General features: G+C 43.9%; 2 protein-coding genes across 2 annotated transcripts; both read right to left on the bottom strand.

Annotated features, from left to right (window-relative positions):
- Positions 1 to 794: 794 nt before the first annotated feature.
- dglucy (D-glutamate cyclase) lies at positions 795 to 10,290 on the bottom strand. Its single transcript, XM_084144261.1, has 12 exons — positions 10,013 to 10,290; positions 9,459 to 9,572; positions 7,550 to 7,703; positions 6,276 to 6,474; positions 5,881 to 6,031; positions 5,663 to 5,785; positions 5,075 to 5,551; positions 4,865 to 4,964; positions 4,617 to 4,765; positions 4,368 to 4,487; positions 3,156 to 3,316; positions 795 to 1,061 (listed from the first exon to the last, which is right to left on the bottom strand). Exons 1-12 carry the CDS (start codon positions 10,053 to 10,055, stop codon positions 912 to 914), a joined length of 1,941 nt encoding a protein of 646 aa, XP_084000387.1. The 5' UTR covers positions 10,056 to 10,290; the 3' UTR covers positions 795 to 911.
- A 7,265-nt stretch (positions 10,291 to 17,555) lies between these two features.
- Positions 17,556 to 56,080, bottom strand: LOC311102685 (sodium/potassium/calcium exchanger 4-like; the record flags this gene model as incomplete). The annotated part of the gene is made up of 17 exons (XM_084144056.1): positions 55,939 to 56,080; positions 52,453 to 52,566; positions 31,483 to 31,559; positions 30,702 to 30,776; positions 30,462 to 30,546; positions 29,479 to 29,582; positions 26,942 to 27,016; positions 23,549 to 23,574; positions 23,413 to 23,466; positions 23,124 to 23,215; positions 19,730 to 19,899; positions 19,140 to 19,296; positions 18,599 to 18,765; positions 18,233 to 18,347; positions 17,975 to 18,087; positions 17,784 to 17,849; positions 17,556 to 17,708 (listed from the first exon to the last, which is right to left on the bottom strand). The coding sequence occupies exons 1-17, from the start codon at positions 56,069 to 56,071 to the stop codon at positions 17,556 to 17,558; spliced, it is 1,776 nt and encodes a 591-aa protein (XP_084000182.1). The 5' UTR covers positions 56,072 to 56,080.
- Positions 56,081 to 72,089: the final 16,009 nt, after the last annotated feature.

Genomic DNA, 72,089 nt, shown 5'->3' on the forward strand with positions numbered 1-72,089 from the left:
CGGCGAGTTGAGTTGATGGCAAAGAGCTCGATTTTGGTCTCATCTGACCACAACACTTTCACCCAGTTCTCCTCTGAATCATTCAGATGTTCATTGGCAAATTTCAGACGGGCCTGTATATGTGCTTTCTTGAGCAGGGGGACCTTGCGGGCGCTGCAGGATTTCAGTCCTTCACGGCATAGTGTGTTACCAATTGTTTTCTTGTCGACTATGGTCCCAGCTGCCTTGAGATCATTGACAAGATCCTCCCGTGTAGTTCTGGGCTGATTTCTCACCGTTCTCATGATCATTGCAACTCCACGAGGTGAGATCTTGCATGGAGCCCCAGGCCGAGAGAGATTGACAGTTATTTTGTGTTTCTTCCATTTGCGAATAATCGCACAAACTGTTGTCACCTTCTCACCAAGCTGCTTGGCGATGGTCTTGTAGCCCATTCCAGCCTTGTGTAGGTCTACAATCTTGTCCCTGACATCCTTGGAGAGCTCTTTGGTCTTGGCCATGGTGGAGAGTTTGGAATCTGATTGATTGATTGCTTATGTGGACAGGTGTCTTTTATACAGGTAACAAGCTGAGATTAGGAGCACTCCCTTTAAGAGTGTGCTCCTAATCTCAGCTCGTTACCTGTATAAAAGACACCTGGGAGCCAGAAATCTTTCTGATTGAGAGGGGGTCAAATACTTATTTCCCTCATTAAAATGCAAATCAATTTATAACATTTTTCACATGCGTTTTTCTGGATTTTTTTGTTGTTATTCTGTCTCTCACTGTTCAAATAAACCTACCATTAAAATGATAGACTGATCATGTCTTTGTCAGTGGGCAAATGTATAAAATCAGCAGGGGATCAAATACTTTTTTCCCTCACTGTATGTTCACTACTTTGCATAGGTGGTAGTTTGTAAGGTGTAGTTTCACTTTCTCTGTGATGTGCGGTTCCTGAGCTTTATGATGAGGTCAGAGTGTGTGGGGTGAAAGGTCAGGCCGTCCACCTCCATGCCCAGAGTTCCTGTCTTGCCGCTGCGGACGCCGTGTTGCACCAGGATGGACAGCATCTCCTCCTCCTGTGGCATGGCAAATAGAGACCGGTGACACAGGTTTACATATAGCAGACTGTTTCTCAAACTGGTCCTCTGGACCCCCAACTAGTCCACATATATGTTGAACTCCAACACTACCACACCTGATGTAACTAGTGAACTATTCAACATGATGAGTTGATTCAGGTGTGCTGTGGTTGGAATTGAACAAACAAATATACATAATGACTGTGGATCTGGATGAAACACTGACCTACAGTGCATTCGGAAAGTATTCAGACCGCTTGACTTTTTCCACATTTTGTTACGTTACAGCCTTATTCTAACATAGATTTAAAAAAATATATATATATATATATATATATATATAGATATATATATATATATATATATATATATATCGATCTACACACAATAACCCATAATGACATTTTAGCAAATACAAAAAAATCAAAAACAATTTACATAAGTATTCAGACCCTTTACTCAGTACTTTGTTGAAGCACCTTTGGCAGTGATTACAGCCTTGAGTCTTCTTGTATATGATGCTACAGGCTTGGCACACCTGTATTTGGGGAGTTTCTCCCATTCTTCAGATCCTTTCAAGCTCTGTCAGGGGAGCATCGCTGCACAGCTATTTTCAGGTCTCTCCAAAGTTGTTAGATCGGGTTCAAGTCTGGCTGGGCCACTCAAGGACATTCAGAGACTTGTCCCGAAGCCACTCCTGCGTTGTCTTGGCTGTGTGCTTAGGGTCGTTGTCCTATTGTAAGGTGAACCTTTGCCTCAGTCTGAAGTCCTGAGCGCTCTGGAGCAGGTTCCAAACTTCTTCCATTTAAGAATGATGGAGACCACTGTGTTCTTGGGAACATTCAATGCTGCAGAAATGTTTTGGTACCCTTCCCTAGATCTGTGCCTCGACACAATCCTGTCACTGAGCTCTACGGACAATTCCTTTGGCCTTATGGCTTGGTCTTTTCTCTGACATGCACTGTCAACTGTGGGACCTTATATAGACAGGTGTGTGCCTTTCCAAATCTTGTCCAATCAATTGAATTTACCACAGATGGACTCCAATCAAGTTGTAGAAACATCTCAAGGATGATCAATGGAAACAGGATGCACCTGAGCTCAATTTAGAGTCTCATAGCAAAGGCTCTGAATACTTATGTAAATAAGGTATTTCTGTTTTTCATTTTTAATATATGTGGAGAAAAAATCTAAAAACCTGTATTCACTTTGTCATTATGGGGTATTGTGTGTAGATTGATGAGGAAAATGTTATATTTTATCTGTTAGAATAAGGCTGTAACGTAACAAAATGTGGAAAAAGTCAAGGGGTCTGAATACTTTCCGAATGCACTGTATGTCAATACACTGCTCGTCTCACTGCAACCATCACATCGACACTTCCCAAGTACTGTAATACAGAAACTGTACTGTAAAGACATTTTAGAGCGGTGTCAAAATAAGAACATTATGAGACAGCTTAAATGCTAGTTGTGAGTTATAAATCTGTGTCAAGTGCAGAATACATCTCACAACACTGGGCATCTGTTCCTAAACCTATTGAAAACAATCAGTTTTAAATTAAAAGGTTGACTTGCAAAAGTATATGCTTTATCTATATCAAAATGTGGCAAACTGTGCTGGCCCCCATCCCGGCCTCCTCCCTTTACAGCTAGCCATGTTAATGACACATTGGCTTTGCTGGGGTTCTGAAGTGGTCTGGGAGTTCACCACGCATACAAAAATGTCAAGAATGTGGCGGCTGGCCTATTCTCTAGGGACTCTGTCTGCACCTCCCTATAATGGTCTCACTGTGACAGTGGAGGGCCTCTGCTCTGACCCCATGCCTAAGATCTGCATGTAGTGAAGCATAGAGATACCTAGAGACATATAGACATAGAGTTAGTGTAGCCTAGAGCCAGGCCTGGGGAATGGACATTCTTACCTTGACTACATTCCTGGCCCAGTTCAACTGATGTAAAACGCATATGATACAGCGGTGGTGTAAACATTTTTGTACAGACAAACTCATCAAAAATATCAGTTGTATCACAACCATTGTGTCAAATTGATTGTACTTAATTGTACAGTGTGATCTAGGAACTACCATACCTTGGCTACAGAGGGCAGGCTAGCAGCCCAGGCCTGGTGCTGGTCCTGGGTAGGTGGGTGAGGCTGGCCCAGGCCTTTGTGGAGGTACCGCTGGTGGATGGGACAGAGACTGAGGATGTACAGAGCACAGGCCATGCCGTAGCCTCCCCAGTTAGACACTCCTACAACCCAGAGACAGGGGTAGAGAGGAAGAACAGGATAAGATTCAAAACTGTTTTACAAGTTACATTTTACTCAGTCTTCCTCATGCACTCTCTTAATGATGCTGTCTCATGATCTAATGCGATTTTTTAAAGATAAACACAAATGGTTGTACACTGGGTGCAGATGTCAGTTTTTATTTCCATTTGGTTGAGTTTTCAACTAACGTGACTTCAACGTGAAATCAACAAACAATTTCACCATGTCATTGGATTTAGGTTAGAAAAAAATACTAAATACTCTTACATTGATGACTTTCTACAAATCCAATCAGTTTTTCATGTTGATTCAACATCATCACATTGTTTCCACATCATTTCAAAGAAAGAAGTCAATGTTGATTCAACCAGTTTTTGCCCAGTGGGTTGTCTCTCTTGTCTGTGAGTGTAAACTTTAATCAGCATAATAAGTTGGGCCACTATATCAAGTTCCAAGTGTCGTGTGTAAAGAATTCATTGGAAATCTTACTTACCAAAAGCTGTGTGAATACTCTATGGGTGTATATAGCTGGGTGTATACAGTGTGTGTGTGTGTACAGTGTGCATGTAGATGTGTTTGCGTTCATAGTTTATCTTCCCCTTTGGGCAGCTGACGCAAGAAACTACTTCTGCTCTGGCCTTGATGTAGAGGTGAGAGCGTGTCTGACTGTTTCAGTGTGCATGTCTGTGTTGGTGACACTGTCCTGCAGTAGCACACTGCCTGGCTATATGGAACCAAGTTCATAATACACAACCCTTTCATCAAACCTGAGACAACCATCCTTCTGCCTGCAGTTATATCCCTTGGCCTGCAGAGGGCACTGGAGAATGTGAGATCTCCAATCTGCTCATTGTTAATCTAAACGTGTTATCTAATAATATAATCAGGGTTGGGGAGTAACAAATTACATTTAGAAAGTAACCTACCCAACCCTTAATATAATATAGTAATTAATCCTGTAAGGATGGTCACTAAAGGCAACTTGAAATGTAAATAAATAAAGTCTAAATGAATACATAATTCATTCCCAACCTGCAGTAATGGCGAAGTCAGCAGCCACGTCACAGGCTATCAGGCTCCCATTGGGCATGTGTTCTCTCACTGCCTCCTTCACCTTGCCCATGCCCAGCTCGTTCCCACCATCTCCTATCCCTATACACACACACAAACACACGTAAGTCTATATTGAGACGTGCATATTATTCTAAAGATCTGTGTGCATAGCGGGTGGACCTTTCAGTAGCCTACCTGAATATCAAACTCCATAGTATCTGTACCAACCTGTGGTGCTGATGCCAGGGATGGTGCTGGCTGTGGTGAATAGATCATCTATAGGGTCCACCAGGTGTTTGATGTTCACTCCTCTCATGTTGTAGTAGTTCCCATCAGATGCTCTGCCACTGCGCTCTATCGCCACCAAGTGGTCAAATCTGAGCACAACAGACTAAATACTAAATTGACCCATGTGAATAGGATGGAGTGAAAGGTGTGTGTGTGTGTGTGTGTGTGTTGAAAGCTGAGGTCATCACCTGGGCTTTTTAAGGTCTCCGTCATGACACAGGAAGTGCAGTGCTGAGTCTGGGCTGTTGCCTTGGTAACTGAGCAGTGGTACGGCTGTCTTTATCACACCTAGAAACACAGACAGGTCAGATGTTAGAGGTCAGCCAAACATTTGGAGCTAAACTGACAGACTTCTGTATAGAGTCAGGGCTAGGGCACACATATGCCAAATCATGAACCTTTCTTCACTGCATCCTCCATAATCCTCTGATTCATCTCCAGGGCGCGGTGATCCGTCACTATAGCAACCTCCTTCTGAAGGGCCTGGAGGGTGGCTGCTATGGCGAAGGCTCCGGGGGGCCCGTCTGTCTCCTCGGGGGGGTTGTGTGTGTAGTGGGTGGGGAACCCCGTAGTGATGAGCACAGAGGAGGAGTGGGAGAGGGACAGGCAGGACCTCAGCAACTCATCCTGGACAAACAACGCACGGATACCCCTCTCCCCTGGGTCCTCGCCAATGATCTTCTCCAGGTCTCGTATGCTCTGGACTACAGCCTTGGATGCCACACTGTAGTGCAAAGGCTGCTGGGAGATGGAGAAAGTCAGAGGGCATTGGTCAGGCTCAGGGGTGGATGTGGATGTGGACGCAGAGATGGAGGAGTCCTCTCGGTCAGTGAGGAACATGCAGCCTGGAGAGTGGGTGAATGCCAGTGGGGGCTCTGAGGAAGAAGAAGAATACTTTATTGTCCATTGTCAATGGGAAACAAACGCCTATGTGTCTTTTTAGCCAGTTGTGCAGTAATAAATATTACAACCAGACAGCCACTCACTGCAACTCTGGACAGCCTCCATACCAGTGACCCCACAGGCCCAGAACGCAGGTACATCTCCTGGGCCAGGGGCCACCGGGTCCCCATACTCCGGCCTGGATACGTCCTGGATCCCCAGTACAGCTGTGATGAAATGGTGCAGAGTCAGACAGGATGTAAATTGCTGGAAGAGGCCTTTTGGTTTTCTACAAACAAAGGACCCGTCTGCAGTTGTGTACCTGGATCCCCGATGTGGATGGGTCCTCCATGGGCCAGAGGGGTCAGGTGAGTGACCTGGACCACGATGTCCAGCTGCTCCTCAGGTACTGGTCTCATAGTCACCACCATAGGGCACTGGAACTGACCCACTCCTCTACACTGCAGAGATGTCTGCAGAGGGGATAGTATATTAAAATACAGGCTTTAAATGATGTGCTTTACTCATTGTGTATGTTGTAAGTCTTGTCTCTTGAACTATGCATATAAGTTTGTCTCCAAATCAGAAATAATATGGTAATTACGAGCCTGTGAAAAAGAAAGTCCTTCTTGGAGGAAAATAACTATATTCTGATCTGTTTGCACAGTCAGTCGCTCCAGATTTGTACCTGGCAGAAACCCTCCTTCCCCGTCTCACCCTGAACATGCTGACATTGCAGTTCTGCTCCACATTTCGGACAGGGACCCCGGCCTCCCGCAGTGTCCTCTCAAAGCTGAAGCTACAGCCCAGGTAGAAGCTGACCATGTCCTGGAGCTGACCACTGTAGGACATCAGGCTGGACACTCTGGACACCAGCAGGCCGTCCTTAAACACACAGTACTGGGGGCAGTCCACTCTGTGGAGAAGTAAAGGTATAGAAATGCTTTTGATATTGTACTACTTCTTGTTTTTGCTCTATCATTGTAAAGCAACTTTGGGTCCTTGACAGACAGAGAGACAGACAGACAGACAGAGCGACAGAGCTAGGAATAGACTGGAGATGCTGTTTGAATGCTATTACTGTTGATCAAACAGAAACAGTTATCTCACAGTCTAGTGAATAGGAAGTGGAAACTCAGTGGAAAATACCCTGGTCCAGTTCCCTGTCCTGAGAACATGGACTAGAGCCTACATTCACACAATGCAGCCTGGATTTATTGAAAGTCTCTGCACACACAGACAACAATACTAGCTTTACTGCAGTGTGAAAAGTTGGAAAACAATGGGGGAAGGGGAATGGGTAGATTTCATGGTTACAAAATGTGCCATAAATGCAGGGTCATGTCCTGGAAATAATTACATGAATACAAGACAGAGATTATCCTCAAGCGTTAAATCTACACGGCTACTCAGAGAGTAGATGTTGCCCTGCCTGAACTGCTATATTCTGAACAGAGGCTGTTCAATAATTGACAATTTTAAATGCTCCAAGCAGAGCATAAGTCATGCACATTATATGACTCAGAGAAGACATCTTCTCTGCACATACAATAACCTCACATGGGTAGACAAGGGATTGTTTCAAGACATAAAAATCACCATCAAAGTTACATAACACTCTCTTGAGTTAACATCACATGAATGCCTCCCTAGATTCTGTGTAGCTGTGTAGCTCAGTTGGTAGAGCATGGCGTTTGCAACGCCAGGGTTGTGGGTTCGATTCCCACGGGGGGCCAGTATGAAAATGTATGCACTCACTAACTGTAAGTCGCTCTGGATAAGAGTGTCTGCTACATGACTAAAATGTAAAATTCAGGAATACCCCCCATAATAACATGACATATAACCAATTCAAGACAGTTCAGTCTCTGTAGGCTTATTGTGTGATGTGTTTGTTTGTATCATGTATTTTGTAGTGTCCATGTTATATTGTTGCATTTGCATTGTAATGGTTGTCTGATTTTGTGTTATAGGGGTGTTTCAGTTAGTACCTGATGTCTGCGTCTGCAGCGAGAGGTGGACAGCCCCACTCCCCGGGCTGACTCCTGTAAAGCAGAGGCAGGGGGCTGGGGTTGGCATGGCAGAATGCCTCGAAGTCATCAGCTAGGCTCTTATGGAGGATCACCACATTAGCCTGCTGGTAGCCTGTCAACCAGACGCAGGGAAACAGAATATTGAGTCAGATTGGACACTGAATTGTCTTGCATTGTTTGATTCAGACGTGTGCCTCTATAAAGACTGGGAGAGAGAAAGTGATGACGTTAAATGTTTGAGCTTGTTCAGTGCATGGGGTTGCATTCAATAATTAACCATTACATCAAAGATTCCAACTGCTGGGTGATTTTCAAGCAGTATTATTGTGTTATTTAAGCAATAATGCACGAGGGGGTGTGGTATATGGCCAATATACCACGGCTAAGGGCTGTTCTTAGACGTGACGCAACACGGAGTGCCTGGATACAGCCCTTAGCCGTGGTATATTGGCCATATACCACAAACCCCAGAGGTGCCTTATTGTTTTATAAACTGGTTACCAATGTAATTAGAGCAGTTTCAATAAATGTTTTGTCATACCCGTGGTATACGGTCTGATATACTATGGCTGTCAGCCAATCAGCATTCAGGGCTCGAACCACCCAGTTTATAATAAGTTATAGTGTAGTCAGTGGTGGAAAAAGTATCCAATTGTCATACTTGAGTAAAAGTATAGATACCTTAATAGAAAGTTACTCAAGTAAAAGTGAAAGTCACCCAGTAAAATAGTATTTGAGTAAAAGTCTAGAAGTATTTGGTTTTAAATAAACTGAAGTATCAAAAGTACATTTAATTGCTCAAATATACTTAAGTATCAAAAGTAAAAGCATAAATCATTTCAAATTCCTTATATTAATCAAACCAGACGGCACCATTTTCTTGTTTTTAAAATGTATGGATAGCCAAGGTCACACTTATTTACAAAAGATGCATTTGTATTTAGTGAGTCCACCAGAAAGGCAGTAGGGATGACCACGTGTTCTCTTGATAAGTACGTGAATTTCACAATTTTCCTGTTCTGCTAAGCTTTCAAAATGTAACGAGTACTTTTGGGTATCAGGGAAAATGTATGGAGTAAAAAGTACAATCTTATCTTTAGGAATGTAGTGAAGTAAAACTAAAAGTTGTCAAAAATATAAATAGTAAAGTAAAGTAAAGTACAGATACCCCAAAAAACGACTTAAGTAGAACTTTAAAGTATTTTTACTTAAGTACTTCACACCACTGAGAGTAGTGTAATATGCTATATGGTGTACCTACCTGCAGCGAGTACAGAAGTGTTCTCTATACCATGGGTTTTCTTACAGATCAGAGCCCTTAGCGCACTAGGGCTCATAACAGACTGACACTTAGACATCTCTACTGACCTGGCGCAGCTACTGTTGCTGTAGCCTCTCACCCTGCTCTCACCTCACTGCTGTCTACTAGAGGGTGTGCTATATTGGTTAAATTGTCAATGGGTTATCAGATGTAAGCTAATCTCGTTGACCAGACACCTCCTCCAAATGCTTAGCCTTAGAATGGAGGAGGTTTGATGTCAGGCTCCTGTAGTGACACTGGCCAGACAGATTTATATGCTGAGTCAATGTGAGATTTAAAGTCTGGCAAGCGAGAGATACTACTGTAGCTGAAATTAGGTAATGGGTTACATATTCTCATACAGCTAGGTGATGGAATCAACTTCCTAAACTAATGATTGACCTGGGTCCTCAAAATAGTAAACTGCCATTTGCTGAAAAGATAAATGTCTATTGCTTGTTTTCTCATTGATTGGATTGCAGATTCGGGTGATCACCATATGAAACTCGATGTCTGTTCTGTTAGAACTGAGATGAAAGTGGAAGTGGTGTCATCTGGATGTCTTACCTGAGCACATTCTAGTGGTGGTGGCCTTTACACACACTAGTCTTTGCACTGGATACAGTCGAATTGAGTTGGTGAGTGACCTAATACCTTGCCATGCCTGAAACATGCTCAAACCTGAAATGAGAGGTAGACAAAAAGGCCTATTCAAAATGCATCTAAAATACTTTCGTTGGGGTAATCAATAATAACAAAACTGTGAAATCTGAGTGAGTAGCTAATGCTATTCAAATATGGCTGAAATGTGTTGTAAGAATTATACAAAAAGTTTGAGATACTGCTTATTACGTTAAGTGCAAAGTGGGAGGAATACGCATGTCATCTTTAACATGATACATGTATAACCTATGCAAACCATGATTTCATAGGCTACAAAGGAAAATAACGTAAAAGCAACTTCTCTTTACAAATAATGGTAGCACATGATAAGAAAACATGTTATGATAAGCTTCTCGTCGATTTTTCATCCGTGATGACCTTCCACTGTGCATGGTGAAAGGAAGTGGAAAGCGCAAAGCGAACTAATTCCAATATAACCCTCTCTGAATGCATAGTACCTGAGGAGGAATGTTTCCAGTAGTAGTTAATGAATGTTCCCATAAGCGAATTTGAAGGAAATATATAGATTCTCGCAAACAGCAATACTTCTGCACATTCCGTGCACTTGGTTTCCACTCAGCCACAAATCGTAAAAATGCATAAAAACAAAAATCCCCTTTTTAAAATTAATTTAGGGATAGATTAGGCATAAGGTTAGCAGTGTGGTTAGGTTTAAAATCACATTTTAAAAAGAGAAAGTGTAGAAATAGGCGGGGTTTATGACTTTGACTGTGGTAAATAGTGACGACTACTGACCTTGGGTGTTTTCTCTGTTTGGGTTTTCTTCTCGCGAGAATATAGGCAAAACTGGGTCAGAAATCTCACAGTGGGACCCAATTTCGTAACAATTTAACCGAAGAGTGAGTAATAGATCTGTCATTTTCATTGAAAGCAAGTCTAAGAAGCGGTAGATCTGTTCTATGTGCGTTATTTCTATGCTTCCGGTTCTTAAATTTAGTTTTTGCGTCTTTTACTTTGGGTTTTGTGCACTAGCTTCAAGTAGCTGAAAATACGATATTTTTCGTTATGGAAAATATATTTAGATGGTACAATGATTCTCTACACTGTACTTGCTTGTTTTGCCACATTAACTTAAATTAGACAAACTATTAGAATTTTAGCAACCAGGAAATGGTGGAGCGATTTCTGCATAGTGCATCTTTAACTCATTCTAGTCATCACCCATAAAATATATTGAAGAAAAATGCCACAATTTCAACGATTTTACTGAGTTACAGTTCATATAAGGAAATTAGTAAATTGAAATAAAAGCATTAGGCCCTAATCTATTGATTTCACATGACTGGGCAGGGGCACAGCTATAGGTGGGCCTGGGAGGGCATAGGCTGACCCATTTGGGAGCCAAGAGCCAGGCCCACCCACTGGGGAGCCAGGCCCAGCCAATCAGAATGAGTTTTTCCCCACTAAAGGGCTTTATTATAAACAGAAATACTCCTCAGTTGTGGAGGTCCTGGGCTGGCGTGGTTACACGTGGTCTGCGATTGTGAGGCCGGTTGGACGTACTGCCAAATTCTCTAAAACGACGTTGGAGGCAGCTTACGGTAGAGAAATTAACATTCAAATCTCTGGCGGACATTTCTGCAGTCAGCATGCCAATTGTGCGCTCCCTCAAAACTTAAGACATCTGTGGCATTGTGTTGTGTGACAAAACTGCACATTTTAAAGTGGCCTTTTATTGTCCCCAGCACAAGGTGATGATCATGCTATTTAATCAGCTTCTTGATATACCACACCTGTCAGGTGGATGGATTATCTTGGCAAAGGAGAAATGCTCACTAACAGGGATGTAAACAACATTTGAGATAAATAAGCTTTTTGTGTGTATGGAACATTTCTGGGATCTTTTATTTCAGCTCATGCAACATGGGAACAACACTTTACATGTTGGGTTTATATTTTTGTTCAGTATAAGTACGCATTGTAGGATCAAAGAAAGCAATTTAAAGAGAACAGTAGGCATTTATAAACAGTTATTTAATGTGTCATCCATCTCATAATCATGAATCATATAACAATATACATAATTATTTTGAAGTCTTTTGATTATTGCTTTACAGTAAAATGCATTGGTTGGATACATCCATTTATAGCAAGACAAATACATTCAAGTTACACACCAATGTCTTAAATTGAAGTTGTTTTTGTAATAACTTTATAGTCTACCTTTTATCAATTTGGATGAATGACCTTACGTCCCTTTGCTCACAGTGAACCAGGTCACATTCACTCAAGTCTCACATAATTGTGTGTGTAACAACAGAGCCAAAGTAGGTGTGTGTGTGTGTGTGTGTATGAGAGCAATGAACAAGTGTGTGTGTGTGTTGTGTTGTGTTCATGCATGCCATACAGTGCAGTCAAGTGTAATGGTGACTTCCTCTCAAAGTTTCTCTTTGACAAAGGTATAAAACAACAGCAGTGGGTATCTAGTAAGATATGACACTGTTTATAGAGCTATGATAAACATCAGTGTGTTGTTTGTTTACTGACAACATGGATATGATCCTACAGGAGACCCTCAGCCCCACCTGGTGACAATAAATTATTGTCACCAGAGATCTGCTAATGTATTGTTAATCACATATCCCTTAGTTCATATGTGATAACAACTAAAACCCATGGCACAAAATTATATTATTTTCATGACATGAGTAGAACGCTTTAGGGATGGAATAAATCAAGTGCGATTTTAAAACATATGGCTACTTTTTCCAAGATCAATTTTCAAAATGTGAAATGTTTGTGTCTTGGAGTTAAGAAGAGTTGCTCAAGACAAATACACGAGTAGAGGCTCCCATCCCAGTTACAATAAGTATATGCAGTACAGTATAAAACACAAGACATCAATGAGACTGTTAGAGGATGGACAAATATCCAGGGCACAGGCAGGGCACCATTGTCTTATACCACCTGCCTTTAACACACCAGGGTTGTGTTCATTAGGCACCAAATTGAAGAAATTGACTGAAACATGTCCAATAAGAAATTATCATTTTAGTTTCTGTTGCAAAATGATTTCCATTGCGTGCTGTAATGAACATGACCCTGACCAGTACTAGAGAGCCCGCCCACTGTTTGTTTGTTTATTTACCATGCAACTAAGATGTAGGTGATATCATAACTTAGACCAGAAGTGAACAGACCTTAGCAACATTCATCTGGCTTTCGTTCAACACTGACATTACCCTCCTGACACATCAGATCATCACTTATCATTTATCATTGCACCAGTTACTACCACTGAGACAAGAACATTAATGTAGTTTGTGTGTGTGTGTGATCGCTTGTGTGAGCATGGGAGTAAACATTTGAAAAGTGTGTGTGTGTGTCTTTGGGCATGGGGAGTAAACATTTGACAAGTGTGTGTTTGTGTGTGTTTTTGCATGCATATGTGTGTGTGCATAAGTGCATTTACTTGTATAGTATCAATGCTTTCAGCAGCTTCAATAAAACAACAATTTTTTCTCAAATGCATAATATACTTTACCATCCTTACCTGGTCCTCTTTTAATTGAGATTGCATACATGTTTTTATATAATACACTCAGTGGCTAGTTTATTAGTTACACCCATCTAGTACCAGGTCGGACCCCCTTTGCCTCCAGAACAGTCTGAATCCTTCGGGGCATAGAAACGTTGCTCAATTGGTATCAAGGGACCTAACGTGGGCCAGGAAAACAGTCCCCACACCATTACACCACCGCCACCAGCCTGTACCGTTGACACCAGGCAGGATGAGGCCATGGACTCATGCTTCTTACGTCAAATCCTGTGTATGACACAACAGGAACCGGGATTTGTCGGACCAGGTGATGTTTTTCCACTCCTCAATTGTCCAGTGTTGGTAATTGTGTGCCCACTGGAGCCGCTTCTTCTTGTTTTTAGTTGATAAGAGTAGAACCTGGTGAGGTCGTCTGCTGCAATTGCCCATCCTTGACAAGGACCGAAGAGTTGTGTGTTCTGAGATGCCATTCTGCACATCACTGTTGTACTGTGCCGTTATTTGCCTGTTTGTGGCCCGCCTGTTATCTTGCACGATTCTTGCCATTCTCCTTCAACCTCTCATCAACGAGCTGTTTTTGCCCACAGGACTGACGCTGACTGGATGTTTTTTGTTTGTCGCACCATTCTCGGTAAACCCTAGACTGTCGTGTGTGAAAAGCACAGGAGGCTGGCCGTTTCTGAGATACCAGAACCGGCGCACTTGGCACCGACGATCATACCATGCTCAAAGTCGCTTAGGGCACTAGTTTTGCCAATTTTAACGTTCAATCGAACAGTAACTGAATGCCTCGATGCCTGTCTGCCTGTCTGCCTGTTTTATATGGCAAGCCATGGCCAAGTGACTCACTGTCTGTAGGAGCAAACCATTTTCGTGAACAGAGTGGTGTACCTAATAAACTAGCCACTGAGTGTATATACCACACACTGCATCCGACGTCTGCCTTTTAACATGGAAAACAGTGACGGCACTTTTCAACATTGAAACACCAGCAACACCCAAACAGTCACGACTGACACAGACTCCACCCTCTGCTCCCACAGTGACCCCTGAACTGGGTTGTGTTCATTAGGCACCACACGGAAGAAAACGGACTGAAACAGGGAGCAACTACCTAGACTTGTCCAATAAGAAACACTATTTTTCGGTTTAAAGCGTTTTCCATTGTGTGCCCTGATGAACACGACCCTTAACGAGGTCAGTCAGATGGGCAGAGGGCAACTCGACTCGTAGCTGCCAATATTTGGAGGTCGATGGACGGACAGGGTAGTGATCCTATCACATCCCGCTAAGTTTCTGCTCAGCGGGAGAAATAAATAAACGTCACATCATGCATTTAGAGAAGACAAAATCACAATGAGAGAGAGCCAGGAGGATGAAGAGAAGTGAGGAGGCGGAGGAAGAGGATTTGGAGCAGGGTAGGGGAGAGACGGAAGCAGTTTAAAATATCTACACAGGAACTGCATCCCGCCTGCCCCGCCTTGCCCGACTGGCAGAAGTAAGGTAGCACTGGGTTACCAACGAGAGAACCTCAGCTTGTGCATGACAAGTCGTATTTATATATAAACAAACACACAACAAAGAAGTGTACCATTGTGCAGCACAGACCCAAATCAGCAGCAGCAGCTCTTCAACCCGCTGAGACGGACAGGCTGGAGCTCAGGGAGGAGAGGAAACTGAATGGGAACAAGCCTCAGACAGAACACAGGCTGAAGAGCTGAAGATATCAAACACACAATTAAGCAATCAAAACAAATCAACATGACACAGGAGGACGAGCCTGGCTCGGGCACTCCAACCTACAGTACACACAAATAAATCCATGCTTTTCCTCAGCCACTGTACACTTGAGCTTTGTGTTAAATCACCATCCACCAAGCACCAATGGGGTCATAGTCTTCCAAGATGTGTTCTCCTCTCCACAGTGGTGCTGAATACTAATAGAGGAGACTCAATTCCCTTCCTTGCAATCTCTCACCTACTTTCACTCACACTCAAACACGGCATATCAAAGTGTTGGTCAGCAGTTGGAGTGTCCAGAAACAGAAGAAGCACAGGTTCTCCCCTGGACTCTCTTCTTCCTGCCAGCGAGAGAGAGAGGACTTGGCACATGCTGCCTCTCCTCCCTCTCCCTCTTCTTATTGCACCACACAAAGGAAGAACTGTAACATTGAACCGAAAAATATAATATATTATGTCATATATACTCTACTTATTTTCACGCGCAACATCTAAAGTGCAGTATGTTCATGAAATGTATGTTTGTTTTACTTCCAAAGGAAGAAGATAATAGAATCAATCAAAATGGCAATAAATGAAGAATTCATAAATGCTCGGGTCCTTTCTTTAGTAGGGATGGAGGCTGGTGAGCTGCCTGACCCAAAAAATATTTCAGAGACCGGATGAGATACAAACAGAGGAGGACGGTAGTGTAATGCTGGTCCTGGGTTATGTTGTGAAGACTAGGAGGGTTTCAGCAAGATGGGTTCTGTGTAGAGGTGAGCTGTGTATCTCTCCATCGGACGGTGAGTTGAGTTCTGGGTTAGTAAGGAGCATCCATACGGTTCTGTTGGTATCTCCTCTTCTCATTGAGAGCAGAAAAACATGTAGGGAGAGTGTTTGGGGAACTGAGGACATTGAGGATGAATGTATGTATCTAGGGATCTCTACATTATCGATAGATAGTGAAGGAATGGAAAAGGGATATATCAAGGGCAGACAGTTATGTCTGGAATGAAAAATGGGTGTGTAAAAGGAGTGTATGTGTGAATGTAAAAGGAGTGTACACTACCAGTCAAAAGTTTTAGAACACCTACTCATTTAAGGGTTTTTCTTTATTTTTACTATTTTCTATATTGTAGAATAATAGTGAAGACATCAAAACTATGAAATAACACACATGGACTCATGTAGTAACCAAAAAAGTGTTAAACAAATCAAAATACATTTGTTTTTAGATTTTTCAAATAGCCACCCTTTGCTTTGATGACAGCTTTGCACACTCTTGGCATTCTCTCAACCAGCTTCATTAGGTAGTCACCTGGAATGCATTTAAATTAACAGGTGTGCCTTCTTAAAAGTTAATTTGTGGAATTTATTTCCTTCTTAATGCGTTTGAGCCAATCAGTTGTGTTGTGACAAGGTAGGGGGAGGGTATACAGAATATGGTCTTTTACCAAATAGGGCTAAGTCCATATTATGGCAAGAACAGCTCAAATAAACAAAGAGAAACGACAGTCCATCATTACTTTAAGACATGAAGATCAATCAATATGGAACATTTCAAGAACTTTTAACATTTCTTTAACTGCAGTCGCAAAAACCATCAAGCGCTATGATGAAACTGTCTCTCATGAGGACCGCCACAGGAATGGAAGACCCAGAGTTACCTCTGCTGTAGAGGATAAGTTCATTAGAGTTACCAGCCTCAGAAATTGCAGCCCAAATAAATGCTTCACAGAGTTCAAGTAACAGACACATCTCAACATCAACTGTTCAGAGGACACTGTGTGAATCAGGCCTTCATGGTCGAATTGCTGCAAAGAAACCACTACTAAAGGACACCAATAATAAGAAGAGACTTGCTTGGGCCAAGAAACTCGAGCAATGGACATTAGACCGGTGGAAATGTGTCCTTTGGTCTGGAGTCCAAATTTGACCGCCGTGTCTTTAGAGACGCAGTGTGGGTGAACGGATGATCTCTGCATGTGCATTTCCCACCGTAATGCATGGAGGAGGAGGTGTTATGTTGTGGGGGTGCTTTGCTGGTAACACTGTCTGTAATTTATTTAGAATTCAAGGCACACTTAACCAGCATGGCTACCACAGCATTCTGCAGCAATACGCCATCCCATCTGGTTTGGGCTTAGTGGGACTATCCTTTGTTTTTCAACAGGACAATGACCCAACACACCTCCAGGCTGTGTAAGAGCTATTTTACCAAGGAGAGTGATGAGAGCTGCATCAGATGACCTGGCCTCCACAATCCCCCGACCTCAACCAAATTGAGATAGTTTGGGATGAATCGGACCGCAGAGTGAAGGAAAAGCAGCCAACAAGTGCTCAGCATATGTAGGAACTCCTTCAAGACTGTTGGAAAAGCATTCCAGGTGAAGCTGGTTGAGAGAATGCCAAGAGTGTGCAAAGCTTTCATCAAGGCAAAGGGTGGCTATTTGAAGAATCTCAAATATAAAATATATTTTGATTTAACACTTTTTTGGTTACTACATGATTCCATATGTGTTATTCCATAGTTTTGATGTCTTCACTATTATTCTACAATGTAGAAAATAGTACGAATAAAGAAAAACCCTTGAATGAGTAGGTGTTCTAAAACTTTTGACCGGTAGTGTATGTGTGTGGGGGATAGGGATTTCAGGATATCAATTATTTAGTTAGTTAGTTAGTGATTAAGTTTAGATCCAGAGGGCTGTGTGAGTCTATAATTCAGCAGGGACACCTGTCCGGTGGTGTAGGCCGTCCTACAGCTGCTCCAGACACATGGGCAGATTGACGAAGGTGAACACGTTGTACTCGATCATGATGGAGAAACACAGGAAGATGACGTACATCACCAGCACGTACACACCCAGCTTAAGGTCCAACTTCCAATGATTCACATGGATCCCCAGAACCTGCAGGATACAGAGGGAGGGAGTGTTAGAGAGAGAGAGAGAAAGATAGCGAGAGAGACGTCTCCTTTAACTCACTGTCAGAAACACAGAGCCCAGAAGAAGCACCACAGAGTACACCAGCCCTCTGCTACTGATCATCACCTAGAGAGAGAGAGAGAATTTTAGATCAAGATCAAGAGTCATGAGGTATTGATAAGCAGTAGTAACATAGGCCCATTGGGGGGAAAACAGTGTAAAGACTGAGTTCCTGGATGTACTTCCTTTACCTCAGAGCCATAGTCCACAGCCATGGTCTGTATCGCCCAGGGGAGCCCCAGTCCCACCAAGATATCAAAGACATTACTACCAATGGTGTTGGAAACCGCCATATCCCCAAGACCTATAGAGAGATGGACATAACGATATGGACAATTCTGTACAGACTTTACAGTATACTGTACATTGGTACAACATTTTTTTAGAAGATTTTGAAGAGCGAGAGAGAGAGAGACAGAGATAGGGAAAAAGAGAGTGCAGTGATGTACCCTGCCGAGCAACGATGAGGCTAGCGATACAGTCAGGGACACTGGTGCCAGCTGCCAGGAAGGTGATTCCCATAATCACATCAGGGATGCCCAGAGTGGAGCCAATTATGGTGACCTGCACACACAGACACACATTTAACGGATTAAACAGAAATCTTCCAAATAGCATGCACCTTGGTTGGTAGCCTATATCCAGCACAGTGTCAAAGCTAGCTAGCAACTAGAAGAGAGAGATTCCCTAACTGATTGGTTATCAGGACGTCTCATCACTGATAATTTGTATAAAGTTCAAACCATTTCAACTCTGGTTTGGAACACAAAATGACAGTGACATGTAAGTTCTAAAGAATCTCCAATGTGTCTCACCATCCAGACCATGAAGTAGGAGAAGACAGCGATCCACACGGTGGCGAGGAAGAAGGAGAGCATGAAGAAGCGTTCCCAGCGAGGCTTGGCACAGTTTGGCACAGTGAAGTAGAGTAGCAGCAGGATGGGCCAGGAGATCAGCCACTTCACTGTTTCCATGCAGCCCCCTTGTGGAGGGAACAAGGAACAGCAGCACAGCTTCATCACAACCAATGGAGTACACTGAGGAGGTGAGTGTTAAAGTTTCAGTAGGGTGTGTAAAAGTAGTTTATTGGTCTACCAGCCAAATGTAATTAAATATATAACAAACATACATTGGTATTTTATTAGGATCCCCATTAGCTGTTGCAAAAGCAGCAGCTACTCTTCCTGGGGTCCACACAAAATATGAAACATGAGATAATACAGAACATTAATAGACAAGAACAGCTCAAGGACAGAATTACATACATTTTTTTTTTTAAAGGCACACGTAGCCTACATATCAATACATACACACAAACTATCTAGGTCAAATACATGCACACACACACACACTCACCAGGGACGGTGAAGGGTGAATTCAGGGCTTCTCCCTCCTCTTCCTCAACAGTTTTGTCCTCTGGTACGGTGCCGTTCTCCAAGGTCTCAGGTTTACCATCAGTGATCACCATGGTCACGTTGTCCACACCGTTAGACGCCTGCACCAACCTCTGTTGCTGCTCACACACACACGCACACACAGACACACACACACACACAGTCAACTGATGTACTGGCCCGCATGCTTCATGGAATATGTATGTGTTTCCCCTCTGTAAACAGTGACTTTATGAGCTAGTAAAGTTTTATGAATATCTCCCAGGATATTTTCACCAAAACAGACACAAACAGTGATCATATGATGTGCCAAGGATGATTAAAGCATGCAGTCCACCGGCTAATTATCACTCTAAACTGTACTCCTCTCCTCTCCTAGCTTTCTAGTAAATCGTCCTACAATGTACTTTTCTCCAGTAGGCCTAGCTTACTACCGGTACACTAGTAAACTAACTGAACTAGCCAAGCTTTCTTAACTTCTAAGTAAATCACTTTTACTGAGCTCCTCTCCAATAAGCCTGACTGACCCCTGACCCCAGTGACTTCACCCACCTCATTGATGATGAGGCGGCTAGCCATGCGGAGGCGTGTCTTGGGGCCAAAGTGGTTGGTGATCATGATGCGCAGGCCGGCGTCGGGGAAACGGTAATTAGGAGGGCTGGAGTTAATAATCTCATCCACCATCACTACAGAGCCACGACTGTACCTCTTAGTGGGCTTCACTGGAGATACACAGATATGGTGAGATACAGAGCACAGACAGACACATCAAGTAGGACTAACTGTACACACCAACCAACCAGAAGAAGAAGAAGAAAAAGACATGCTGTTCTACTCTTACACAACCACAAAGGACATGCCTTTTTCAAGGATGGCCAGACACACGTGCCTAATACACCCACATGCCAGACCAGCAGACTCTCTCTCTCTCACGCACGCACACCCACACACAAACACACACACACACACACACACACAAACACACACACACACACACACACACACACAAACGCATGCACACACACACATACACACACAGACACTTAAACACACACCAGCTTCTTACTTTCTCGTGTTCTTCTTATTTCTTATTTTTATTTCCTGTGTTTTTGTTCTACCTTATGTTATTTTTAGTGCTGCATTGATATTGATTACTGCATTGTTGGGGTTGGAGCTTGCAAGAAAGGCATTTCACTGTACTTGTGCACGTGACATTAAAACTTGAAATTTGAAAACTTGAAACAGCCAGAAGATACAGTATGTCAGGAGGTGTAATTAAAGTGTTGGTGTGACAGCAGAATGGGCCCCACTGAGCCCAGTTCAAGGCCCATTGAAGGCCCCCTGAAGACACTGTCAGATGAGATCATCAGCCACCAGAGTGAGGCACACTAAAACCTTCAGCGTGTGTATGTGACATATACAGTGCCTTTGGAAAGTATTCAGACCCCTTCCCCTTTTCCACATTTTGTTACGTTACAGCCTTATTCTAAAATAGATTAAATAATTAAAAATCCTCTGAAATCTACACACAATACTCCAAAATGACAAAGTGAAAACAGGTTTGTAGAAATGTTTGCACATTTCTAAAAAAAACTAAACAGAAATACCTTATTTACATAAGTATTTAGACCCTTTGCTATGAGACTCGAAATTGAGCTCAGATGTATCCTGTTTCCAATGATCATCCTTGAGATGTTTCTACAACTTGATTGGAGTCCACCTGTGGAAAATTCAATTGATCTCACAAAAACCAAGCCATGAGGTCGAAGGAATTGTCCGTAGAGCTCCGAGACAGGATTGTGTCGAGGCACAGATCTGGGGAAGGGTACCAAAAAAATTCTGCAGCATTGAAGGTCCTCAAGAACACAGTGGCCTCCATCATTCTTAAATGGAAGAAGTTTGGAACCACCAAGACTTCCTAGAGCTGGCCGCCCGGCCAAACTGAGCAATCAGGGGAGAAGGGCCTTGGTCAGGGAGGTGACCAAGAACATGATGGTCACTCTGACAGAGCTCTAGAGTTCCTCTGTGGAGATGGTAGAACCTTCCAGAAGGACAACCATCTCTGCAGCACTCCACCAATCAGGCCTTTATGGTAGAGTGGCCAGACAGATGCAACTCCTCAGTAAAAGGCACATGACAGACCGCTTGGAGATTGCCAAAAGGCACCTAAAGACTCTCAGACCATTAAAAACAAGATTCTCTGTTCTGATGAAACCAAGATTGAACTCTTTGGCCTGAATGCCAAGCGTCACGTCTGGAGGAAACATGGCACCATCCCTACGGTGAAGCATGGTGGTGGCAGCATCAGGCTGTGGGGATGTTTTTCAGTGGCAGGGACTGGGAGACTAGTCAGGATCGAGGCAAAGATTAACGGAGCAAAGTACAGAGAGATCCTTGATGAAAACCTGCTTCAGAGCGCTCAGGACCTCAGACTGAGGTAAAGGTTCACCTTACAACAGGACAACGACCCTAAGCACACAGCCAAGACAACGCAGGAGTGGCTTCAGGACAAGTCTCTTAATGTCCTTGAGTGGCCCAGCCAGAGCCCGGACTTGAACCCGATCGAACATCACTGGAGAGACCTGAAGATAGCTCTGCAGCAACGCTCCCCATCCAACCTGACAGAGCTTGAGAGGATCTGCAGAGAAGAATGGGAGAAACTCCCCAAATACAGGTGTGCCAAGCTTGTAGCGTCATACCCAAGAAGACTTGATGCTGTAATCGCTGAGCAATCAGGGGAGAAGGGCCTTGGTCAGGGAGGTGACCAAGAACCCGATGGTCACTCTGACAGGGCTCTAGAGTTCCTCTGTGGAGATGGTGGAACCTTCCAGAAGGACAACCATCCAACCTGACAGAGCTTGAGAGGATCTGCAGAGAAGAATGGGAGAAACTCCCCAAATACAGGTGTGCCAAGCTTGTAGCGTCATACCCAAGAAGACTCTATGCTGTAATCGCTGCCAAAGGTGCTTCAACAAAGTACTAAGTAAAGGGTCTGAATACTTATGTAAATGTAATATTTCAGTTTTTTATTTGTTATAAATTAGCAAAAATGTCTAAAAACCAGTTTTTGCTTTATTATTATGGGGTATTCTGTGTGTGTGTGTATATCTATTTTTAATCAATTTCAGAATAAGGCTGTAACGTAACAAAATGTGTAAAAAGTCAAGGGGTCTGAATACTTTCTGAAGGCACTGTCCACAGTCACACACACACCATACACACAGTCACACTCACATACCATACACACAGTCACACACACATACAAATGTCTCCACGCACACACACACACACGCACCAACACCAAAACACACACAACATGCATGCACATGTTGTGACTCTGGAATAATGGACTGTACTTGACACAGCAGAAGAGGGCGAGACAGGGCACAGCATAGCACAGCTCAGCACGACAATACACATCACTACACGGCACAGCGATACAGCTGACAGACCAGGTGACGGCAGGCAGGTAGGTTTAGTAAGGCTAAACAGACAGGCTTCGCTACAGTAGCGACAGGGCTGCCACACGGCAGCAGGGAGGTTAGCTTGTTTCTACTAGACCAGGCAGGAGAGGAGAGCTCTCAGAGTCACTCGGTGAAAGATACAGTGAAAGTCGGTGGAAGTCTAAAATAGTTATAGAGAAGATATTTATGTAACTCTGTTTGAAGGATCAGTGCTAAGAGTTTACAAAGGGGTACGAATGACATCAAGCCAAAGTGGAGAGGACTGTTAAACCAGATAGGAAGAGCCAAGAGTAGGGGCTGAGAGTAGTTTCTAGGTTTTCTAGAACAACCAGATACAGTAGAGTAGTTGTTTTGATAGAAGGCCGGTCAGAGTGCCAGTGTTGGCTGAGAGGTGACCATAAAGCCTGTCTGGTTACCTTTACCTGGAGAGAGTAACGGCTTGGATGGATCATCCCATATGTAACTGTCATAACAAGCATTACCATCCTCCAGCTCGCTGCTGATCACCGTGTTACCGTTGGCCAAGCTCTTGTCTTCCTTCCCTGAGAAATAGTTCTGGATGCTGGTGTTAAATCTGATGGGAGAAACGAGAAAAGGTTTTACATATTCAGTTGAGAGTTTATGTAACTTAGTGTGTGCAAAGTATGAGTATATATGTGGATTTTACTATTTGTTGCGTGTGCTCAGGTGCTCTAGTGTGTGTGTGTGTGTGTGTGTGTGTGTGCGTGTGTGTCTTTGAGACAGGAAGGAACAGGTCCCAGTGGAACTCACTTCATAATCAGAATGTACCCAAAGTACATCACTACCAGCACTAAGCTCTCCCACCTGCAGAGACAGACAGAGTAGAGTCACATGTCTGCAGGCACACACACACACACACTGCTGAGACACACAGCAGGGTACTCACCACACTATCTTCTCATCATAGATGAACTGAGAAAATGAAAGAGGGAAACATTTTAACAAAAAAATACATAAATTAGACAGTACATATTTTTAGGAAGATGAGCATCAACTTTTATTTTTGTTATCAAGAAACTCATATTTTTATATTTTATCGAAACTCTAACTTAGAAAAACTTGAAAGTCGCGATGCATCAAGTATGTCTAGTTACTGTCAGACAGATGCTATGAGAAAGTAACACAGTCAAAAAACATTTCCTGTACACTGTTTGCTATAAAAGCAATGACACAGTATGAAGTGAGTTTCTGAAGTCTCTGTGAGATCTCCAGGCCATCTCTCCCCCTCTCTCTCCCTCTCTTTCTCTCTGTCTCCCTCTCTCTGTGGGTCTCCCTTTCTCCTCTGCTTTCTCTCTCTGTACTCCCTTATTCTCATGATGATCTGTCTATCAGGCCGCTGGGCCTCTACAGTGGCTTGCAAAAGTATTCACCCCCTTGGAATTTTTCATATTTTGTTGCCTTACAACCTGGAATTAAAATGGATTTTTGGGGGGTTTGTATCATTTGATTTACACAACATGCCTACCACTTTGAAGATGCAAAATATTTTTTCTCGTGAAACAAACAAGAAATAAGACAAAAAAAAAACTGAAAACTTGGGCGTGCATAACTATTCACCCCCCCCCAAAGTCAATACTTTGTAGAGCCACCTTTTTCAGCAATTACAGCTGCAAGTCTCTTGGGGTATGTCTCTATAAACTTGGCACATCTAGCCACTGGGATTTCTGCCCATTCTTCAAGGCAAAACTGCTCCAGCTCCTTCAAGTTGGATGGTCATACCACAGATTCTCAATTGGATTGAGGTCTGGGCTTTGACTAGGCCATTCCAAGACATTTAAATGTTTCCCCTTAAACCACTCAAGTGTTGCTTTAGCAGTATGCTTAGGGTCATTGTCCTGCTGGAAAGTGAACCTCCGTCCCAGTCTCAAATCTCTGGAAGACTGAAACAGGTTTCCCTCAAGTAATTCCCTATATTTAGTGCCATCCATCATTCCTTCAATTCTGACCAGTTTCCCAGTCCCTGCCGATGAAAAACATCCCCACAGCATGATGCTGCCACCACCATGCTTCACTGTGGGGATGGTGTTCTCGGGGTGATGAGAAGGGTTGGGTTTGCGCCAGACATTTTTCTTGATGGCCAAAAAACTCAATTTTAGTCTCATCTGACCAGAGTACCTTCTTCCATATGTTTGGGGAGTCTCCCACATGCCTTTTGGCGAACACCAAACGTGTTTGCTTATTTTTTTCTTTAAGCAATGGCTTTTTTCTGGCCACTCTTCCGTAAAGCCCAGCTCTGTGGAGTGTACGGCTTAAAGTGGTCCTATGGACAGATAATCCAATCTCCGCTGTGGAGCTTTGCAGCTCCTTCAGGGTTATCTTTGGTCTCTTTGTTGCCTCTCTGATTAATGCCCTCCTTGCCTGGTCCGTGAGTTTTGGTGGGCGGCCCTCTCTTGGCAGGTTTGTTGTGGTGCCATATTCTTTCCATTTTTGAATACTGGATTTAATGGTGCTCCGTGGGATGTTCAAAGTTTCTGATATTTTTTTATAACCCAACCCTGATCTGTACTTCTCCACAACTTTGTCCAAGACCTGTTTGGAGAGCTCCTTGGTCTTCATGGGTCCGCTTGCTTGGTGGTGCCCCTTGCTTAGTGGTGTTGCAGACTCTGGGGCCTTTCAGAACAGGTGTATACAGTTGAAGTTGGAAGTTTACATACACTTAGGTTGGAGTCATTAAAACTTGTTTTTCAACCACTCCACAAATGTCTTGTTAACAAGCTATAGTTTTGGCAAGTCGGTTAGGACATGTACCTTGCGCATGACACAAGTAATTTTTCCAACAATTGTTTACAGACAGATTATTTCAATTATTATTCACTGTATCACAATTCCAGTCGGTCAGAAGTTTACATACACTAAGTTGACTGTGCCTTTAAACAGCTTAGAAAATTCCAGAAAATGATGTCATGGCTTTAGAAGCTTCTGATAGGCTAATTGACATTATTTGAGTCAATTGGAGGTGTACCTGTGGATGTATTTCAAGGCCTACCTTCAAAAGCCGTCATATCGCTCAGGAAGGAGACGCGTTCTGTCTCCCAGAGATGAACGTACTTTGGTGCGAAAAGTGCAAATCAATCCCAGAACAACAGCAAAGGACCTTGTGAAGATGCTGGAGGAAACAGGTACATAAGTATCTATATTCACAGTAAAACGAGTCCTATATCGACATAACCTGAAAGGCCGCTCAGCAAGGAAGAAGCCACTGCTCCAAAACCGCCATAAAAAAGCTACACTACGGTTTGCAACTGCACATGGGGACAAAGATCGTACGTTTTGGAGAAATGTCCTCTGGTCTGATGAAACAAAAATAGAACTGTTTGGCCATAATGACCATCATTATGTTTGGAGGAAAAAGGGAAAGCTTGCAAGCCGAAGAACAGCATCCCAACCGTGAAGCACGAGGGTGGCAGCATCATGCTGTGGGGGTGCCTAGCTGCAGGAGGGACTGGTGCACGTCACAAAATAGATGGCATCATGAGGAAGGAAAATTATATGGATATATTGAAGCAACATCTCAAGACATCAGTCAGGAAGTTAAAGCTTGGTCACAAATGGGTCTTCCAAATGGACAATGACCCCAAGCATACTTACAAAGTTGTGGAAAAATGGCTTAAGGACAACAAAGTCAAGGTATTGGAGTGGTCATCACAAAGCCCTGACCTCAGTCCTATAGAAAATGTGTGGGCAAAACTGAAAAAGCGTGTGCGAGCAAGGAGGCCTACAAACCTGACTCAGTTACACCAGCTCTGTCAGGAGGAATGGGCCAACATTCACCCAACTTATTGACCCAAGTTAAACAATTTAAAGGCAATTCTACCAAATACTAATTGAGTGTATGTAAACTTCTGACCCACTGGGAATGTGATGAAAGAAATAAAAGCTGAAAGAAATCATTCTCTCTACTATTATTCTGACATTTCACATTCTTAAAATAAAGTGGTGATCCTAACTGACCTAAGACAGGGAAGTTTTACTAGGATTAAATGTCAGGAATTGTGAAAAACTAAGTTTAAATGTATTTGGCTGAGGTGTATGTAAACTTCTGACTTCAACTGTAGATATGGGCCCAGTTCTTTCTATATTACAGAGAGTCCCAGAAACACACACGCACACACACACAGACACACAAGCAGCTGCTTGACCATCTCCTTCCCACAACCCTTTATTAGCCCAGTAGCCTAGACAGTTAGTAAATTAAGGTTAAACAGCCATTGGGGGCTCTATCAGTCTGAATGGCCTCATTATGTAATGTAGACTAGAGATGAGATGATCAGCTACTCACTGCAATCAATGCCAACACAGACAGAGTGTAGTAGAGCGAGTCACGGAACACTGCAAACTTAGTCAGATACACCACCTAGAGGGGAGAGAGAGAGAGAGAGGGAGAGAGAGAGAGAGAGAGAGAGAGAGAGATTTCACATTCCTTTTGTGCACGTCCTTAGCCTCATAATAATAATAATTTATTCAGCTTCTATAGCGCTTTTCATTACAAAAATAATCTCAAAGCGCTTGAAAATAAAATACAGTGGGGAGAACAAGTATTTGATACACTGCCGATTTTGCAGGTTTTCCTATTTACAAAGCATGTAGAGGTCTGTAATTTTTATCATAGGTACACTTCAACTGTGAGAGACGGAATCTAAAACAAAAATCTAGAAAATCACATTGTATGATTTTTAAGTAATTAATTTGCATTTTATTGCATGACATAAGTATTTGATCATCTACCAACCAGTAAGAATTCCGGCTCTCACAGATATGTTAGTTTTTCTTTAAGAAGCCCTCCTGTTCTCCACTCATTACCTGTATTAACTGCACCTGTTTGAACTCGTTACCTGTATAAAAGACACCTGTCCACACACTCAATCAAACAGACTCCAACCTCTCCACAATGGCCAAGACCAGAGAGCTGTGTAAGGACATCAGGGATACAATTGTAGACCTGCACAAGGCTGGGATGGGCTACAGGACAATAGGCAAGCAGCTTGGTGAGAAGGCAACAACTGTTGGCGCAATTATTAGAAAATGGAAGAAGTTCAAGATGACGGTCAATCACTCTCGGTCTGGGGCTCCATGCAAGATCTCACCTCGTGGGGCATAAATGATCATGAGGAAGGTGAGGGATCAGCCCAGAACTACACGGCAGGACCTGGTCAATGACCTGAAGAGAGCTGGGACCACAGTCTCAAAGAACCATTAGTAACACACTACGCCGTCATGGATTAAAATCCTGCAGCGCACGCAAGGTCCCCCTGCTCAAGCCAGCACATGTCCAGGCCCGTCTGAAGTTTGCCAATGACCATCTGGATGATCCAGAGGAGTAATGGGAGAAGGTCATGTGGTCTGATGAGACAAAAATAGAGCTTTTTGGTCTAAACTCCACTCGCCGTGTTTGGAGGAAGAAGAAGGATGAGTACAACCCCAAGAACACCATCCCAACCCTGAAGCATGGAGGTGGAAACATCATTCTTTGGGGATGCTTTTCTGCAAAGGGGACAGGACGACTGCACCGTATTGAGGGGAGGATGGATGGGGCCATGTATCGCGAGATCTTGGCCAACAACCTCCTTCCCTCAGTAAGAGCATTGAAGATGGGTCGTGGCTGGGTCTTCCAGCATGACAACGACCCAAAACACACAGCCAGGGCAACTAAGGAGTGGCTCCGTAAGAAGCATCTCAAGGTCCTGGAGTGGCCTAGCCAGTCTCCAGACCTGAACCCAATAGAAAATCTTTGGAGGGAGCTGAAAGTCCGTATTGCCCATTGACAGCCCCGAAACCTGAAGGATCTGGAGAAGGTCTGTATGGAGGAGTGGGCCAAAATCCCTGCTGCAGTGTGTGCAAACCTGGTCAAGACCTACATGAAACGTATGATCTCTGTAATTGCAAACAAAGGTTTCTGTACCAAATATTAAGTTCTGCTTTTCTGATGTATCAAATACTTATGTCATTTAATAAAATGAAAATCAATTACTTAAAAATCATGTGATTTTCTAGATTTTTGTTTTAGATTCCGTCTCTCACAGTTGAAGTGTACCTATGATAAGAATCACAGACCTCTACATGCTTTGTAAGTAGGAAAACCTGCAAAAATCGGCAGTGTATCAAATACTTGTTCTCCCCACTGTATATATGTAGCTACATAACAGAGAGTAGGTCTGGACTATGACAACTGTCAGCTAGAGTTGAACGTTTTGGGAATTTCAAGCATCCAACAGATGGGGTGACAGTTGAGCAGAAGGAGGGGTTTGCCAACAGGGGGAGATGAGCAGGTCCTTCAGTGGCAGGCAGGCAGCACAGTTCGCTCTCCATTCAAGGCGTCTCACCGGCACCTCGCCTTCCCCGCCATCTGACTGCAACTTCTCCATAGGTCTTGTACGAGATGAAGTTCCCACTCACTAAATTATGACAACCGCACAAAACTTCAGAGGAATCCTCAGACTGAGCGATGAATTCATCACTGTCAGCTCGCCATCCATTGCAGTCGTCCTCATGGGTTAGGAGACCGTAGAAACAACCAGAAAATAGTGTGGCGTATTCAAATCAAAACACACTAGCTAACTAGTTAGCTAGCTTGCTAGCATTGTTAGCTGGCTATGTTGAAAGAACTGATTTGCCATCAAATTCACGGGCAGGAAACAAATAGATGAAACCCAGACTTCTTGCTTGGCGCAAAACTGCACTACGCCCCTGGGCATAACATAGCATGTGTTGTAGCATACAGTATGTGTGATTTGTGATTAACACAATGGTCCCCTTCTGGCAGGGTGCAACAATACAGACTGAGGCACATGGAGATCGTACGCACGCAAACACACACACCTGTCCAGCGAAGATTCCGCACACACCGATGATGCATAGAATGTTGAATACTGCTGAACCCACTATGGTTCCAACACCCACGTCTCCATGAGTGATAAACACACCTTAGAGAGAGAGAGAGATTAGACCCAACCAAATCATGAGAAAACAAAAAGAGAATTACTTGACACATTGGAAAGAATTAACAAAAAAACAGAGCAAACTAAAATGCTATTTAGCTCTAAACAGAGAGTACACAGTGGCAGAATACATGACCACTGTGACTGATCCAAACTTAAGGAAAGCTTTGACTATGTACAGACTCAGTGAGCATAGCCTTGCTATTGAGAAAGGCCGCCGTAGGCAGACCTGGCTCTCAAGAGAAGACAGACTATGTGCACACTGCCCACAAAATGAGGTGGAAACTGAGCTGCACTTCCTACCATCCTGCAAAATGTATGACCATATTAGAGACACATAGTTTATTGATTGTTTATTTCACTTTTGTTACTATCTACTTCACTTGCTTTGGCAATGTTAACATATGCCAATAAAGCCCTTAAATAGAAGAGAGAGAGAGGTAGAGAGAGAGGTAGAGGTAGAGAGAGAGAGGTAGAGAGAGAGAGGTAGAGAGAGGTAGAGAGAGAGAGAGAGAGAGAGAGAGAGAGAGAGAGAGAGAGAGAGAGAGAGAGAGAGAGAGAGAGAGAGAGAGAGAGAGAGAGAGAGAGAGAGAGAGAGAGAGAGAGAGAGAGAGAGAGAGAGAGAGAGAGAGAGAGAGAGAGAGAGAGAGAGAGAGAGAGAGAGAGAGAGAGAGAGAGAGAGAGAGAGAGAGAGAGAGATCAACCCAATATGATCACCTCTTTGACAACATTGATCTGAAACCTATACAATGTGGAGAATTGAACACACAGTCTACATACTACTGATGGTAATGTATCTGCATGTATCTAAGCAGGTTTTGTACAGTGTAAGTGTGTGTGGGAGTATCAGACAGCCCGTCTCACCTATAATCGAGGCGAACAGCTCTGGTGCTGAGCTGCCAGCAGCCATGAACGTAGCTCCTGCCACGTCTTCACTCAGGTCCAGTTTCTGACAGACACACAGAAGGAAGAAGCACAGTCTCACACTGAAGCCTCATACATTAACCATCAACACACAAACACATCACATCAACACCTCACTGGCGTAATAGGGAGAGGAAGGAGGTTTAGAGGAGAATGTTATTGGGACTCCAATTCACCCACCTCACAGATCTTCTCCAAAGACATCACAAAGTAGTCATCGCAGACGATGGCCAAGGCCAGAAACATGTAAAGGGCCTGAGAGAGAGCGAGAGAGAGAGGGGGAGAGGGGAGAGGGGAGGGGAGGGGGGGGGGAGAAAGAGAGAGAGAGAGAGAGAGAGGGAGGGGGGGAGAAAGAGAAAGAAAGAGAGAGAGTAGAGAGAGGGTTAGAGAGGATATAGTCCTGGGCACAGTGAACAATCTACTGTATAAAAACACTGAGTTAGAATATATGCAATTATATCAGCCTCACTGTACACATGTCCTGTTATCCTCTATCCTGCCCTCACAAAGTAGAAAGTTGTTTTTCCTGCCAAAGAGAGAGGAGAGTCATCTGAGGATGCATGTTTGATGTGACTTTTGTTGTGTAAGGCTGCGATGACAGGCCCTGCCTAGGGCTCTGGGTACAAACCAACCTGTGTTGTTCACAGCACAGCCCAGGACATCACATGACAGGAAGATAACAGGTCATCCACAACGACACAAGGCTGACAGAATATTTATAATTGTCATAAAATTGTCTGTCAGAGAGCTGCATGACTTATCCCGGATGAAGTGCCCAGGACACAGCAGGGTAATCTCTTAGTCCACTAATTAGTGCACGGATGGACACACGCACGCTAGAAACATGCACCGATATACGCAAGCATGCACACACACACACACACACACACACACAGTCGACAACACATGCCTGATTTACTGAACCACATGGTGTTTAACACACATAAAATTAATCTCCTACCGCAAATATGTGCAGCAGGACAGCTCCTCTGGTGCGTTGGTAGGTGGTGAAGATATCCTCAGGGAACTCATTGATGGCTGAAAGAAAACAAAAACATCTCCAAAGTCATGGGTTGGTCTTACAACATCACACAAAACAAAACAGCCTATATAGTTCAAATAAATCATTTGGGTATAAAACAAACAACAACAATCAAATCAACTTAATGTAAAAAAAAAAGATATCTGTGCCTTTATCACACTTAATGTCCTGCCTCAAAGAGCTAGATGAGTCTGAAAGTCCTGCCTCTAAACTAGAGCTCACACGGTGAGTTTGGGTGACTCTTAACCTGCATTAAAAGAGTTTGGTTGTCTCAGAGAAAATCTAATAGTCTGAGAGTCCTGCTTCTAGAAGCCTTGGTGATTATTAGTCATGCCTCCAAAACTAGCTGGGTGAGTCCTGCCTCTAGAGCTGTGTGGGTGAGTCTGCATCTTGCCTCTAGAGCTGTGTGGGTGAGTCTGCATCTTGCCTCTAGAGCTGTGTGGGTGAGTCTCAGTCCTGACTCTAGAGCTGTGTGGGTGAGTCTCAGTCCTGCCTCTAGAGCTGTGAGGGTGAGTCTGCATCCTGACTCTAGAGCTGTGTGGGTGAGTCTGCATCCTGACTCTAGATCTGTGCGGGTGAGTCTGCATCCTGCCTCTAGATCTGTGTGGGTGAGTCTGCATCCTGCCTCCAGAGCTGTGTGGGTGAGTCTCAATCATGTCTCTAGATCTGTGTGGGTGAGTCTGCATCCTGTCTCTAGAGCTGTGTGGGTGAGTCTGCATCCTGCCTCTAGATCTGTGCGGGTGAGTCTGCATCCTGCCTCTAGAGCTGTGTGGGTGAGTCTCAGTCCTGCCTCTATAGCTGTGTGGGTGAGTCTCAGTCCTGCCTCTAGAGCTCTGTGGGTGAGTCTCAGTCCTGCCTCTAGAGCTGTGCGGGTGAGTCTGCATCCTCCTCTAGAGCTGTGTGGGAGAGAGCCATGCTTCACCACAGGGTGATATCCCTCAGGAGTGGTAAGCTTTGGTGGGTTAGGCTCTGTTGCCCAAACGGCCCATCTGTTCCTGGATCAGATCAGCGGCCTACTCGGCACCACATCTCCAGAGACACAGAGACACAGCGAGATCCATGTGTCCATCTGCTACCTCTCCAACCAATGATGTCATTGCATTCTGTCACCACTCTCTCTCTCTCTCTCTCTCTTTTCTCCCCCCCCCCCATCTCTCTCACCACGTCATCCCGTTGCATCTCTCTCTGGAGGTTGGACAGAAGCCCACTAGACACAAGATGTCCACAAGGGATACAGAAGGGAGACGTGTGTGCACTCCGATTCCAATCAAACCACAAAGAGAGTACAAATACACAGCTAATGGACAGACGTCTTTCTCTCTCATCAAATCAATCTAAGCTGATTACACTCCCTTTAAATCAAAATAGTAGCAAATTAATATATCTGTAATTATCAAGTCATAGATAACACATAAAATCTAATAACGCAATTCTAAATATTATACTGTACCAACTGAAAATACAATATAAAATAATCAAAGAGCAAACGGGTTCACTCAATAAGGGCATAAATAACTGCATATATTGACATTATTATCAAGTGTACAGTAGTATTCTCTAGCATCCGAGAATAGCAGACATAGCAGCAGTAGTAGCAGTAACAGCCTCCCTCCCAGAGGCATATCAAATGGTGGGGACACTGTAGCCTTGATCAGATTTCCAGCAGGCCCTCAGCAGCGATACACTCCCCCACTCTCCCCCACCCTCCTCCATAACAGAGGACAGGCCTCAAGGTCACCCCCTGGGAAGGGAAGAGAGGAAGGGAAGGAGAGGGGAGAGCATCTATCTGAGCTAGCAGCTAGCTCCAACGTAGCGTCATCATCAGTCTCCTGCTCCAGTCCACATAGCACTCACGCAGTCTGTCACTGTCACACCACTAGACTTGTCTGCTAGCCTCGATTAAACGATTCAACCTGACAACTCATGAGATTTGGAGTCTGCATTTTGATACAGTATGTTCAGAACTGTTACATAAGCTAGCGAGAGAGTGAGGCAGTTTTGATTTCCCATATAGACTACAGTATATACTGTAACTGAACAGATTCATTATACTTGTATTGGTTTGTAAGTTAAGCATTTGTATAATAACCTAATGCATTGATATCTGTTTTGGGGTTTGTGATGTCACGAGAGGCTGTGTCCTGGAGGGACGTTACATCCCCCTGAGGTGGCTGCAAACCCAGACAGCTATGGCTCCATCTGCTGGTATGGTCGGGAACTCCACCCCTCTATGGCCAATCTTCCCACGCAGCTGAAACAAATCAGGAGCTGATGAGCTGAAGGTTTTGGGAAGGGAAGAGACACACGGAGGGAGTGTGTGGGGGGTGAAGAAACACAGTCTCCAACCTGGGCTCTCTGGAGGACAAGAGTGCTGCACGTCCACTTCCAGGAGGAGTATAAGGATTTGGAGATACTTACCTTTGGGAAATACTCACCTTTGGATATATGCACCTGTGGAAATACGTGAGAGACATTTGGAAGGACTTTTTGCTGGGTTGGCCACTAGCTGCAACGTGGACTACAGTAAGGCTGGGGAAAAGTTATCTGAGCGAGTGAGAATTATGATTTTGGATGTGGAAGAGACATCCCTGAACTGTTAACCCTTAAAGAGCCACAAGAGAACAGAATTTGGTTATATTTTCGTTAATTTCCCAAGACCTATAATAAAATCCTTGTTTTGTTTGAACCTTGTCTCCTTGCACTACTTGAGCAACCCCGCTGAAAGCTGTGTAGCCTCTCGTGACGTCACAGATGGTGGAGAATACGGGCATACTCAAGCGTTAATAGTGCATGTCAGAGGAGGATACCGAAGGTTTGATCACCCAGTTTTCCAAGTTGGCCGTAGGCTCCCCGCCGACTGAAATGGAGGACATATTGAAAGCCCTTGTTGCTGGCCAGCAAGCCCAGATGCAAGCAAACGTGGCTCTCTTGGAGGAGCAAAAGAAAGCCAACCTTCTGAAGGCAGAGGAATTGCAGTTGCAGAGACAGAGGGTTGTCCAAAATACCCGCCCAATAAAGGCAAGTGACTTTATATCTAAGATGGGAGCTACCGATGACATTGAGGCATACCTGCATGCATTTGAGGCCACGGCCACTAGGGAAGCCTGGCCCAAGCAACAGTGGGTTGGTCTGTTAGCCCCCTTTCTAACCGGGGAATCGCTGAATGCTGTCCGGGACCTGGGCCCTGACCAGGTTACTGACTATGATGCCCTGAAGGCTGAGATCCTCAGCAGATATGGACTCACAAAGTTTGGTATGGCCCAGCGCTTTCACAGCTGGACCTTCCAACCAGACCAACCTCCTCGGGCGCAGATGCATGAACTTGTCCGAATCGCAAGGAAATGGCTGGATCCGCAGAGGAATACAGCAGCGGCGGTGGTGGAGGCCGTTGTGGTGGATCGTTACCTACGCGCCCTGCCTTATGAGGCAAAACGGTTCATCAGTCAACAGGCCTTGACCACGGCTGATCTGACCGTGGAAGCTGTGGAAAAGTACCAGGCCACAGCGGAGATGCTGAATGCTTCCCGAAAAGACCCCAGGAGTGCGGCCCCACCACAAATGGGAAGAACCCGTCCAAAGGACCCCAAGGTCTCGAACCCAGCCACGTCAGGACTTATCCCGGCTCCAGGGGGAGCCAGAAACCAGGCGGGTCCAAGAAGAGTACACCAGGAGGGGGAAACTCGACAGTGTTACCGGTGTGGGGAGATGGGACATATCTCCTGGCAGTGTGGGAAACCAGCCGATGAACCTATGCCCACTGCGGAGTCCTCCAGCTCAGCACCCACACACCGTTTTGCCTCGCTCTTGGGAGTCGTAGATGGCGGCCCAGATCGACCCCCCACCTGCCCGGTAACTGTGAATCACCATGATGTGGAGGCCTTACTGGATTCTGGTAGCCGGGCCACCCTGGTGCGTAAGGATTTGGTGGGCCCAACGTGTCTGACCCCGGGGAAAGTCCTCCCAGTTTCCTGTGTCCATGGGGACACCAGAGAATACCCCATTACTGAACTTACAATGACCAGCACACGGGGAACCATACACACGACGGCGGGGGTGGTTGATTCCCTCCCCGTCCCTGTCCTAATTGGACGAGACTGCCCAGCCTTTTACCCACTCTGGAGAGAGTCTCAGGAGAGGATAACCCGAGTACCTCGGAAACGGAGAGGCAAGACTCATCCTGGGAAGGCTCCGGTGCAATCCTCCGAGTTACTCACTCCCGCCCGGGCTCTGATAGGGATGGCAGGTGCCCAGACCGACACCGAGACTGGTCCGGATACGGGAGAAGAGAACGCAGCCCAGGAAAGTGCTCCGTTCTCCAGTGAAGAAGACGTCCCAGGCACCCAAGAGCTTCCCCCTCTCACAGGCCAGTATGGTACGGCTCAATTACAAGATCCTACTCTTGCAAATGCCTTAAGAAATGTGCAGGTATTAGAAGGTGTAGTGTTAGGTGATAAGACAAACCCTACTTACCCCCATTTCGCAGTAAACCGGGGGTTAGTATATCAGATAGTCAAGAAAAATGATGAAGTGCATGAACAGCTCCTCGTGCCACAGCCCTATCGGGCCACAGTACTCAACCTAGCCCACACACACCCGCTAGGGGCCCACTTGGGGGTAGAGAAGACTAAGGAAAGAATCATGCAACGTTTCTTTTGGCCAGGAGTACACAAAGAGATAGAGAACTACTGCCGTAGTTGCCCTGAGTGTCAGCAGGTTGCGCCAAAGCCCACATATAGAAACCCGCTCATTCCCTTGCCCATTATCGAAACTCCTTTTGAGAGGATTGGATTAGACATAGTCGGGCCCTTACCGAAAAGTTCCAGGGGACATCAATACATTCTGGTCATTCTGGACTATGCATCCCGGTACCCGGAGGCCATTCCGCTGAGGAAGGCTACATCCAGACAAATCGCCAAGGAGCTGTTCCGTCTCTCAACTAGTCTGGGAATCCCAAAAGAGATATTGACGGACCAAGGGACTCCATTCATGTCCAGGGTGATGAAAGAACTCTGTGCTTTACTGAAAATCAAACAGCTGAGAACCTCGGTCTACCACCCCCAGACAGATGGCCTAGTCGAACGTTTTAACAAAACACTAAAATCCATGCTGCGGAAAGCGGTAGGGGAAGATGGGCGCAACTGGGATCAGCTGTTACCATACATATTATTTGCGGTGAGAGAGGTACCTCAGTCTTCTACTGGTTTTTCACCCTTTGAGCTCTTGCTTTCCTACAGACCCAGAGGACTGCTCGACATCGCCAAGGAGGCCTGGGAGGAGCAGCCATGCCAACAGCGGACACTGATCGACCATGTCGGGGCTATGAGGGAGAGAATGAAGGCCATCTATCCCATGATGCGGGAACACCTGGAGGCCAGTCAGCGGCAACAGCAAGCCTCCTACAACAGATCTGCTCAACCCAGGGAGTTTAAGCCGGGGGACAGAGTGCTGGTCCTGGTGCCAACCGTTGAGTGTAAATTCCTGGCAACCTGGCAAGGACCATATGAGGTCATTGAACGCATGGGAGAAGTAAACTACAAGGTGAGGCAACCAGATAAAAGAAAAACTGAGCAGATTTATCATGTTAACCTTTTAAAGAAGTGGCACGCCAGAGAGGCGATGTTCAGCTGTCTACCCCCCACAGAGACCAAGGAACCGGCGCGAGAAGAGGTTCAGCTGGGTCCAAATCTGTCCCCACATCAACGACAGATGGCCCTGGAACTCGTGGAGCAGAACCAGGATGTCTTCTCCTCCCTTCCCGGTCACACAGAGGTGGTCCAACATGAGATCCGCACCATGCCTGGCCGAACGGTAAACCAGCGCCCGTACCGCGTGCCAGAGGCTCGTAAAGTGGTTATACAGAAGGAGGTAAGGAAGATGCGGGAGTTGGGAGTAATCGAAGAGTCCCACAGTGCCTGGGCAAGTCCCATCGTACTAGTTCCCAAGCCAGACGGTTCAGTACGATTTTGTAATGACTATCGAAAGTTGAATGAAGTGTCTGAATTTGATGCATACCCAATGCCTCGTGTCGATGATTTAATAGACTCCTTGGGGCATGCTCGTTTCCTAACCACTCTTGATCTCACAAAAGGCTACTGGCAGGTGCCCCTGACCCCGGCGTCCAAGGAGAAGACAGCCTTTGCCACCCCGGAGGGGCTCTACCAGTATACCCGACTTCCGTTTGGTCTCCACGGGGCACCTGCCACGTTCCAACGCCTGATGGATCGAGTCCTTGCGCCCCACAAGAGGTACGCAGCGGCTTATTTGGATGATGATGTTATACAAAGTCCGGATTGGGCCAGCCACATACCCCGGGTACAAGCGGTGCTGGATTCGCTCAGGGAAGCAGGGCTCACGGCAAACCCGAAGAAGTGCAAGCTGGCCTTCAGTGAGACAAACTACCTGGGGTACACCATTGGGCGGGGGTTGGTCAAACCACAGGAAGCCAAACTGCGGGCCATACAGGACTGGCCGCAGCCCATCACCAAGAAGCAAGTAAGGTCATTTTTGGGCCTCGCTGGCTACTATAGACGCTTTATTGCAGATTTTGCTACCATAGCTGCACCGTTGACGGAGCTGACGACCAAACGCCACTCACGAATGGTGAAGTGGAACCCTGCGGCGGAGGCGGCTTTCCTCAACCTGAAGCGAGCACTCTGCTCCAGTCCGATCCTGGTGGCACCAGACTTCAAGAAGGAATTCATTGTCCAAGCGGATGCTTCGGAGGTGGGTCTGGGTGCTGTCCTCACCCAGGCACATGACGGTGAAGAACATCCCATTCTCTACCTAAGCAGAAAGTTACTTCCAAGAGAGAAGAACTATTCAACGGTGGAGAAAGAATGTCTGGCTGTAGTCTGGGCCCTGGAGTCCCTTCGGTTCTATCTCCTGGGCCGACGTTTCATGGTGGTATCTGATCACGCCCCTCTGCAGTGGATGGCCAAGAACAAGGAATCAAACAGTAGAGTAACCAGATGGTTTTTGAGCTTGCAACCGTTTAACTTTTCTGTTGTCCACAGGGCTGGCAAGCACCACGGCAATGCGGACGCCCTCTCCCGGCGTGATGCCTTCTTCGCTGCCTTTACCCCGACGAGGACGTCGGTCCCGAGGAGGGGGATGTGTGATGTCACGAGAGGCTGTGTCCTGGAGGGACGTTACATCCCCCTGAGGTGGCTGCAAACCCAGACAGCTATGGCTCCATCTGCTGGTATGGTCGGGAACTCCACCCCTCTATGGCCAATCTTCCCACGCAGCTGAAACAAATCAGGAGCTGATGAGCTGAAGGTTTTGGGAAGGGAAGAGACACACGGAGGGAGTGTGTGGGGGGTGAAGAAACACAGTCTCCAACCTGGGCTCTCTGGAGGACAAGAGTGCTGCACGTCCACTTCCAGGAGGAGTATAAGGATTTGGAGATACTTACCTTTGGGAAATACTCACCTTTGGATATATGCACCTGTGGAAATACGTGAGAGACATTTGGAAGGACTTTTTGCTGGGTTGGCCACTAGCTGCAATGTGGACTACAGTAAGGCTGGGGAAAAGTTATCTGAGCGAGTGAGAATTATGATTTTGGATGTGGAAGAGACATCCCTGAACTGTTAACCCTTAAAGAGCCACAAGAGAACAGAATTTGGTTATATTTTCGTTAATTTCCCAAGACCTATAATAAAATCCTTGTTTTGTTTGAACCTTGTCTCCTTGCACTACTTGAGCAACCCCGCTGAAAGCTGTGTAGCCTCTCGTGACGTCACAGGTTTTAAACCTTTGCTCTTACAATTTCTGTTAACAAATTGTAGATCTTTGGTTACCACATCGTTAATCAAGACACACATAACACTAACCTCCAGAAATAGCACAGATCAATCTGACTTGGGTTCACTGCTGTGTCAAATCTGACTGGACATGAAATGTGCCATAGGAGGACTCCCACCCTAACAACCCTGTGGCCGATCGAGGACCAGGGACCAGGGTCAGCCAAATGTTTGTGGAGTGTCATGGATGTTTCTTCCCCTAATGGGTGAAGCCTCTCTGCCACAGTCCTCCTACCCAGGATCCTCCAGGATTCTCCTGCCCTGACAGGTGCTCCCTTACAAGCCTATTTGAGGAACCCAACCAGCAGTGATCAATAATTGAAGACAACACCATTACTCTCTCGGCAGTAGACAACAGCCAGCCAGCGCGTTCAGCTAGTGCCATGTCTCAAAACAACAAATGTGAGGAGACGCATGCAATCCAGAAGTTAGGTTAGGACACAGTGCATTTGTCCTGAGAGCTCTCTGTTTGTGTGTGTGTGTGTGTGTGTGTGTGTGTGTGTGTACTTGCGTGCCTGACAGTGTGCGTTGCATGTGTAAGTGTGCACACGCAAATCATATGTGTGTGTCTCTGAGTACTTGTAAGTGTGTGTGTATTTGTGTGTGTTATGAAGATGAGTAATCAGATATCATCTCTGTCTATAAAGAGTGTACTGAATCAACTTCCCCCACTGGCCCTGGCCTTCATTATTTTTTCATTCAAGCAAACAGCTGCCCTCCACCAGCAGAGTCATGGAAATGGCCCTGTGGGTGAAGTTGACTGTAACTGAATTTCCCTTCTGAATTTCTTAATTTCTCTAACAAATATCTAGAGAGAGAGAGAGAGAGAGAGACCCATGGTTGGCACACATACACACACATTCTTTTGACAGGTCAAATCTACAATACAGCCTCATAGTGGCTGTTTGATTATATGTATGTTGCTTGGTTAACCAAGCATGTGCAAAGCCACAGAGAAAACTGATCATCTATCGAAAGGGTGAACAGGGAGTACACTGCAGCTACATCAACGGGGCTGCAATGGAGCGGGTTCGAGAGCTCGGAGTCCAAATGACTAAGGACTTAAAATGGTCCACTCACACTCGCACAGTCGTGAAGAACGTGCGACAGCGCCTCTTCCCCCTTAGGAAGTTGAAAAGGTTTGGCATGGGCTCTCAAATCCTCAAAAAGTTATACAGCTGCACCATTGACAGCATCTTGACTGGCTGCATCACTGCTTGGTATGACAACTGCACCGCCCTCGATCGCATGGCGCTACAGAGGGTGGTGCGGACAGCCCAGTACATCACTGGGGCCGAGCTCCCTGCCATCCAGGATCTCTATGTCAGGCGGTGTGAAAGGAAGGCATGAGAAATCGTTAAAGACTCCAGCCACCAAAGCCATAGACTGTCCTCTCTGCTTCCGCACGGCAAGCGGTACTGGTGCATCAAGTCTGACACCAACAGACTCCTGAACATCTTCTATCCCCAAGCCATTAGACTGCTAAATAGCTAACAGAATGGCTACATGGACTATCTGAGTTAGGTTTTTGCACGGTTTCTATGCACACACTCAGGAATCTACACACTCGTGCACACTGTCACTCCAACACACACATAACATGCACACACATGTATACTGACTGTACACATATGCACACACTCAAATACAATCATAATTTACGCTGCTGCTACTCTGTTTATTATACACTGCTCAAAAAAATAAAGGGAACACTTAAACAACACATCCTGGATCTGAATGAATGAAATAATCTTATTAAATACTTTTTTCTTTACATAGTTGAATGTGCTGACAACAAAATCACACAAAAATTATCAATGGAAATCAAATTTATCAACCCATGGAGGTCTGGATTTGGAGTCACCCTCAAAATTAAAGTGGAAAACCACACTACAGGCTGATCCAACTTTGATGTAATGTCCTTAAAACAAGTCAAAATGAGGCTCAGTAGTGTGTGTGGCCTCCACGTGCCTGTATGACCTCCCTACAATGGCTGGGCATGCTCCTGATGAGGTGGCGGATGGTCTCCTGAGGGATCTCCTCCCAGACCTGGACTAAAGCATCCGCCAACTCAGTCTGTGGTGCAACGTGGCGTTGGTGGATGGAGCGAGACATGATGTCCCAGATGTGCTCAATTGGATTCAGGTCTGGGGAACGGGCGGTCCATAGCATCAATGCCTTCCTCTTGCAGGAACTGCTGACACACTCCAGCCACATGAGGTCAGCATTGTCTTGCATTAGGAGGAACCCAGGGCCAACCGCACCAGCATATGGTCTCACAAGGGGTCTGAGGATCTCATCTCGGTACCTAATGGCAGTCAGGCTACCTCTGGTGAGCACATGGAGGGCTGTGCGGCCCCCCAAAGAAATGCCACCCCACACCATGACTGACCCACCGCCAAACCGGTCATGCTGGAGGATGTTGCAGGCAGCAGAACGTTCTCCACGGCGTCTCCAGACTCTGTCACGTCTGTCACATGTGCTCAGTGTGAACCTGCTTTCATGTGTGAAGAGCACAGGGCGCCAGTGGCGAATTTGCCAATCTTGGTGTTCTCTGGCAAATGCCAAACGTCCTGCACGGTGTTGGGCTGTAAGCACAGCCTCCACCTGTGGACGTCGGGCCCTCATACCACCCTGATGGAGTCTGTTTCTGACCGTTTGAGCAGACACATGCACATTTGTGGCCTGCTGGAGGTCATTTTGCAGGGCTCTGGCAGTGCTCCTCCTGCTCCTCCTTGCACAAAGGCGGAGGTAGCGGTCCTGCTGCTGGGTTGTTGCCCTCCTACGGCCTCCTCCACGTCTCCTGATGTACTGGCCTGTCTCCTGGTAGCGCCTCCATGCTCTGGACACTACGCTGACAGACACAGCAAACCTTCTTGCCACAGCTCGCATTGATGTGCCATCCTGGATGAGCTGCACTACCTGAGCCACTTGTGTGGGTTGTAGACTCCGTCTCATGCTACCACTAGAGTGAAAGCACCGCCAGCATTCAAAAGTGACCAAAACATCAGCCAGGAAGCATAGGAACTGAGAAGTGGTCTGTGGTCACCACCTGCAGAACCACTTCTTTATTGGGGGTGTCTTGCTAATTGCCTATAATTTCCACCTGTTGTCTATTCCATTTGCACAACAGCATGTGCAATTTATTGTCAATCAGTGTTGCTTCCTAAGTGGACAGTTTGATTTCACAGAAGTGTGATTGACTTGGAGTTACATTGTGTTGTTTAAGTGTTCACTTTATTTTTTTGAGCAGTGTATATCTTGATGCCTAGTCACCTTCCCCCTATACATATCTACTCGTGGTGAGCGGGTCAGCTGTTTGTTCACCTGCACCCGCCCGCAATTGCTAATAACTCATCTGCAATCACCCGACTATATGTGATTAATTGAAAATCTGAGGCCCGCACCCGAACCTAACCCGCTAATATAGAAAATGCGGTGTAGGCTACAGTCAGAGATGGCGGAATGATATATTGACAGGGGGTGCAGGATTTTTTGGGGTCTGATTTAGATATGTTTCTGCTTATAATTTCAGACATTTTAGTAGGCTATTTGTTAGTCAACTTGTCTTTAATTAACGATACATGCAGCTTCTCTTCTGTCATTATATGTTGCCATAGAAGACTAAATAAACCCTGGCTCACCAGAATTATGTAATAGATTGATTGAATGAATACTTCAATCTAGTTGACATCGGTAAAGGTTTCTCTGTCATCTCTGCTTCTTTCGTTGAGCAAAGACGTTTAGGGACCGGGAAGAAAACGCAATAGCCTAACTCTAAAAAAACGGAAAAGATTTTCTGTGCCAAATTTCCAAACTACATCAGTTTCACCGGTTGCAAGGAAATAGAAAGCTGTGAAAACGACCCAACATGTTTCTGATAAGATTTCAGTTTGGCTTGGATGCATATTTTATGTGGTTGAAATACTATCAGCTTTTATGATCTTGATCAAGATAGTCCCTCTACAGACAGTATCTAACTGCGCCTCACAATCATCACACATAACATAGCCAGCACTGGTATGTATCATCCTCGTTTACCACTTCACCAAATCTTTCCCAAACTACTTTTCTGGTTCTCCCTTCTCTTTATATTCAACTCTCCATTTCACAGCTTTTCTCTTATTGAATTAAACTCTGACATTGTCCTTTTTGCCTGCGTGGCCTCCACAATCACCCGACCTAGACCCAATTGAGATGGTTTGGGTTGAAGGAAAAGCAGCCAACAAGTGCTCAGCATACGTGGGAACTCCTTCAAGACAGTTGGAGAATGCCAAGAGTGTGCAAAGCTGTCATCAAAGCAAAGCGTGGCTACTTTGAAGAATCACAAATATAAAATATATTTTGATTAACACTTATTTGGTTACATGATTCCATATGTGTTATTTCATAGTTTTGATGTCTTCACTATTATTCTACAATGTAGAAAATAGCAAAAATAAAGAAAAACCCTGGAATGAGTAGGTGTGTCCAAACTTCTGATTGGTACTGTATATATCTTTAAAAAAATATATATTTCCTTTATTTTTTCCCCTAACCCTACCACCCCTCCCCTAATTCGAGTAAACTAATGGACAACAACACTTAGGCTTCTACTTCCAGCTTATACATACTATATACATTTTACGGACACAATGTATTTTACAATAGTTATATTTTGTTTGTTTTTAATCCCATCCTTCAGCTACCCTTAACCCCTCCCATCTATCTTTGAAGACCATCCAGTTTGATTTCTATTGGCCACATATTTTTAACTGTGCTGTTTCAAAAAAAGTTCTGAACCTATATACATTTTACGGACACAGTATATTTTACATTAGCTATCTTGTTGCTTTTAGTCCCACCCTTCAGCTCCACTCAACCCCTCCCATCTATCCTTTAACACCATCCATTTTTTTCTTCTATTTGCCATATATGTTTTAACTGTGCTGTGATGTTTCACAAAACGTCTGAACCTTTCTATTCTCATAGTTTATACAGATTGTAAATTAAAGATAAACATTTTTGCTAAAGGTATTATTATATTATTGATTGATTGACTGAGACTTTTAAAATCACCCAGCAGTGCTATTTGCAGAGTTCCGGTAAATGTTGCAATTCTTCAGCCATTATAACGGCGCACTGGAGAAAAACAAAACACACGGGTGAATATCCCGGCGAATACAGTACATAAAGCATTTAACGATTATCGACACCTCCACATGAAACAATCACACACAAAGACATTGGGGGCAGAGGGAATACTTATACAGGGACTGATGAGGGGATATGAACCAGGTGTGTGTAAAACAAGACAAAACAAATGGAATGATGAGATGAGGAGCGGCAGTGGCTAGAAGGCCGGTGACGACGAACGCTGAAGCCTGCCCGAACAAGGAGAGGAGGCAGCTTCGGAAGAAGTCGTGACAGCCATTCCTGGCCCTGCAACCAAAAACAAGCTAAATATGGGCAGTACCAAAACAAATGATCTAATGATTCTGTCTCTTCGCAGCAAATGGGTTGGGCAGAGTTGGGATGGTTGTATCTCCAATATATACATAACGTTCTATTGGTTGCAAGAATTTTGTATAATAATTTAAATTGAAAGATTATATGTTTTGAATCCGCCGTCGTTTTGTGTATCAGTTCATAAACCATGTGCCATGGAATCAGTACATCAAAAATCTCTTCCCAACTATTTTGCAATCTATCTGGCACAGCTGTAATTTTTTGGGTCCTTAAATGAAACTGGTATACTTTTTTATTTATCACAATTTTCTTTAACCAATTTTGGTCTTTAATGCAGGGCCAACAGACAAGTTCCTTACTTTTTCCCCTTCCACTTGTCTCTTCCATTCCAGTAATGCTGCAATTAGTTGGTTGTAATTTTGGGTAGAGCAGACATTTCCATATATTTTTGTTAGCTGCATGTGTGACATAACTCCACCAGTCCTATTTATGATATAATTTACAAAGATTATATATATGTATATATATATATATATATATATATATATATATATATATATATATATATATATATATATATATATATATATATATGCACCACCGTTCAAAAGTTTGGGGTCACTTAGAAATTTCCTAGTTTTCCATGCAAAATTAATAGCAAAAAATTAGAAATAATGATTTTTAATTGAAATAATAATTGTGTCCTTCAAACTTTGCTTTCATCAAAGAATCCTCCATTTGCAGCAATTATAGCCTTGCAGACCTTTGGCATTCTAGTTGTTAATTTGTTGAGGTAATCTGAAGAGATGTCACCCCATGCTTCCTGAAGCACCTCCCACAAGTTGGATTGGCTTGATGGGCACTTCTTACGGTCAAGCTGCTCCCACAACAGCTCAATAGGGTTGAGATCCGGTGACTGTGCTGGCCACTCCATTATAGACAGAATACCAGCTGACTGCTTCTTCCCTAAATAGTTATTGTATAGTTTGGAGCTGTGCTTTTGGTCCTGTTGTGTCCTGTTTTGTCCTGTTGTAGGAGGAAATTGGCTTCAATCAAGCGCCGTCCACAGGGTATGGCAAGGCGTTGTAAAATGGAGTGTTAGCCTTCCTTCTTCAAGATCCCTTTTACCCTGTACAAATCTCCCACTTTACCACCACCAAAGCACCCCCAGACCATCACATTGCCTCCACTATGCTTGACAGATGGCATCAAGCACTCCTCCAGCATCTTTTCATTTGGTCTGCGTCTCACAAATGTTCTTCTTTGTGATCCGAACACCTCAAACTTCGATTTGTCTGTCCATAACACTTTTTTTCAATCTTCCTCTGTCCAGTGTCTGTGTTCTTTTGCCCATCTTAATCTTTTATTTTTATTGGCCAGTCTGAGATATGGCTTTTTCTTTGCAACTCTGCCTAGAAGGTCAGCATCCCGGAGTCACCTCTTCACTGTTGACATTGAGACTGGTGTTTTGCGAGTACTATTTAATTAAGCTGCCAGTTGAGGACCTGTGAGGCGTCTGTTTCTCAAACTAGACACTCTAATGTATTTGTCCTCTTGCTCAGTTGTGCACCGGGGCCTCCCACTCCTCTTTCTATTCTGGTTAGAGCCAGTTTGCGCTGTTCTGTGAAGGGAATAGTACACAGCGATAAACGAGATCTTCAGTTTCTTGGCAATTTCTTGCATGGAATAGCCTTCATTTCTCAGAACAAGAATAGACTGACGCGTTTCAGAAGAAAGTTATTTGTTTCTGGCCATTTTGAACCTGTAATCGAACCCACAATTCCTGATGCTCCAGACACTCAATTAGTCTCAAGAAGGCCAGTTTTATTGCTTCTTTAATCAGCACAACAGTTATCAGCTGTGCTAACATAATTGCAAAAGGTTTTTCTAATGATCAATTAGCCATTTAAAATGATAAACTTGGATTAGCAAACACAACGTGCCGTTGGAACACAGGACTGATGGTTGCTGATAATGGGCCTCTGTACGCCTATGTAGATATTCCATTAAAAATCAGCCGTTTCCATCTACAATAGCCATTTACAACATTAACAGTGTCTACACTGTATTTCTGATCAATTTGATGTTATTTTAATGGACAATCAAATTGCTTTTATTTCGAAAACAAGGACATTTCTAAGTGACCCCAAACCTTTGAACGGTAGTGTATATATTTTTTAAATAGCTACTGTATATATGTGATGCTTCCTCTCCTCCTTCTTGCTGTAGCAAGGGAATGCTTTGATGTTGATTCGAAATAAGGACAATTAATGTTTAGCAGTTCCCTCAAGATTCAGTATTTAAGTATTTTCTAAGTCTAAGAGTGGCATTTGTGTTGCAAGAAGAAAATACATGGTTGAACATGTACTACATGTTCAGTAGCCTACAGTAGTACTATAGTATAACAAGATATTGGAGCACATCAGTCAAAAACCCAATTGGGATTTTACACACTAACAGTATCCAAACTAGCACTGTGATAGCTACACTGAGATAAGGTACAGTAAATCGCGAGAGAGTTGATTTGATATGATTTGAGAGAGAGAGAGAGAGAGAGAGGCACAATGACCTCTAGTTGGCCTTCAGCTCAGTAGGATGCCTTTAGCTCTCTCTCTCTCTCTCTCTCTCTCTCTCTCTCTCTCTCTCTCTCTCTCTCTCTCTCTCTCTCTCTCTCTCTCTCTCTCTCTCTCTCTCTCTCTCTCTCTTTTATCTTTCTCCTCTCTCTCTCCCTCCCTCCTTCATTCTGTATTGTACACTACAGATCTCACCACCACACTGGCACATACCATAAACCATACACATACACACCAGTCCATGTGTCACACACACTCAGACTTGCTGAGAGCTATCAGTGGAGAAGCTCTGTGCTGGGTCCGCAGAGTGCCCTGCTGATCCAGTCTGCCTGACAGTTGTGTGTGTGTGTGTGTGTGTTTGTGTGCGCGTGCGCGCATGCATGCGTGCGTACATCACTCTACCCAAGACTCAGCTTGTCAGCACTGAAGAGGAGAGGAGTTGGGTGGCTGGAGTCTTTTACCATTTTTAGGGCCTTCCACTGACACCGCCTGGAATAGAGGTCCTGAATGGCAGGGAGCTCGGCCCCAGTGATCAAATCAAATCAAAATGCGCTGAATACAACAGGTGTAGACCTTACAGTGAAATGCTTACTTACAAGCCCTTAACCAACAATGCAGTTTTAAGAAAAGATACCCAAAAAATATACCAAAAAATATGAAATAAAATAAAATGAAATAAATGTTACAAATAATGAAAGAGCAGCAGTAAAAAGTGATGTACTGGGCCGTACGCACTACCCTCTGTAGCGCCTTGCGGTCGGATGCCAAGCAGTTGCCATACTAAGCGGTGATGCTCTCAATGGTGTACCTGTAGAACTTTTTGAAGATCTGAGGGTCCATGCCGAATCTCTTCAGCCTCCTGAGGGGGAAGAGGCGTTGTCATGCCTTCTTCACAACTGTGTTGGTGTGTGTGGACCATGATAAATCCTTAGTGATGTGGACACCAAGGTACTTGAAATTCTCGATCCGCTCCACTTATTGATGGTGTTGGAGTTGTGCACGGATGTGTTGTTGCCTACCCTCACCACCTGGGAGCGGCCCGTCAGGAAGTCCAGGATCCAGATGCAGAGGGAGGTGTTCACTCCCAGGGTCCTGAGTTTGGAGGGCTCTATGGTGTTGAACGCTGAACTATAGTCAATGAACCGCATTCTGACATAGGTGTTCCTCTTGTCCAGGTGAGAAAGGGCAGTGTGGGGTGCAATAGAGATTGTGTCATCTGTGGATCTTTTGGGGCGGTATGCGAATTGGAGTGGGTCCAGTGTGTCTGGGATAATGGTGTTGATGTGAGCTATAACCAGCCTTTCAAATCATTTCATGGCTATGAGGCAATAGTCATTTAGACAGGTTACCTTGGTGTTCTTGGGCACAGGGACTATGGTGGTCTGCTTGAAACATGCAGATATAACAGATTGGTTCAGGGAGAGTTTGAAAATATCAGTGAAGATACTTGCCAGCTGGTTAGTGCATGCTCTGAGTACGCATCCTGGTAATCCATCTGGCCCCGCGGTCTTGTGAATGTTAACCTTTTTAAAGGTCTTACTCACATCGGCTACGGATAGCGAGATCACACAGTCGTCCGGACTGGTGCTCTCATGCATGGTTCAATGTTGCTTGCCTCGAAGCGAGCATAAAATGAATTTAGCTCGTCTGGTAGGCTTGCGTCACTGGGCAGCTCGCGGCTGGGTTTCCCTTTGTAATCCGTGATAGTTTGCAAGCCCTGCCACATCAGACGAGCATCAGAGCCGGCGTAGTAGGATTCGATCTTAGTCCTATATTGACTGTTTGATGGCTCGTAGGAGGTCGTAGCAGAATTTCTTATAAGAGTCCGGATTAGTGTACCGCTCCTTGAAAGCGGCAGATCTAGCTTTTAGCTCAGTGCTGATGTTGCCTGTAATCCAAGGCATCTTGTTGGGATACAGTATGTACGTACGGTCACTGTGGGGACGTCATCGTCGATGCACTTATTAATTAAACCGGTAATTGATGTGGTAAACTCCTCAATGTTATTGGATGAATCCCAGAACATATTCCAGTCTGTGCTAGCGAAACAGTCCTGTAGCTTAGCATCCGCTTTGTCGGACTACTTCCGTATTGAATGCTTCACTGGTACTTCCTGTTTGATCTTTTGCTTGTAAGCAGAAATCAGGAGGATAGAGTTATGGTCAGATTTGCCAAATGGAGGGCGGGAGAGAGCTTTGTATGCATTTCTGTGTGTGGAGTAAAGGTGAGTTGTTTCGCCTCTAGTTGCACAGGTGACACGCTGGTAAAAATTTGGTAAGACGGATTTCAGTTTCCCTGCATTAAAATCACCGACCACTAGAAGCGCCGCCTCTGGATGTGCATTTTCTTGTTTTCTTATGGCCCTGTGCAGCTCATTGAGTGTGGTCCGACTGCCAGCATCGGTTTGTGGTAGTAAATAGACAGCTATGAAAAATATAGATGAAAACTTGGTAAATAGTACCTCGAGACTTCCTTAACATTAGAGATTGCGCACCAGCTGTTGTTAACAGAGAGACACACACCTCTCCCCTTAACCTTACCCGAAGCTGCCATTCGGTCTTGACGATGCATAGAAAAACCCTCTAGATGTATATTATCCATGTCCTTGTTCAGCCACAACTCCAAGAAACATAGGATATTACAGTTCTTCAGGTGCCATTGATAGGATAGTCTCGAACGGAGCTCGTCCACTTTGTTCTCTAGTGATTGTATGTTGGCCAGTAGAACGAAGGGTAGAGGCAAATTATTTACTCGTGGACGTAGTCTCGTCAGGGAGCCCACTCGTTTGCCTCTCTTGCACCATCTCTTTCTCTTTCGAGTCCCGGGGATTAGGGCCTGGTCCGGAATGAGCAGTATATCCACAGAAGCTGTTTTCGGTCATAGGAAATTATGGCGGAAATATTATGTAGAAAAAAATTTTGATCAGTGTAAAAAAACACACAAAATAGCAGAATTGGTCAGGAGCCCGTAAGACGGCAGCTATCCACTGCAGCACCAACCTGCTGTTCTCTCTCTCTCTCTCTCTCTCTTTCTCGCTCTCCTCTCTCTAGCTCTCTCTCTCTCACACCAGCTGTCTCGACCTCTGAATGCTCAGTTATGAAAAGCCAACTGACATTTACTCCTGAGGTTCTGACCTGTTCCACCCTCTATAACCACTGTGGTTATTATTTGACCCTGCTGGTCATCTATGAATGTTTGAACATCTTAAAGAACGATCTGGCCTTAATGGCCATGTACTCTTAGAATCTCCACCAGGCACAGCCAGAAGAGGACTGGCCACCCCTGGTTCCTCTCTAGGTTTCTTCCTAGGTTCCTGCCTTTCTAGAGAGTTTTCCCTAGCCACCGTGCTTCTACATCTGCATTGCTTGCTCTTTGGGGTTTTAGGCTGGGTTTCTGTAAAAGCACTTTGTGACATCTGCTGATGTAAAAAGGGCTTTATAAATACATTTGATTGATTAATTGATTGATTGGTTGATTGCAGTATGAGGCCTTCTGAATGTCTACTTCACGAACTGAACCCGCCAGATGTTTTTTACTCTATTCTGAAGTTAATTCAGCACTAAGTGGTTAGGTGCTGTGCCTTGATGTTTGCAATTCCTCTACTGTACCACCAGAAATCTGCCCAGCTGATAGAGATTGATTGATATCAATAAACACAAAGGATGACAATGTGTATGTCAACACAGGCTAGGCAGTGTGAACAGATGTGAGCAGCTAAAATACAACTAGCTTTTTTGTTAATGATGACTGGAAGGTTTAGGAAGCATGGTATCCCATTTGAACAACTTCAGTCTTTCAAATAAACTGAGTAATAAAATGTCTGTGTCGTCAGTAGTTTTCTTGGTCTTCTAAGGTTTGTGTTTGTACCTGCTTTTTTCTGATGTGTGAGAAGCAGTCAGTCAGTCAGAGTCAGTCAGTCAGAGTCAGAGTCAGTCAGTCAGTCAGAGTCAGTCAGTCAGAGTCAGTCAGTCTATACCGTACAGCAGCTCACTGCTGTATTGTGGTCTAAAAATAGCACAATCTTCTATTATTAGACAGCACATCCAAGGTCCTGTCAGGAAGAAAACTATTAGCACATCCAAGGTCCTGTCAGGAAGGGGACTATCAGCACATCAATGGTCCTGTCAGGAAGGGGACTATCAGTACCATTCTGAGGGCTGTTCTGATGCAGAAGGTTGTGTTTATTATAACATCAATATGAACACATAAGTGTGTCAAAAATAAACCAATGATAAATCAATATACCCTAAAAATAAGATCAAATTGAGACCAGCTCCAATAGGGGAAGGATAAAAAAAATAACAAATGTAAACACACAGCAATTAAAAAAGAGAGATAGCTTTATTTAAAATGTCATGATACCACTGTCAGTTCTGCCATGATATTATCATTTGTTACGTTCATAATTTTGAAATGATTATGTGCGGAACAGAACATAATGGTTTTGGGTTTGCATGCTGAACTGGAACAGTAATTGAGCTTGCTTTCTGTCAGGCTTCAGTCCTCTGCTCTCTCTCTCTCGCCTATATAGTGGAGATTTACAGCTCTGTCCTGTGCCTCCAACACTAACTCATCTCATTCGTCATTCAGCTGGATGCCCTCATTTGCAAATCTCATCTGCACCACAACCACAGTAGTAAAAACTGTGGCTCTTCTGACGAACAAATAGACTAACTAGAGAGCTAGTGGTGGTAGATATAGTGAAACATCTAAGGCAACCAATCTTTTCCCATCTCACTCCATCTGTTCTTTTTCTGACTGACTCAGAGCATGTGTAGGCTGTAGGACGCATGTGGGCTGTGCTATTGTATAACACACTCTGAAGAGCTTTTCTATGAAGTCCTCCCAAGCTGCAGTAGATTGCTGGCTGTTCAGGTTTAGGGAACAGTGCAGCACCTAGCTCTGTGCAGGTATAAGATGCACAACATGGCTCTAGACAAAATGAGGGTTCACTACTACACTGCCTGGTTCAGTGCAGGTTTAGCGACATTATCTGGCTCTGTGCAGGTTTAGGCTAGAGGGTTAGGGTAATGGTTTGGGATGGGTTAGGGAACACTACCTACCTGGCTCGGTGCAGTTCTTATCCAGTGTGTCATTGTCCCCGTCCAAGGCCATCAGCCTGCGTCCCAGACGGTCTGATGTGTCAGCCAGCCCCTGCTCCAGGACCAGACCATGTCCTACAACAGGAAAGAGACAGGCAGTGAACATGTATTGAAACACTGGGCTCTGCATTCCAAATGTCACCCTATTCCCTATTTAGTGCACTTCATTTGACCAGGGCCGATGTGGTGCAGATTCATGTGGTGAATCTGTCAGAGGAGCAAAAGGTCCAATGTTGATTAAACAAACAAGCTGTAATAGAGGTGGTCAGATATTCAGCACCATTAAAGCAGACAGCGACAACATTGAAATGTGGAAGTTCAGTACCATAGGAGAGTGGACAGCGACCGTCTCAGGTGCAACCACTCCCCACTTGGAGAATCCCTGGAAATAAATCTAGGAAGGTCTAACCAGGAAGTCAGATGCTTGGAATGTAGTTAGGACTAACCAATGCTATAAGGGTGGCAGTCTATAATACTTATTGAGCTCTGTGTTGTGCTTTATCAAACTTATCAACATGTAAATCGTTTGATGCCACTGTGTGTCTGAATATAATGGGACTCATTTGTATGTAAAACAATGAGCCTGCTTACAACGGACAAGCCAGTGCTATCTCCAGCTCTAACAGTTGCTTGTCTGTGATTACGTTTCTTCCATCCTCTTACGCATGATATCATTTGTTATAATCCCTTAAGCTCCTAGTTACTCTAATACAATTAGTGAACTCTCTCTGACACATTTTATCCAAACAGTTGATGTTCAAATCAGGGGTTGGAACTGGTTCGGGGGAAAAACAACTACAACCGGAAAATAACGAAATAATTTGAGGAAAGGAAACAAAACCGGAAACGAAAGTGATCTCTAATGTCCCGGAACATAACCGTTATTTTCTAATCTTGAGAACCGGTTAATAATGTAATTTTTGATTCAGAAAATATTCCTAATGTCTAGTACATAATTCTGTAAAACAGTGAAGTTGAATGGTGTTTCCTCCGACACATTTGGTGCGGCTGGCTTCCGGGTGTTAAGATGCGCGGTTATTATGCTAGTAATAGCCTACACACATTCCCATTCAAGTCATCTCATGATGCTCAGTGCTTCAAGCACTTATCTGTCCATCAAACATGTAAACAACTAGCTTACCCATTCCATAGCAAAACTGCTCTATCCAAGCAAATTGGTGGATGTAGATGTATTTTTTACATCTTGTCTCATCACTGCAACTCCCCAATGGGCTCGGGAGGTGAAGTTGAGTCATGTGTCCTCCGAAAACATGAACTGCCAAACCACGCATCTTAACACCCGTAAGCCAGCCGCACCAAATGTGTCCGAGGAAACACCATTCAACTGGCGACTGAGGTCAAACTGCAGGCGCCACCACAAGGAGACAAATAAAGCCCCCCCGGCCAAACCCTCCCCTAACCCGGACGACGCTGGGCCAATTGTGTCCCGATCACGGCCAGTTGTGATACAGCCCGGAATCGAACCTGGGTCTGCAGTGACACCTCTACCACTGCGCCACTCGGGAGGCCTGATGGATTGAGGTTTTATCGAGATCCCCATTAGCCGACGCCAATGGTGACAGCTAGTCTTCCTGGGGTCCGACACATAACGAAAAAGACATTAGAGACAAAAATACTTTAGAATTGACATACAAATGTGAGTAAATTAATTAGCTAAATTTAAAACTATGTTGATTACAGGGGGTAAAAAATTCAACGAAAAGGAACTATATGAACCGTTACTTTTTGGGGTTTGAACCGGTTCAGAACTTTATTATGCTGGTCGGAGCACTGGAATGGAACGAAATAAGTAGGGATTCTGCTCGGAATGGAACGATTGGAAAATAATTGTGTGTTTGTGAGTGTGTGTGGAGAAAGTTACAAAGATTAACATATTTCAGGAGTCAGGAATTTGATAGATGTGTGGTTCATTAAATCTCCTCACCAGTTGTGAACTAATCTGGTATGGATAAGTGAGGGGTAATTTATATCAAAGGCAAGACAGCATCAGACATGGACACATTCACAAATGCTTGCCTCTAAAATTATTGTGCATTCTGGAGTATTTAACTTAATGTTGACAGTTTATAAGTGATTCCTCCATATTGGTGGTAGAACACTTAATACCATAATGCCATAATACAATTTCTATGGCTTGTCCTGTAATAAGTTGCTGATTCAAAGTCTTGACTGTTCAACTCTATCCCTATCTTTCTATTGTTTGCATCATTTTGTAACATTGATGTAACAATTTAATTAATGATCAAGAACGAAAGATTAACACTGACAATTGAGTGACCTCTCCTGAAATAATAATTCAAGGATTTGTCACAGTTCATATAGAATATGTTATGTCCTTGTACATAATTTAATAAACGTAGGTAATAGTTATTCTTTTTCAGCTCTTACACATAATCTATGGCACCAAAAGGGCCAAGTGCATACAAGTAAATGTGTGTTAAATCATGTTCTATACAAAAACATGAACAGGTTTTGTGATCTGACCTGATATTGACAATATATACTGTTGTTCTGTCTCTTTTCAGTCTTTTCAGAATGATGTAGTACAGTTAAATACAGGGAGGTCATATTCTGGCTGTAGTAAGGCTGGTTGAAACCGACGTGGTCTCCACAAACCCACCCAGCGGGCGAGGGACCCACCTCCCGCGCCCCCCAATAGCTCCCATATGAGGCCAAGGCGACAGAGACAGCACATGTCACAGAAAATGAATAGGAGACCAAAACAAACTTGTCTATGACCCTATTGAAGAAGTGAATACAGTATATGGTGTAAATCATGATTGATTGAGAATGATCTGCCACTCACATTATATTCTAAAACATAGCCTGTCTGAGCACACACACACACACACACACAGAGAGAGAGAGAGAGAGGGACACACACTGCGATTGCCAATCCACGTGAGTCAGTCAGGGCCATATAGGCTATAGGTGGGCAGCCTATAGGCCTTTTATGAGTGTCCCAGATGCAGTGGGAATAAACACATTCTACAAACAGAACAGAGGTGTGTGCTGCCTGCCTGCCTAGTTGAAATCATGAGCGCTGTAACCTGTTCCTCTGTAGCCTACATGTCATCTTTGGTTGAGAATGCAAGAATCTCCCAAAATGGGACACGACGCGCATGCCACAAATAACACAAATCTCCATCCCGAACCATGGTTATTATTATAGCGTCCCGCTATGCCGATTCTAGCGGATTTATATTCAGAGGCAGGCAAGCAGAAGGACCTTCAGATACATAATTCATACAAGCAGTGTCATAGATTTATGAGTTATGATATATTAATTTATCACCAATGCAGTGCGTGCTAAATTTGCGCAATCACATCATGAAATTCATTTTTTTGTTCCACATAGTCCCGTGATTATAAACGCGTTCCTCCCGGACCAACCCTGCGATCCCTTTCCCTTCGTATTCTTCTCACCTGTTTTTGTGAGCAGGGCGGACATGCACCATGCCAAACATAGAATACTGCAGATAAAACAGACTTGAACGAAAAGCATCTGTCTCCGCTTGCGAACTTTGAAGATTTTAGCTATAGCTCTCTTTTTCGACATGGTGCAGTTCTGCTCCGGTAGCGTCTCCATGTCTGTACAGTACGCGGGGACCAGGCTGGGGTATAGCGGACAGCAGGCTAGTCCTCCTCCCTCTCCCTGCAGATAGCGTCCCACTCAGCTCCGTGCCACAGATGGTTCGTACCGCAGGAATCGCTCGAGTAGGCCTATTGTTTCAAACAGCGAAGGATCGGGATGCCGTCCTCATTTCAAATGGCCGAGGCGCGGATCCCCGACCGAAGCAGCGGAGCGAACAGCTCGCATGTGTGAATGTGTGAGCTCAGTCCCGGCTCCCTCCGAGCCGCAGGGAAAACGCTACTCAGATGTTGGATTATGAAAACCACACGTGAGAATTGTGTCCTGTGGCGAGAGAATGCTGCTATAGTGTAATCAAATAAAATTACACAATCTTCCCATTTCCCATTATTATATAGGCAGGCTAGGGAGACTGCAGCCTAGGCTATATGTTTATTCTAAATATACCACTATTTCTCAAGCAGCCTAACCCCGGTGCCAGTTGGCATCTTCAAAAGCTGCCGACAGCCCCTTTATCTGTTCCAGTGTGCACCCGTCAGTCGATCCACCGTGGATTCATTACAACAAGGTTGATTTATTGGCCATTGAAAAGAGGTCATTCTCCGATATTGTTCCATCCGTTGATATTGTCTCCCTCTCCCAAAAATGCTCCGGGGCTAAATTTTTTTTATTTTAGCTCATCCCACACTTTCATTCCATCACAGCGCGCGCTCCCCCACATGTAGCTGCAACTTCTACATGTGAGTGGCGCTTGGAATGGACTTACTCCGCGGTGGTAGCCTACCACTATGCCTGTATCTACCAGCCTAGTCTATCCATCCATCCTAGCTGGAATAGATTGGCCAGCTGCCTGTATCTACTAGCCTACTCTTTCCAATCCTACCTTCCTGACCTAAATTGGCCATCTTACTGACGGCCTCAAAGACACAGGACATAATTGCAGAGGTGGTAAAAATAAAACCAACTGCAAATTATAGTAATAGTTAAAGCTGCAGTATGTAACTTTTAGGGCGGCCGACCAAATTCACATAGAAATGTGGGTTATAGATCTGTCATTCTCATTGAAAGCAAGTCTAAGAAGAGGTAGGTCCGTTCTTTGTGCGCAATTTCTATGCTTCCTGTTCTTAAGTTTCCTTCTTTACTATACTATACATTGCTTGTTTTGTCAAATAAACTGAAATTAAGCAAACTATTAGCATTTTAGCAACCAGGAAATTGCAGACATTTCTGCATATTGCACCTTTATATGCATTAATTCATGTTAAATTCATCACATGCGTGTTTAGTATTATATCCTAATTGAATCAGATTATTTTTGGCTACTGTGACCTTGCATGTTATTTTTATTATTATTATTTTTTACAATTGCAAATATTTGATCAAACTCATATTATAATTAAATAAATTATTTACACATGATTTGTGTTCCTCAATAAAACTTTACTGTATTCTGTAACAAATATTTTAAATCAATAACCATAGTTACTATGGACACCAGTAATCCTAACAATGAGTACTGAATATAATACTTGATACACTGTAGCTACATAATAATGACACCAACAGTTGGCTACACAATAATAAGAAAACTGTGTTACTGTGGTCTAAATGTAAATCTGGTGCATTATTCAAATCTAGCTAATCAAGAGGACTATCTTCACATACACCTTACCTACATGCATCTAACTTAGCCTACATAAATTACATACAGTGGGGAGAACAAGTATTTGATACACTGCCGATTTTGCAGGTTTTCCTACTTACAAAGCATGTAGAGGTCTGTGATTTTTATCATAGGTACACTTCAACTGTGAGAGACGGAATCTAAAACAAAAATCCAGAAAATCACATTGTATGATTTTTAAGTAATTAATTTGCATTTTATTGCATGACATAAGTATTTGATACATCAGAAAAGCAGAATTTAAGATTTGGTACAGAAACCTTTGTTTGCAATTACAGAGATCATACGTTTCTTGTAGGTCTTGACCAGGTTTGCACACACTGCAGCAGGGATTTTGGCCCACTCCTCCATACAGACCTTCTCCAGATCCTTCAGGTTTCAGGGCTGTCGCTGGGCAATACGGACTTTCAGCTCCCTCCAAAGATTTTCTATTGGGTTCAGGTCTGGAGACTGGCTAGGCCACTCCAGGACCTTGAGATGCTTCTTACGGAGCCACACCTTAGTTGCCCTGGCTGTGTGTTTCGGGTCGTTGTCATGCTGGAAGACCCAGCCATGACCCATCTTCAATGCTCTTACTGAGGGAAGGAGGTTGTTGGCAAGTGGAGTTTAGACCAAAAAGCTATATTTTTGTCTCATCAGACCACATTACCTTCTCCCATTCCTCCTCTGGATCATCCAGATGGTCATTGGCAAACTTCAGACGGGCCTGGACATGCGCTGGCTTGAGCAGGGGGACCTTGCGTGCGCTGCAGGATTTTAATCCATGACGGCGTAGTATGTTACTAATGGTTTTCTTTGAGACTGTGGTCCCATCTCTCTTCAGGTCATTGACCAGGTCCTGCAGTGTAGTTCTGGGCTGATCCCTCACCTTCCTCATGATCATTGATGCCCCACGAGGTGAGATCTTGCATGGAGCCCCAGACCGAGGATGATTGACCGTCATCTTAAACTTCTTCCATTTTCGAATAATTGCGCCAACAGTTGTTGCCTTCTCACCAAGCTGCTTGCCTATTGTCCTGTAGCCCATCCCAGCCTTGTGCAGGTCTACAATTTTATGCCTGATGTCCTTACACAGCTCTCTGGTCTTGGCCATTGTGGAGAGGTTGGAGTCTGTTTGATTGAGTGTGTGGACAGGTGTCTTTTATACAGGTAACGAGTTCAAACAGGTGCAGTTAATACAGGTAATGAGTGGAGAACAGGAGGGCTTCTTAAAGAAAAACTAACAGGTCTGTGTGAGCCGGAATTCTTACTGGTTGGTAGGTGATCAAATACTTATGTCATGCAATAAAATGCAAACTAATTACTTAAAAATCATAAAATTTGATTTTCTGGATTTTTGTTTTAGATTCCGTCTCTCACAGTTGAAGTCTACCTATGATAACAATTACAGACCTCTACATGCTTTGTAAGTAGGAAAACCTGCAAAATCGGCAGTGTATCAAATACTTGTTCTCCCCACTGTATAAGTTACATAGATATAAAAATTAGTTCAGGATATGTCTTAACTCCCCAAGCACCACAGCAAGCGTTCTACTATGCATAATTTATAAGTATTTTATTCTCAGCATGGTGTTATTGTTGTAGGTCATGATTAAATATGCTTATTGTGTCTTCTATGTTCTGTGAAGGAGTTGGCTGCTTATGACGCAAATGAGTGCTCTAAAACAGAAAGGCCAATATGCCACTCAGCAGGCACTTTTATCCATAGCAACGTAAAATACAGTGAGCGAATACGTTTCCAGTATATGTATGAGATCCCCACATGAATTGAAACCACGACCTTGGCCAATACGTGTAACCTTTAGTATGTGTATGTGATCCCTGAAGGAATTGAACCCACAAGCTTGGTGTGGTCTTATACCAACTGAGCACAGAGTGGCACAGTAAGGTGGGTGGGTGCTCCACTGCCTGTCCCTGCTGCTACTGCCAGACTACTGCCGTGAGAAACACAAAGAAGGAAGTGTGTTTCTCTCTCTCTCTGGGTGGCACGTCACATGATGTCATAGAGCTGAGGCTTTGTCTGGCCCATGGCCTGGACTCAGATGACTGGTCTCCTGATTGTAGGCCATGGCCTGGCCTGGATTCAGATGACTGGTCTGCTGATTGTAGCCACCCCTGATCCTTTCAACTTTTTTTTTTTTTGTGTGGAGACCCAGTGCTCTTCAGGTACTGCAGCGTTGACTGATATCTTGCACTGATCAGTGGTGGCTGGTTGCACTTTGAATTGGAGGATGGCTCATTGTAATGGCTGGAACAAAGTTAATGGAACAGTATCGAACACATGGTTTCCAGGAGTTGGATACAGTTCAATTCATTCCATTCCAGTTATTACCATGAGCCGTCCTCCCCTCACCAGCCACCACTGGCACGGATATTATGACACAGATAGGAGTCAGTGTGTTGTGTTCAATGTCTGCATCACCCTCCAAACCCTGTGGTTCATTCAGGTCCCCCTATCCCAGCTAGCAAAAGTTTAAATAACGTAATTATTTGGTTGTAAATGGTTTACTGGTTGAGGAGATGTCATATAACCAGATATATTACAACCAACTGGTCTCTGTTACTACCAGCCCATTAAATCTAGAGGGGCACAGGCCCCCGCTATTTTATCCATCTGTAGCCTATGCTGAAAATATAGGATTTAAGATATGGTTTCTTTTATGCATTAATGATTCAAAGATATCGAATTCGGCCATCGGTGCTCCCTCAAAAACAAAAATAGGTACATGAGTCAGGGCTCTGCTTTTTCTCCTCTTAAAAACGAGTGTTTTAAAAAATGTATATTATAGCATCAACCTACTCAGTCAATACCCTCCGTTAATACCCACTCAGAGGATTCTTTATTCCCCTGGGATTCGATTACGCTGTAGGGAGCAGAGGAGTGGGAGCAAAAAATGTAACAGTTTTTCCAGTCATCCCATGAGAAACAATACATTTCAATATATTTGACCTGAATGATTGCCTAGTCACTTTTACCCTTACCTACAGCGTGTTCAAACGTTTTGAGAATGACACAAGTATTGGTCTTCACAAAGTTTGCTGCTTCAGTGTTTTTAGATATTTTTGTCCGATGTTACTATGGTATACTGAAGTATAATTACAAGCATTCCATAAGCGTCAATGGCTTTTATTGACAATTAACATTAAGTTTATGCAAAGAGTCAATATTAGCGTTGTTGCCCCTTCTTTCTCAAGACCTCTGCAATCCGCCCTGGCATGCTGTCAATTAACTTCTGGGCCACATCCTGACTGATTGTCACACCCTGGTTCTGGGACTCCATATGTTGAGCCAGGGTGTGTTCATTCTATGTGGTTTATTTCTATGTTGGGGGTTCTAGTTTGTTGATTTCTATGTTTTGCCTGAGTGACTCCCAATCAGAGGCAACGAGTGTCAGCTGTTGGCTGGTTGTCTCTGATTGGGAGCCATATTTAAACTGTATGTTTTCCCTTTGTGTTTGTGGGTTTTTGTTCCGTGTTCGGTCATTGTCACCGTGGACTTCACGAGTCGTTTCTTGTTTTGTTTATTGTGTAGATTATCACTAAAGATAATAAAGTTCACCATGTTCGTTCAACACGCTGCGCATTGGTCTCTCCCTGACGATCGTGACACTGATGGCAGCCCATTCTTGCATAATCAATGCTTGGGAGTTTATCAGAATTTCTGGGGTTTTGTTTGTCCAACCGCCTCTTGAGGATCGACCACACGTTCTCAATTGGATTAAGGTCTGGGGAGTTTCCTGGCCATGGACCCAAAATGTCGATGTTTTGTTCCCAGAGCAACTTAGTTATCACTTTTGCCTTATGGCAAGGTGCTCCATCATGCTGGAAAAGGCATTGGTCGTCACCAAACTGTTCTTGGATGGTTGGGAGAAGTTGCTCTCGGAGGATGTGTTGGTACCATTATTTATTCATGGCTGTGTTCTTAGGCAAAATTGTGAGTGAGCCCACTCCCTTGGCTGAGAAGCAACCCCACACATGAATGGTCTCAGGATGCTTTACTGTTGGCATGACACAGGACTGATGGTAGCGCTCACCTTGTCTTCTCCAGACAAGGTGTTTTCCGGATGCCCCAAACAATCGGAAAGGGGATTCATCAGAGAAAATGACTTTACCCCAGTCCTCAGCAGTCCAATCCCTGTACCTTTTGAAGAATATCAGTCCCTGATGTTTTTCCTGGAGAAAAGTGGCTTCTTTGCTGCCCTTCTTGACACCAGGCCATCCTCCAAAAGTATTCGCCTCACTGTGCGTGCAGATGCACTCCCACCTGCCTGCTGCCATTCCTGAGCAAGCTCTGCACTGGTGGTGCCCCGATCCCGCAGCTGAATCAACTTTAGGAGACGGTCCTGGCGCTTGCTGGACTTTCTTGGGCGCCCTGACGCCTTCTTTACAACAATTGAACCTCTCTCCTTGAAGTTCTTGATGATCCGATAAATGATTGATTTAGGTGCAATCTTACTAGCAGCAATATCCTTGCCTGTGAAGCCCTTTTTGTGCAAAGCAATGATGACGGCACGTGTTTCCTTGCAGGTAACCGCATCCGCTACAAGACCATGGTGCTTGCCTATGGAGCAGTGAGGGGAACGGCACCTCTGTACCTTCGGGCTCTGATCAGTCCCTACACCCAAACGAGGGCATTGCGTTCATCCACCTCTGGCCTGCTGGCTCCCCTTCCTCTGCGGAAGCATAGTTCCCGCTCAGCCCAGTCAAAACTGTTCGCTGCTCTGGCACCCCAATGGTGGAACAAGCTCCCTCACGACGCCAGGACAGCGGAGTCACTCACCACCTTCCGGAGGCATTTGAAACCCCACCTCTTTAAGGAATACCTGGGATAGGATAAAGTAATCCTTCTACCCCCCCCCCCAAAAAAAATTGTAAAGTGGTTATCCCACTGGCTATAGGGTGAACGCACCAATTGGTGAGTCGCTCTGGATAAGAGCGTCTGCTAAATGACGTAAATGTGCCCTTGAGCAAGGCACTCAACCCTAATTGCTCCTGTAAGTCGCTCTGGATAAGAGCGTCTGCTAAATGACTAAAATGTAAATGTAAATGTTAACAGAGGAAGAACAATGATTTCAAGCACAACCCTCCTTTTAAAGCTTCCAGTCTGTTATTCTAACTCAATCACAGAGTGATCTCCAGCCTTGTCCTCGTCAATACTCTCACCTGTGTTAATGAGAGAATCACTGACATGATGGCAGCTGGTCGTTTTGTGGCAGGGCGGAAATGCAGTGGAAATGTTTTTTGGGGATTAAGTTCATTTTCATGGCAAAGAGGGACTTTGCAATTCATTGCAATTCATCTGATCACTCTTCATAACATTCTGGAGTATATGCAAATTGCCATTATAAAAACTGAGGCAGCAGACTTTGTGAAAGTTAATATTTGTGTCATTCTCAAAACTTTTGACCACGACTGTACATGTACAGTTGAAGTCGGAAGTTTACATACACTTAGGTTGGAGTCATTAAAACTCATTTTTCAACCACTCCACGCATTTTTTGTTAACAAACTATAGTTTTGGCAAGTCGGTTAGGACATCTACTTTGACACAAGTAATTGTTCAAACAATTGTTTACAGACAGATTATTTCACTTATAATTCACTGTAATATCTGAATTGGGCTGCCTGTGTCATATGATGTGTCAATGAGCCTAGTTCAGTGTCATACGGAGGGCACATTTAGGGATGCAGCATGACATGACACTGCGCGGTGGAAGAGGAAGTCACACACATCACATTGCATCTTGTCGTGTTTGCACATGGCAGTGACAGTTATATTGCACTTGTTGGTCAGGAGTCAGAGATCAGAGTCATGGGCTGTGTCCCAAATGGCACCCTTTTCCCTAAGTGCACAACTTAAGTTTGGTTAAAATGAGTGCACTAAATCAGGAATATTTAGAATATGTGTGAGCCCTGGACAAAAATAGTGCACTAAATAGGGAATAGGGTGCCATTTGGGACACAGACGTGGAGACGTAATGGTGGAAGATTTAATAGTCTATAGACGGTAGCTAGCAGCACAGTGGCTGGTAGGTTTCAAGGTGACTGAAGGTGATTGGCAGTTTGTATACCCTTGGCCATTGACTGACTCCCAGCCTTACGTCTGCGTCATCATCATATGTCGCAGCCATGGTCACATGACAGGCTCATGAATGATTAGGGTTCAAATGTTATTATAAAGACAATAAGGGACTAGCTACAAAACTCCTGTCAAACATAAATGATGATGATGACATTCAATGCAATTTTCAGATTGAATGCCATTTTTGATTCCTTGAAAAAATACACTGTTAGCTATATATAGTACCTTTATAAGCCTCTTATAGCTGGTGTCTGATTTTATAGATATACCAACACAAATAGTTAAGCAGTTGAATTCATCCCACATTCATTGAACAAAACAAGCTGAACCAGTGTCAATCTGGCAGCAGTGTTTTCCACCTTGCCTTCCTTCCCTCAGCAGCTCAGAGAAGGCCCTGACCGGCTCAGTGTGGTCATGTGAATAGCTTGAATTCTCCACGAGTGTATGAGGAGGGTGGGTAACTTCTGCGTGAGTTATGTCAGCTGACGAGGCACCAGTCAGAGTATCAACACTGTGGGGATTATCAGTCTGTGCGTGCGTTTAAAGTGAGTGTACATTTTTTACATTTTAGTCATTTAGCAGACGCTCTTATCCAGAGCGACTTACAGTTAGTGAGTGCATACATTTTCATACTGGCCCCCCGTGGGAATACGAACCCACAACCCTGGCGTTGCAAACGCCATGCTCTACCAACTGAGCTACAGAGTGTAGTGGTTTATAATGATGTTAGTTAGCACTTCCAGCTAATCCATGACTAGCATTGTAAAACTACTTAACGTGATTTCAAAGAAACTTCTCTTGAACTCACGAGGATGTGAAGGGCAATCCATTGACTGTTAGGACTGATCCTTGACCACATTAGCTGGAAATCACAAAATAAGTCGATTTATACAGTACCAGTCAAAAGTTTGGACACACCTACTCATTCAAGGGTTTTTCTTTATTTTTGTACTATTTTCTACATTGTAGAATAATAGTGAAGACATCAAAACTATGAAATAACACATATGGAATCATGTAGTAGCCAAAAAGGTTTAAACAAATCCAAATATATTTTATATTTGAGATTCTTCAAATATCCACCCTTTGCCTTGATGACATCTTTGCACACTCTTGGCATTCTCTCAACCAGCTTCATGAGGTAGTCACCTGGAATGCATTTCAATTAACAGGTGTGCCTTGTTAAAAGTTAATTTGTGGAATTTCTTTCCTTCTTAATGTGTTTAAGCCAATCAGTTGTGTTGTGACAGGGTAGGTGTGGAATAAAGAAGATAGTCCATATTATGGCAACAACAGCTCAAAAAGAAACACGAGCAATGGACATTAGACCGGTGAAGTCCAAATTTGAGATTTTTGGTTACCACCACCGTGTCTTTGTGAGACGGCAGGTAGCTTAGTGGGTAAGAGCGTTGTGTCAGTAACCGAAAGGTCGCTGGTTCTAATCCCCGAGCTGACTAGGTGAAAAATCAGTCGATGTGCCCTTAAGCAAGGCACTTAACCCTAATTGTTCCTGTAAGTTGCTCTGGATAAGAGCGTCTGCTAAATGACTAAAATGTGAATGGATGATCTCCACATGTGTGGTTCCTACTGTGAAGCATGGAGGTGGGGGTGCTTTGCTGGTGAAACTGTCTGTGATTTATTTAGAATTCAAGGCACACTTAACCAGCATGGCTACCGCAGCGATACGCCATCCCATCTGGTTTGCGCTTAGTGGGACTATCATTTGTTTTTCAACAGGACAATGACACAACACACCTCCAGGCTGTGTAAGGCCTATTTGACCAAGAAGGAGAGTGATGGAGTGCTGCATCAGATGACCTGGCCTTCACAATCACCCGACCTCAACCCAATTGAGATGGTTTGGGATGAGTTGGACCGCCGAGTGAAGGAAAAGCAGCCATCAAGTGTTCAGCATTTGTGGGAACTCCTTCAAGACTGTTGGAAAAGCATTCCAGGTGAAGCTGGTTGAGAGAATGCCAAGAGTGTGCAAAGCTGTCATCAAAATCTTAAAAATATAATCTAGAACTTTTTAAGTTACTACATGATTCCATATGTGTTATTTCATAGTTTTGATGTCTTCACTATTATTCTACAATGTAAAAAATAGTAAAAATAAAGAAAAACCCTTGAATGAGTAGGTGTGTCCAAACTTTTGACTGGTACTGTGTGTATAAGACTTCCAAGAATCTCTCTCCTCAAATGTCAAAGAATCATGATTCCTGTTTAGAGATAGAAACGTTAGTTTACAGATATTATCATCAGAAAAAACAACACTTGTTGAGTGCATGCTGCTGCCCACGGCTATAGCCTATACTTTCTGGCCAGTAGGGAGGGAGGTAGCGCCTTTGCCTTGGCACACATACACACTATACTCACTGCCAGGCTGAGCCGCTTGTTACATTAACATAGGGGCTTCTGTGACAGAGTCGGCATTAGGGATGAAGTAAGAGGATTAGTTGATGGACATTTCTGGCATGCCTGGTCAATTATGAAAATGGTAAAAAAGGTAGAGCTGTGGATTATCTGTCACAAGTGTAGAGAGGAGTAGGCAGGAGGCAGTCGCAAGATTAGAACTACTGAATTTATTAAAGCACCATAGCTTAAAGCGGGACGAAACCCACAGTGCTTGTTTTCCCTCTCAGGAAAACAAGCAACATATACGATGACCGACAAAGACAAATGACAGAGGGAGTATATATACAGTGATAGAGTGGGGATTGGAACCAGGTGTGTATAATGATGACGAGACAAGTCCGGTGTGGATGAGTGAAGGGCGTTTGCCAGCAGCAGGTTCGGCAGCAGCTAGAAGGCCGGCGACGCCGAACGCCTGGGCTGGACAGGAGGGGGAGCCAAAGCGAAAGCTGGTGTGACATTATCCAAACATTCAAATATGAATAATTGAAATAACCTTATGCAACAACTAGAAAACATTCTGTGATGGCTGACTGCAATATTCCACTTGGCAACACTTTAAAATGTACTTATACAACATCATCATCACCGAATGGATGTGACTGAGGTTATGAATTAATTAGTCTTACTATCATCAACATATTCAGTCACATATGTCATGTCTTAACATGTATCTAGTAAACAGATCATGAGTCAAACTAATCCTAAAGGGATAACTATAGACATGTAATATGTGAATGTAATGCAAAAGGTACAGGAACTAGAAAGGGGATATCAGCCTATTTTGACGTGCCATCATGGTTCTCTAAAAGCTCTGTGTCTCCTCCCTGTGGCTTGTACTTGACATTTGTGCATGTGCTGCACAGTACCAGATAATGTGACATAGTAATTGAACCCTGATGTCCAGTCCCTATTCACCCACCACCAGACATACTGACATTGACTTTGGTCCATTACTGAGAAGATACATTACCACATACTGTTAAAAATGAGAGATGGAATCTCATTTCTTGACTCAGTGTTATTTTCAGTTGTTGCAACTGGGAAACAATTCCTATGAACATTTCTGTTAGAGGAAAGTCTACATGGAGTGCCAAGGTCATTATAGCTACTTAATACTCTCTCTTGTGTGTAAAGCACCTTAAACTGCTGTATGAAAATGTATTCATATATAAATAAAGGCTTATGGGTTGTACTTTGACCAGGCAGATCCATGGGTAAACATTTTTAGGGGAAAAAGCGAACTATTTTATCCAAAACGACCTTTGTAGTATGTTTGTGATCCCTGCGGGAGTTGAACCTTTAACCTTGCGCTACGCTCTTGTTAACTGAGACATACAGGGCCAGGTACTGTATCACTTAGCAGACAACTGGAAGTGGTCACACATTATTTATCTGCCTCAGCTGGCTGGCTGGGTCTGAAAATGTTTTGGTGCCATAGCATTCAGCCAACTTACTGAGTGAGTAATCGCTAAATGGGTTGACCTGTTGGTATCTTTTCAAAGTGCTGCAGGTGGAATCGTGTTTTTGTGCCTCTTGATTTATTTATTTATTGAACCTATCCTCTAGACTATCTCTAGACCCACAGAGATTTCTTCCTCAAGCAGAACATAGCCCAAAAAGTGCACCTTTGACATTTTATGCTTGAGGCAGAAAGCACTGAAGCAGAAATCACAGAGGAGATGGACAGGTTTGTGTCAAATTCCCTGAGAGGTAAGAACGACAACACCAGTACTATTAATACTAATAATGATTGCACTGAAGAGCCACACAGCTTTTTTCAAATTATTTATTGTGCTGCAAAGAAACAAAAAATAATAATACAAGAACTTGCAAAAAATAATCTACTGTGCTATGGGAAATTCAGTCAAATATTCATCTATCCTCTTAATAAATCTTGTTTTGCAATATCCTCATTATCAATATCAACATATTTTTTTCTTTTTACATAAGCATGAAACAACAGTAATATACAGACTCTAAAGGGGATTGGTAGTTGTGTAAATAAAAGGATTAACAGGAAAGAATGGGGACAGAGAGATATTTCCATCTCAACGGGCTATCTTTAAATGCTCGTCAGGGCATCAGGCTTTTGTGCTCCTTGGACAAGGCAGATGTAGCCTGATCAGATGTGTTTGTGTTGTCTAGCTATCCAACTCCATGTTCATTGTCACATTGTGTTACAGTAAACTGCGTGACAATGACCATAGGAGTTGGCAAGACAGTAAAAACAGATCTGGGATCAGGCTAAGGCAGGTCCATACGTGACCAAAAACCCTGAAAAGATGTGGAAGCTTGTGATCCTCCAACTTCTCCACCTACCTAAAGTACAACCTTATTTAAATGCTCTTTGAGAGACCAACACAACACTAAAATAGTTTCACAATTTCAGCTGCATCATCGTTTAAGCCCTGTTATGTTCATGTTCAATTATCTTGCTCATTAATAAATTATTTAGGTCATTTAACACAATAAATTACATCTAATTTTTTTTCTCTTTCTTTTCCAATGTTTATTTTTATTTATTTTGGCAAGTGATACTCAAGTATTTACAACAATACTTGGAGGATGCACTGAAAAATACAAAGATTTCACCCTGTAAGACCCATTTTGAATAAGATGCATATCCTGTATGACTTTACTCAACCATAGGAGTTGTAGCGCCACATCCTGCAACCTACAGCCAATGTGATGCGAGTGTAATAGAACTTATGGTCCTTAATCAAATCAATTATTATGATCCATCACTTCACCGATCGGAACTTATGTGGATTGTGTATTTAAGTAAGGCTTGACTGTAGTTTGTGTCCAGATGATAGATATACCTGTATATAATGGTCGGAGAATCAAACCAATCAACTGTTCTTTGAAAAAGCATTCACATACAGTACCTGTCGATTATACAGTAGATTTGAGTATGTTTTTCCTATGTCTGGAGAATACAGTCGTGGTCAAAAGTTGAGAATGACACAAATACTAATTTTCACAAAGTCTGCTGCCTCAGTTTTGATTATGGCAATTTGCATATACTCCAGAATGTCATGAAGAGTGATCAGATGAATTGCAATTAATTGCAAAGTCCCTCTTTGCCATGAAAATGAACTTAAGGACCAGCTGCCGTCATGTCAGTGATTCTCTCGTTAACACAGGTGAGTGTGTTGATGAGGACAAGGCTGGAGATCATTCTGTCATGCTGATTGAGTTAGAATAACAGACTGGAAGCTTTAAAAGGAGGGTGGTGCTTGAAATCATTGTTCTTCCTCTGTTAACCATGGTTACCTGCAAGGAAGCACGTGCCGTCATCATTGCTTTGCACAAAAAGGGCTTCACAGGCAATGATATTGCTGCTAGTAAGATTGCACCTAAATCAACCATTTATCAGATCATCAAGAACTTCAAGGAGAGAGGTTCAATTGTTGTAAAGAAGGCGTCAGGGCGCCCAAGAAAGTCCAGCAAGCGCCAGGACCGTCTCCTAAAGTTGATTCAGTTGCGGGATCGGGGAACCACCAGTGCAGAGCTTGCTCAGGAATGGCAGCAGGCAGGTGGGAGTGCATCTGCACGCACAGTGAGGCGAAGACTTTTGGAGGATGGCCTGGTGTCAAGAAGGGCAGCAAAGAAGCCACTTCTCTCCAGGAAAAAACATCAGGGACAGACTGTTATTCTACAAAAGGTACAGGGATTGGACTGCTGAGGACTGGGGTAAAGTCATTTTCTCTGATGAATCCCCTTTCCGATTGTTTGGGGCATCCGGAAAACACCTTGTCCGGAGAAGACAAGGTGAGTGGTACCATCAGTCCTGTGTCATGCCAACAGTAAAGAATCCTGAGACCATTCATGTGTGGGGTTGCTTCTCAGCCAAGGGAGTGGGCTCACTCACAATTTTGCCTAAGAACACAGCCATGAATAAAGAATGGTACCAACACATCCTCCGAGAGCAACTTCTCCCAACCATCCAAGAACAGTTTGGTGACGACAAATGCCCTTTCCAGCATGATGGAGCACCTTGCCATAAGGCAAAAGTGATAACTAAGTGGCTCGGGGAACAAAACATCGAAATTTTGGGCCCATGGCCAGGAAACTCCCCAGACCTTAATCCCATTGAGAACTTGTGGTCGATCCTCAAGAGGCGGGTGGACAAACAAAAACCCACAAATTCTGACAAACTCCCAAGCATTGATTATGCAAGAATGGGTTGCCATCAGTCAGCATGTGGCCCAGAAGTTAATTGACAGCATGCCAGGGCGGATTGCAGAGGTCTTGAAAAAGAAGGGTCAACACTGCAAATATTGACTCTTTGCATAAACTTAATGTAATTGTCAATAAAAGCCATTGACGCTTATGGAATGCTTGTAATTATACTTCAGTATACCATAGTAACATCTGACAAAAATATCTCATAACACTGAAGCAGCAAACTTTGTGAAGACCAATCCTTGTGTCATTCTCAAAACTTTTGACCACGACTGTACATATAAGTTAGGAGAAAACTTAGAGCAAGCTTCAGCTACAATTAATGTTTTGAAAGGTAAATATTTACCCCTCTTGTCCTTGTCAGAAATCCTCACCTATAAACAGAAATGCAGTGCCTGCATACAATAACTGTGAGAGTTTTAAATTAATGTAGGTTTTGTAGATCAAATATTCAGAAACAACTGGATCTAAATCATAACACTGGGTCTCACAGGGCTCAGAAAAAAACAAAGGGCAACTCTTTCAATGAAAAGTATGTTTTAAAAAAACAACCAAAAAAGGTTATCTTCTATATAAAAGTGCCAAGATGTATGATTCTACTTAAATTTTTGTCAGCCAGATTAAGATACACCCAAGACAAACTATCAAAAGTCGACTACTACCCCTACTTTCCTCCATCCCTCCTTCCCACCCTCTCTCCCATAGCTTACGTCCACCCACTTTTCAATAGTTTTGACTTCAGAAGCGACAAATGAAAGAGAAGAATAAAAGATTGAGAGAGCCTGGTACTGCTCAGCTCAGAACTCACTTGTCTATACAGGGGGGAAAAAGTATTTAGTCAGCCACCAATTGTGCAAGTTCTCCCACTTAAAAAGATGAGAGAGGCCTGTAATTTTCATCATAGGTACACGTCAACTATGACAGACAAATTGAGAAAATAAAATCCAGAAAATCACATTGTAGGATTTTTAATGAATTTATTTGCAAATTATGGTGGAAAATAAGTATTTGGTCACCTACAAACAAGCAAGATTTCTGGCTCTCACAGACCTGTAACTTCTTCTTTAAGAGGCTCCTCTGTCCTCCACTCGTTACCTGTATTAATGGCACCTGTTTGAACTTGTTATCAGTATAAAAGACACCTGTCCACAACCTCAAACAGTCACACTCCAAACTCCACTATGGCCAAGACCAAAGAGCTGTCAAAGGACACCAGAAACAAAATGGTAGACCTGCACCAGGCTGGGAAGACTGAATCTGCAATAGGTAAGCAGCTTGGTTTGAAGAAATCAACTATGGGAGCAATTATTAGGAAATGGAAGACATACAAGACCACTGATAATCTCCCTCGATCTGGGGCTCCACGCAAGCTCTCACCCCATGGGGTCAAAATGATCACAAGAACGGTGAGCAAAAATCCCAGAACCACACGGGGGGACCTAGTGAATGACCTGCAGAGAGCTGGGACCAAAGTAACAAAGCCTACCATCAGTAACACACTACGCCGCCAGGGACTCAAATCCTGCAGTGCAGACGTGTCCCCCTGCTTAAGCCAGTACATGTCCAGGCCCGTCTGAAGTTTGCTAGAGTGCATTTGGATGATCCAGAAGAGGATT

Source organism: Coregonus lavaretus (genome assembly GCF_964263955.1).
Source record: "Coregonus lavaretus genome assembly, chromosome: 27".
In the NCBI taxonomy this organism is placed as follows: domain Eukaryota; kingdom Metazoa; phylum Chordata; class Actinopteri; order Salmoniformes; family Salmonidae; genus Coregonus; species Coregonus lavaretus.

Excerpts from the sequence above, each read along its gene's own strand:
- dglucy (XM_084144261.1), bottom strand. The coding sequence starts at position 10,055 with ATGGGAACATTCATTAACTACTACTGGAAACATTCCTCCTCAG. Across the intron at positions 6,475-7,549 it reads GCTGCAGACGCAGACATCAG|AGTGGACTGCCCCCAGTACT; the intron begins GTACTAACTGAA and ends ACTTCTCCACAG. Across the intron at positions 3,317-4,367 it reads TGACTTCGCCATTACTGCAG|GAGTGTCTAACTGGGGAGGC; the intron begins GTTGGGAATGAA and ends TCTGGGTTGTAG.